The 72,089-nt window shown below is 42.2% G+C and overlaps 2 protein-coding genes across 2 annotated transcripts; both read left to right on the plus strand.

Moving 5' to 3' along the window:
- The first annotated feature begins 3,269 nt into the window (after window positions 1-3,269).
- On the plus strand, window positions 3,270-20,427 carry LOC141272518 (keratin, type I cytoskeletal 19-like). Its single transcript, XM_073683327.1, has 8 exons — window positions 3,270-3,766; window positions 12,498-12,580; window positions 14,533-14,689; window positions 14,969-15,130; window positions 16,628-16,753; window positions 18,267-18,487; window positions 18,691-18,725; window positions 20,243-20,427. The coding sequence occupies exons 1-8, from the start codon at window positions 3,287-3,289 to the stop codon at window positions 20,353-20,355; spliced, it is 1,377 nt and encodes a 458-aa protein (XP_073539428.1). The 5' UTR covers window positions 3,270-3,286; the 3' UTR covers window positions 20,356-20,427.
- A 2,160-nt stretch (window positions 20,428-22,587) lies between these two features.
- LOC141272520 (keratin, type I cytoskeletal 19-like) lies at window positions 22,588-53,856 on the plus strand. The gene is made up of 7 exons (XM_073683329.1): window positions 22,588-23,104; window positions 27,442-27,524; window positions 38,631-38,787; window positions 40,350-40,511; window positions 47,489-47,614; window positions 49,153-49,370; window positions 53,771-53,856. Exons 1-7 carry the CDS (start codon window positions 22,700-22,702, stop codon window positions 53,784-53,786), a joined length of 1,167 nt encoding a protein of 388 aa, XP_073539430.1. The 5' UTR covers window positions 22,588-22,699; the 3' UTR covers window positions 53,787-53,856.
- Window positions 53,857-72,089: the final 18,233 nt, after the last annotated feature.

Genomic DNA, 72,089 nt, shown 5'->3' on the forward strand with positions numbered 1-72,089 from the left:
GCAGTCCTTCCCTCTTAAGTGCACTGGGGAGGGCATGGGTAATGTTCTGGGACCTATGCTTGTGGAAGGCGGAGACGATACCGGGAGAAATGGTGGCGGCTGGGGACCGATGTATGGACACCCGGCCGCCGCTGCCATGAGGTTGTGGAAAGCTTCCACCTCCACGAGCCTCAAAGGCAACATTTCAAGTGCAAGCAAGCAGTCCAGAAATGTGGCAGTTTAGTATTGCAGCCTCTGGGTGGGTGGCTGGCTGCACACTTGCACTTGCATTCCAACTGGGGTAGAGACAACTGAACACTGCGAAGGGACAAGGACGTGGACGGTGATGGTTGCAAGTCTGCAACGACAGGTGCAGGGCGGGAGACATCTTCATATGCGCCATGGACAGGTGATTGGCATCCACGCACAACAGCAGAAGAGGCAGTGGTGTCACCTTCAGACACTGTTTCTGGACCTTGGCGTTTAGCCCAGCTATTCGGGTGCTTGGCTGTCATGTGCCTGAGCATGCTGGTGGTGGTCAGGCTGGTAGATTTGGTGCTCTTGCTGATGCTGAACTGGAACTATTCATCCCTTGTAGACTATGAGCCCTGGAGGGCAGGGTCCCCTCCTGTACCAGTCGCTGTCACTTTTTTGTTGAAGATTATTGTAATTGTTTTTGCGAGGAATACCCCTTTTTCACATGTAAAACGCCATGGAATAAATGGCGATAAAGTAATAATAACAATGTGGTCCAGACTTACGGCTACTGAGACTGGACCATGTGGAAGACAGGGTGGTGGCGGTGGCAAACTGACTGGAAGCTTTATCTGCCATCCAACCAACAACCTTTTCACACTGCTCTGGCTTCAATAGTGGTGTTCCGCGGCCCCCTAGAAATTGGGACAGGAAGGTAGTTCGACATGATGTGGGTGTTTGTTGTGCTCCCTCAACAGGCACAGTTTAATCTTGCCCACGGCCTCTGTGTGCACTATCACCATCATTATCAATGTCCACTTCCCCGTCCCTTGACACACACCTTGACCATTTTAAATGTAGTTTAATATTTGTTACGTTGCCAAAAATGTCTGTATTATTACCGCAGTAATATAGGATCACGTCTGATGACCACAGTTTTAGGCAGTGCCCTGGGAGTCAGAGATGCTTCCAGGGGTCTTCCCCATGCTGTTCCCATGTCTTTTCAACACTGTGTGAATGTGTCTGATCATGTCTCACACACCACATGGCCAGATAAGGTACTAAAATGTTAAAATTACATTTACCGGTGAATGCATTTTTCATAGTTGAAAGCAATGCAAAAGTGCAAAAACGCATCAAAAACTCTACGTGTGAACATAGCCCACGGTGTGAAAGAGCAGTTTTGTTTTTAGTTATTTATTTACCTTAGATACAAGTCATTACCCTGGAAAGAATGTTCCTTAACATATTTCCAGGAAAATCCATTTTGGTTTAGTTTTTGTATGTTTTATTGTGAGTCCTTAAAAGTGGCGTAATACTCTGACAACATTGTTGACAGCAGTGACCTGGGAGTGAGAGATGCTTCCAGGGGTCTTCCCCATGCTATTCCCATGTCATTTGAGCACTGTTCCCATTGATTTGGGCATTTTTTAGGCCCTCTACATACCGCCGGGGGGGCCACTGGAAAAATGCTCGAGTTTCCCATAGACTTACATTGCTCAGACCGAGCACTCGAGCATTCCAATTTGCTCGACTCGATCAACGCGTACCCGAGCATTTTAGTGCTCGCTCATCACTAATGCACAACATTTTCCACATTGTCAGATCGATCTAATCCAAAGGACTGTAATGATACCTTAAAGGGTATAGTTATCTGATACATTTATGGCATATTGAAAGTATATGCCATAAATGTCTGATAGGCCCTAGTTCTACTTCCAGGACTTCCTCCTACTGAGTGGAAGTAGTTATTTTCTTTCCCATATGTACTCCATTGAGAAGAGGTCACGGATGCAGCTCTCCTTTGTAGCTAAAGAAGCACTCCTCCCATCAAAGTTTTTATCCTCTTAATATATTGCAGAAAATTGACCTCCTGTTTCTACGTAGAGCTTAGAAGGATTCAGCTAGTCAGTTTTTAATCACGTGATGTTATACATCTAATGGAAAACAGGAGAAATAACCGGGTAGAAGAGGAAACTAGCAATTGTAAGCACACAGCGCTATAAAATTTGATGATTGCAATATATTAAAACATTTAACAGGATAAAAACTTTGATGGGAGTGCTTCTTTAATCTTTGCAAAGACCCCTACACACATTAGTATAATGTGTGCTGAACTCTTTGATATCATCAGTATCAGCCAGCAGTCTAATGTGCATAGGGCATCATGAATCTCCCATGACAGATGATGTCAGTGGAGAGGAAGATCCAACATGTTGGATTTTCAACATCTGGTCATTTCATTCTTTGAGAGATAAGCCGTCGTCAGAAGTCTGGCAGCAGCTCTTTCATAGAGAGCACAAGGGTGCTCGGCCAAGCTGAAAGAGTTAGGAGAGATCAATGTTGGACAATCATTTAACCGAAAGCTGAAGACTACAAAGAACAGAACAACACTTGAGTATAGCCACCACATCTGCCCCTGTGGGTAGGGAAGGAAGCAGAGAAGCCATATTCTGCCTAGATATGGGGTTCCGACAGATGGTCACAGAAATTGCACAAACTCTTGTCTCTTTTACTGCCTATGCACCACTCCTGACATGTCTATGACCAGATGGCTGATGCTAACACAGAATAGCATTGCAGGCTACATATCTTCCCTGGCCACAGATTGTATACCCCTGATCTAAAGTAAAGGCACAGTTTAATATTAAAAGGGCTTAGAAAAACCTGGCTGCTTTCTTCTAGAAATAGGCTGTGCTTGGCACTGCATTTTCAGACCAAACATAATAGGTATATCAGAGGTTATGAGCCACGACAACTTGTCAAAACCTTATTGATGTGTATGTTTATTTAGCAAACAATGTTAACTTGACTTCTGTGTTGGTAATTGTGTCAGAATTTCCATTTTAAGCAATATACAATGAAGGACATAGCCTATGCCATGTAGGAATAAAGCCATATTTATGTAATTAGTATAGATGGTCATTTGTACAGATCTGTAGATGCACAACAAAATGTAATGACTTTTTAAGGTCTGCATATGAACCTGAAACCTTTATAGGATTCAAAGGTTTTATTTGCTCAGCTTTTCATGCCTCACTTATCAGTAGTGGAAGTATACTGCACTTTTATGGAGGAGGAGGAGCTGTAGTACTTGGATATAAGGAGTTACATGGACAGTAATTCTTTTCCAGGCGTCAGTCATTTCTCAAGTTCATACACACTAACTAGCAAGTCAAATATCACCATGTCTTACAACATAGTCGGCTACAAGAGATCAGGTTCTGTAGACAGAGCTCCAACATTTTCTGGAGGAAGCTATAACAAATCAGTATCAAGATATGCTGGAAGTGTTTATGGCGGAGCTGGTGGGTATGGGACCAAAATCTCAACCAGTTCAGGTTTTGGTGGTTCCTTCGGTAGCAGTCTCCAGATTGCCACCAACAGTGATGTCCTCCTGGCTGGCAATGAGAAAGAAACAATGCAAAACTTGAACGATCGTCTTGCTACTTACCTGGATAAAGTACGATCCCTGGAGAGGGCCAATGGAGAGATAGAGCTGAGGATCAAGGAGTGGTACAGCAAAAACTCTGGCATTGTGGAGGCCGACTATAAAGATTATTACCAAGCAATTGAGCTGCTGAAGAACCAGGTGAGATACTAAAATTTTTCTATACTTCAATTTGTAAAATGGATTCAGTTATTTGAAATTTGTTTTAAATGATCATTAAGACTCATAAAATGCAAACATGTACCACCCACTCACTTCTCAGTACATGAACGACAAAAGGTACATAGGGTGTAACAAAGACTGTTCATGTCTGTCATATTGACTTTGGCATAAGGTTGCCAGTAGCTCCTGAGCAAACATCATAAATTATTACTCAAGTGATCTATCACTGAAAATGCAATAGGCCTGTCAGAATAAGGTTTAAAATATTACTGTAACTAGTAAAGGTCTGCCCTGGAAAAAAAGGCCAGATGGCTTATGGGAGGCTAGGATTATAAAATAGAGTCTTTTATTTTTCCAGAAAATGTGCCCTTCTTGTCCGTAGGCTGTGTCTGGTAATGCAGACACTTGAATTTTGTACCATTGCCAACTATCTAGCATCAACTGTTTTATATACTCGCTAAGTATGTCCACAACCATCAATGGTCTTTTTATGGTAGGAAATTGGTCAGATTTGTCTTGTGGACAATAGTTTTGCTGACTTTGCCTACAGCATGGGAGCACTATCAGGAGGAATATCTGCAATAAAAAGAAAAACTCATAAATGAGTATTTATAAGAGCATGTATACACTGAGGTTTTTGAAGAGTTACCTCCAAGCATATGCTTCAATAATCACTTAAAAATGCTTTGGGCACTCTTTCTGTTAAGTTTTATGGTAAAACCTCCTTTCTGGTCATATTTTCAGCACTTGGAGATTTTATTTTCACTTTAGGTTTTTAAAAATGGCTGGTAGAATAAGAGAAAGTGTATGACACTTCTTTAAAGCGGCTCCTGGTGGAATCTGCTCCATAAAAGCTGAAAAAAAAACTTCCAAAACTCTACAAGAATTCTTGAAAACTGCTTCAGAAAACTGAAAAAATCCTCAACGAAGCATTTCCTAAAGTGGCTTCCACTTGAAAACTTGTTGTTTTTGACGACGTCAAAAAACTCTGTGGACACAGTCTAATTGTGGTGAATGTTAGATATCAGCCATAACACTGAAAGGTGAGAGTATTGAAGGTATATAACAGTATATAATGAAGGCATATACTCCAGTCTGCCATTTTTTTGAGACATTATCAGAGATAGAGAAAAAGGTCCTCAGCCCCCAACTAGGCTATTCTGCTCAGCCATTATCTAGTTGGACCAAATGAGTCATTAGCTTTAGGACATCATGTCTTGACCAAGCCTAATGCATGTGTGGGCTATTCAATTCACGTGATTTAGGCTCTGTTTACACTGGCATCATGGCTTCTTTTATTAAAGGAGCCAAGTTGGATATTACAGACCCAATTGTCTCAGGATTGAAAGTGTTATGCCAAGTTATACCCTAAGAATATTTTGCCCTTCAGAAAGCAGTAGACAGAGTGAGTCCAATGGTCATCAATATATGAATAGACCTTCATTCACAGCAATATTATGTCATTTTTCATCCTCGGAGGAAGTATTTTTCTAGAATGTTTTGAATTTTGAAGAAAGTATTAGGGGATATTTAGAGCCAGATAAAAATGTTTCTTCTCACCTGAGGCCCACAATCAACCATCTCTCAAGTTTTTACATCACCTGGACCCTGGCTACTAACTCATGAGTTGAACAAAAAATAGTATTATGTCCCTTTAATTAATTATACTATACAAAAATTACTAGGGGTGAATCTATGTTCTCCACCTCTCCTTCACTCGGGTCAAAGAATTTCCTTGAGTGATACTCATATCTGTGATTTCCCTAACTAGAGGTTCAGACTTTGTATATAACTGTAAGAATTTAGCGCTGCGTAGCAATATTTTATACAAGATCCGAGTGGCGTCAATTTACATTATCATAGTGAAAAAATATTGAATATGCCCATTACGTCACATTAGGCATATGTCTTGGCACAGACCAGTGTTATAAATAACGGATTTATTGCAGTAATATATGGGAATAATTATTTATCAGTCATAAACCTGTTAGCTACGACTAATATTTGCTAATCAGAACAGATTAGATTGTTATGATAATCCCATGACCCAAACTAAAGCAATTTTACAAAAAGCTTTACTAATAATATGGGTCATATTAATGCCCAACTGTCACAAAAACTCCATTGTGTATTACATAATTATGCTAGAATATGGGTTTATATGATTTAGCAGATGAGTAAAGTAAAAGTACAGTACTGTACTACACTAGTAATTAAAGAATTTATCTAGAATTATCCATCTCTTTACTGGTAGATCCCAAACCCAATGTCACCACTAAATGTGTCGACATTATGGGCAACTTCTTAAAAAATTGAGAAAATGACACTTAGATTTTAACATCTATGGCCTATCCTTGTGTATTCAGTGGGTGTAGGGCTACCAGGGACCTGTAGAATAGAGGTGGGCCTAATGTTTCCGACACAGTGTTATCCTTGTGGCTCTATCTGGTACTGCAGCTCAGCTAAATTCCAGTTTATGGGTATGACTAAGGCTGGAGATAACCTCCGAAAAGTATCCACACATTTGCCATCCTTTATTTTGTATTTATTACTGTAGATTTATATAATAATTGAAGAGCTAAAAACTAGTTGAAAAATACTGAAAACTGTACTTTGATGAATATTGAGAAGTCTTAAAGATTCCTACACAAGAAGTGTTTATATTCCCAATCAATTTCAGACTAGGGTGCCAAAGGCCCACCACTAACATCGACTGTTCAGCTGCATGGAAATATTAGCTGACCCTCATTCACAAGTTTACTTTTGCTTCTACATAGTAATGAATAAGTCTATACAAAATGAACCAAGTGCATTGTGCCAACTGCTGCTTATACAGGGGTCCGTTTCCTGCACAGGGGTCCACAGGGGCCCAGTCCGAGCCTGTCCCCAACCTATACCTGATTATTGCACATTAACATTTTGGGTTCAGCTTCATCACGGTCTACAAATAAGGGCTCATTCAGACATCCGATTTTTGCATGAGTTCTATCGGTGATTTTCATGGATAGCCCTCGTACCTGTGACAGTTTATGAGGCCATTCACATGTCCGATTGTTTCATTGGACCGAGAGGTGAGTGGAAAATCTCAGGGACATGTCGGATTCTGATCCGAGAATCGGATCAAAATCGGGAATGCAAGTCAATAGATCAGCGAAAATATCGGACCATACTCAGATGACATCAATTTTCACGGACTGCTGAATGGAGAAGGTTGAGTACATTTTTTTTCTTTAATTTCTCCACCTACGACAAATTCGGATGACACTTGTACCACACTCTCATCAAACTGTGATCAAATTCTGATCTGTCCGATTTCCTCATATGTGAAAAAATCGACTTCTGAAGGAGCCCTAATTCACTCTGGGCCTGATTCATTATAGTATTGTGCCTGTTTGCAGTATTTTCTCTTTTTTTCTTGTTTCCATCAAATTCATCTTTCCATTAGCGCCTTTTTTATAGTCTTTTTTTATATGTATTCGCCTGTTTTTGTTTCTTAGTTTGCCTCTGAGGGACGGGTTTAGGGCTTCCAGATGTTTTTACGAGATTCATCATTTCGAAGTTTTCAAAAAAGGCGCAAAATTTGTCGCAAATGTACTCCAGTCCTTCCACTGGAGTAATATATATATATATATGTATATATATATAATATATATAATCTGTTTGTGGTAAAAAAAATTGCACAATGTTTGTTACATTTTGCGAAACGTGTGACTTTTTGCACTAAGATATTACAAAAATGGTTAAACACATACAAATGAGACCATTTTTGCCATCGCGCAAAATTCTTGAATTGTGTCTGCCATTTTGATGAATTTAGCGGACAGCACATCAGTGAATACTACAAGAAAAAAAAAGAAAAGCGACTTAAAAAAATGCAATTGGTGAATGGCCCTATAAGCTTTCACACAAATCAGTTGTAATATGGATTCTGATACATACTATCCCAGAGGTGTTACCAGGAAGAAATATGTTATTGAGTAAATCATGACCTGTGTCCCTGAACTTCTGAGAGTCCCACCCTCTTCTTCAATCTCCTGTAACCTTATATGGTTAGTAAAGCGACTCATGAAGTCACCTGCTTTATATAACTACCTGTACACACCTATATAAACCTTTGACCCAGAATAGTGTAGACCGGGGCATGGCACTCTTATCTCAATATACATGCTCTTAGCTAGAAACTGTGCAATTCAAACCTTGAGACATTCAACATCATCAGATCAATTCTATGTATGTTTTATTTCAACATGGAAATTTAAGACTTTCACACAACATGCACATTGATCTATCTACTACACCAGTCAATGTTACGAACTACCACATAGTCTAGTAATGCTGAAGCTCTTTCCATTAAATGTTCGTAAGTCATATACAATTAACTCTCCTGAAAGGACCACGTCTTTAAGTAAAGCCGCACCTTTATGTAGGCGAGATTTCCAGTAACATATACTGTACTATATCCTTTGGCCACTGATCATCTTCACTAAGAGGATCAGCCTCCTGGAAGATCTGAACATTTGAACATTCTGAACATTTGATGAACGTGAAATTAATCCATAACCTCTAGAGCAGTGTTTCCCAATTCCAGTCCTCAAGAGCCACCAACAGATCATGTTTTTGGAATTTCCTTAGTATTATCCAGATAATAGAATTATCACCTGGGCAATACTACGGAAATCTGGAATCATGATCTGTTGGTGACTCTTGAGGAGTGGAGTTGGGGAATACTGCTCTAGAGCATTTGGATTAATTTCACGTTCATCAAATGTTCAGAATTTAATGTCTTTTATGGTATCAGACTGAGCTTTGAGTTGGGTATGACTAGTGTCAGACTGAAGAACATTGGGCCCACCAGAGTATTTAATTCTGAGGGCCCATCTTTCTCCCCCACTCAAGAGCAGCTGCAACATTTGCGCTATGTACTCTCCTGAAGGAGAAGCCAGGGCCCACCAGAGGATTCTCTGGTTCTCGGGTGGGCCAGTCCAACCCTGGGTCTGACTCTCCTTAAAGACACCACCAAGTATGTGGAGTAATGCTATACTGGAAAAACGTGCAAATTACCTCTCTTCTGAAAGGAAAGGAAACTGCCTCACTGGTGCCACCTATAAGTAGTTACCTCAATAGATGGTAAGAGAATATTGGACTGAAAAAGTAATTGATTTTAATAATGTGAATTTGTACATTAAATCTCAGGAATGCCCCCATGACTTGGCTCCAATGGCATCTAAGTATAGATATCAGCACAGTATTTTCTTTAAAGGGTGTAGACATCATCCTACTCAATAATGGAGACAAAGGACAGAACCCGCAAAACATTGAGACTAAGCAAAACATGCTTTATTATATTGGGTTCCACTAATGTCCTTCCAGTTTAGTGACTTTCTGTTCTTAATAATCAATCTTTATAGTGATTTAAAGAGAAGAAAGAAGTATACCCATACAAAGGGATCACCTAAAATTAGTCACTGTTTATTTCTTAATGTACAGACAAAAATACGCCACATGGTAACACAATTAAAATATATTTATCGTGGCTATTGCTCATTTTTACTGATACTGAGCTCCAAATCCAGTGCATAACCCAAGAGTTAGATAATTAAATTCTTACTGCATACAGTTTTTATTTTTAGTTTAATGTACAGTATAATCAGTATGCATTAAGCTCTTAAGCTCCCCCTAGTGGTGGCTGCAGGGAAAAAGAACTTTGGCACTAATTTTATGGGACAATTTATTAGCAGGGTGGATATTCATATTAAAGGCTTAACACATGATGCTGATGTCCTCCAGGAAAGGAAAGCTACACCAGTTCCAGCCCTGACTTACAAAAGAAATGAATGGTTACGTCAATGACACTCCGTTTTCAACATGTCTTTGCATATACAATATGTAGAAATAATTCCCTGATGACTATGGTATTTTCCCATATAGAATGACATGGTATAGAAGCATCACTACATGAGTAACACCGGGCGGATATACATCACTTTGATATATGAGATATATGATCAAACACAGTCAAATAACAAGGATGCAGAATTCAAAGTGCGGAGCGATTAAGGGAGGGAACCAGCACAGTGAAAAGATCATTGTGCGAGGAAATCTTTCAGCCAGAGGAAAATTAGAGAAATATTATCGCACCCGTCTACATCACACCTGCCAGAAATAGCTCAATGAGAAAGTAACAATGCATCATTGTCAGTAGCCGCACGGTTTTATTTACATACATCATCAATGATAAGGCTCTGCGCCGTAATTAGGCGTCTGACAATATATTGGATATTACACAAATATCATTTATTTTTGCCAGCGGTTGTCTTCATATTGCCTCCGCGGTTTCTAATGTACTTTCTCCAGCTTCTTCAATTTACTACTGGCGTCATGTTTTAGGATGCTATTTGTTGGCTCAAATCCTGGCCTCGTATAAAGAAACTGTTCAGAGAAGTTGTAAGGGATTATAATGAATTAAGTCTTCAGAAGCACAATTATACATAAAGGATGCAAACAGTAGTTGTCTTTGTTTGTGCTGCTGTTATTCTCTTCTAACAAGAGGTTGGGCACTATTTCAAAAGAATTTTTCACAAACAACACCACTTTTATCTAGAGGCTGTAACCAGTATTGAATTTAGTTAAATGTGGCTGAGCTGCAATACCAAATACAACTCATGGACAAGAGTGGTGCTGTTTCTACAAAAACCTATTGCACAACACCTTTATAGGGGTTGTCCACTACTAGGACAACTTCTTCTCATACCCCACGCTTGGCTCCGATAAAATAAAAAAGCTTGTACTCACCTCCTGTGTCGTCGCCGTTCCCAAGGTGTCGGCACTCACTCTTCCCGAGACTCTCGTGCTATGTTGTGACACGTGAGCCAGGCACCCAATTAGCGCTGGTGTCAATGTGCCGTTGGGTATGAGAAAGGGTTGTCCTAGTAGTGGACAACCCCTATAAAGATGTTGTGCAATAGGTTTTTGTAGAAACAGCACCACTCTTGTCCATGAGTTGTATTTGGTATTGCAGCTTAGCCACATTTAACTGAATGCAATACTGGTTATGGCCTTTAGACAACCCCCTTAAATTATTTATCCTCGTCAGGGCTGGTTACCTTTGTGCTTTGAGGTCAATCCTTGTAATTGTTTAAAGGGAATCTGTCAGCACAAAATGACTGTTCAAGCATAGGCGCTCGGTGCCACCTTGGCATGGCCAACAGTCCAGTGTACCTTCCCACCTGCTTGTTTTGTATTTATCTTCCTTGATTGACAACTATGGATTTTCAGGAGCAAAAGTAGAGTGGAGATAGTTCTGAGCACCTTGCCATCCACTTGTTTTCAATCTATTATGCCATGGCGAAGAGTACACTTAGTGCCTGTGCTTGGTTTGAGCTGTCATTTTGATATGACATACAGTACAACTTTAGGCCCCACAACTCATTTAGAGTGTATGGGGTACAGGTGCATGTTCTATGTGAGCTGCCCACCTCTCATCCAAGTAGCCATTTATGTAGAGTAAAGTAGAACAGCATTCCAGAGTGTAACAGGTTTGCCTCAACCGTAGATTAATTAAAAAATTCTAGACCAAATAAAGGCCATCTCGGTATTTCTTATTCATTACAAGCAGCGTTTTGGGTGAAGAGACCCTTCATCAGGTTGTATGATAAGTACAAAAGACAAAATCAATAGTGAGTACATATATATGTGTAAAGCAACAGAAAAAAAGAAGAAATAATTACAAAAAAATGTAACTTATAATCAAAATCTATATCGTAGTTCATACAGATGGTCTACTGGGATGTAGAAGTTGATACAAAATATGACAGGATGGCCGTAAAAATGTAGTAAATACGGTATACAAGTTGTAGAACAATAGGTGATGTACCCCTAAAGAATATAAACCTCAGACGCAAAAGGATTATGAATGGATGTGCAGGTAATGCAGTGTCAAGAAGAGTTAGCGTTTCTACTAAGTAATTACTAATTAATGGATTTGTTAAAACTAGGGAAATAAGGATAAAAATATGTATGCCAGGTGCGTCAAAAAGTCATGAGGGTCCTGTTGAGAAGGTACTGAGGGTGGTGTACCTTGTGTTATGGACCTGTGGATTAAAGGCATAAATTAGTAATTTTACACTAACAAACTGCCTTTAACCTCGACACCTCTAAAACTGAAGGTATCCTAATGATCAACCGAGCCTCCATCAATCGCTCGGCCATACCTTTTATCTCCAGCGACAGTTAGAATAGAAATGTAGTGTTACATGGCACGTATTCTTATAGATTACCAACCATAATACAGGAAGGGGCAGGGGCTGTCAGAGAGACAGACTTTTCAAATGTGCCTGCTTCTTCATTCCCAACACTTCATACATTGGAGAGTCAGTCGGCCATCATATGCTTTATATAGAAGGAGGTCCTAAGTGGTGGATCCTCCCGAACAATGTCCATTTGCCCTAATATGGAATATGACTGGAGATTGTCTTCATGAGTCAAACTATTTGACTGTCATGAAAGGAGGAAATCCCTTTGAATTTACAAATTTTGCTAATCACTTGACTCAACAGGACTATATATAACATCATGAGTCTTCTTCTGGGGAAAATGACTCATTGCTTCTCATTACATCATTAAAAGTTGTGATTGGCAAACCCAAGTGTCACCAATTTTCAAGAAAAATGTTATGGCTACAGGAAAATGACTATGTATTGTGTTCTTCCAGATACTGAATGCTACCTTGGACAATGCTCGAATTTTGTTGCAGATAGACAATGCTAAATTGGCTGCTGATGACTTCAGACTCAAGTAAGGAAATGTTTTCTACTTCTGATGAAATTGTGCTTGCTCCAGCTTAAAGTGGTTTTCCCATCTTCAACATTAAAGGCATTTTCACAGGTCCCCATCCTTTAAGAGTTTGGCCTTCCTCAATCGTTATTCTACTGGATGAGTTAGGAAGTTATGGAAACAACTAGGTAGGCTTGTTTTCCATAAGTTCGACCCCCACAAATCAGACTTTTATCTCGTGTCTCAAGCTAGCCAACACTTATTCGGCCAACAGCTATTCCTTTTGACCTTCCTATACACACTTACTCTCGAGTTGAGTGCCCATGCATATGTTATGCATGGGGAGAGAAAGTTATCTGCTGCCAGCTTATACCCTATGATATCAGCCTTTGAGAGAAAGTTAGGACACCGTCACCGTGCTGCAGAATATGTTGGCGCTATAGAAATAAAAACTGTTATTATTATTGTTATACTAAATGAATGGTGGGCTGGTCCTAACTAAATTGGTAGGTACTTTGCATGGCTTCTTTAGGCACACAGAAAATCTTATATGTGCCTCTACTTAAAGTCAGAAGCACACAAAAGTGTGGCATGGATCCATAACAGGTTATTGTACAACACATTAATCACCTAGTAAAGAAATGTCCAAGATGTGATGTTAGATCTAATCCTACAGAATTCAGCACATTATAGCTAGAAACATAAATACAATCAATATTCTAAAGATGATGGTAATTACACAAAACTAAAAATACCTGCAAAATCCTGAGCTCAACGTGCTGTAAATAAATAATGAGTCAATTCCAACAAATGGTTGCATAATTACAGCATACAACAAAGGTCAGATGACACTACAGCTGACACCTGAGGTTCCAGCTCACCTAATGTCACCGGTTAAAGTCTCAGTCATTCCATGCCCAATGAAGCAATCTAATCTTAAAAATAAAGGAAAACACCTATAAAGTACTCAGGGCAATCAGCTGATGGTGTGGCGTGTTTGCCTGATGTATTAAAGTCAGCTAAACCAGTGGTCACTTCCCACTTTATGCACAGATCTGCCTATGTACTATCTGTGCGTCGTAGGACAAACCAACAAATATGTCTTGCAAAGCGTGAACCCATTTATCTTCCAATGGTGTTAACTTGCCAGTAACCCTCTATACACGTCCCTGCTCTACCTGACCAAATGTGCAGGTGTTTTCAATAGAAAGATGGGGGTTAAGATAATACTAGACTCATCCTCTAATTTCTTCTGAGGTCTGAAGGATCCAGTGTTGAAATCCAATGTTGCTTTCTTCCTTCCTCAAACTTCATCCATTAGGGCTAAGTCAGGCAGCTCTCATACATCTTAAATAGTCGGCTGGTCCAATCAAAATCAGGAGTATCAGCTGCCTGTGTTCTAATGTATATGAACAAATTATATTTTCGTTTTGCTTACTATGCACATAAATTATGTCAAGGTAGAATTTCTGTCTGTCTTTGCCAACTAGCTATCCATCTATATTTATGACTTTGTAGGCACTCCACCAAAACCAAAAGCTATAACCTTGTCATGTAAGCAAGAGGGCCTATAATAAAACTTGTAATGCAGCCGCAATCCACCATGGGCAATCAAGAGAAAGAAAATTCAACAAATGAAAAGGCTATGATCTGGTCTTTTTTTCTGAAGTCCATCTCCCATTTCCCATTTAACCTCATGGTGCTCAAATCCTCCATGTCTGACACTTTGAACTTCTCCCTCTCCCCGCAGTATTCTGATGCCTCAATATTTTCAGCATCAATAGCATGGGAATATCCAACATCCTGGTTATTTTCAATTTTGTTGGGTGTTGATGGGCACCTTCAGATGCCTGACATCATAAAAGCTACTAGTACAGAGTCCAGCTACACACTGAAGAGTGATGTTAATGATGGTTTTGGTTAACCTATAATTTTTTTTTAACTCTCATTTTTTAACTATCAATGCATTGTAGATTTGAAACTGAGCAGGCTCTAAGATATGGGGTGGAAAAAGACATCATGGGACTCCGTAAAGTTATCGATGACCTCAGCTTGACCAGAGCTGACCTTGAGCTTCAGATTGAAGCTCTGCAAGAAGAATTGGCCTACCTTAAGAAGAACCATGAAGAAGTAAGTTGGTAGTTGTTAAACCACATTTGACACCTTAGACATCACTGCATTTGGCACCATGTGTACCATATGTATTGTATTTACTACACTAACAGACAGACAGTGGTAAAATATCAGGCACTGGTGGTTCCATAGGCATTACACAACTTACCATCAGCTCACACCATGACCTTCATACATGACCTCAAGTAGTCATAATACAATCTATGTATAAGTTGCTTGATTTTTTGCATATTCTGAAGTAATATCATCTAAGATAACATGTTTCTTGGCATTAAGGAGGTTTTAGTACTCCGCAAGCAAGTTGGTGGAAAAGTCAATGTTGAAGTGGATGCAGCTCCTCCTGTGGATCTGTCCAAGATATTGGCTGACATGCGAGTCCAATGTGAAACTGTAGTGGAAAAGATAAGGAAAGAGGCAAAGGAACAATATGAAAGCCAGGTAAGTTGGTGAACAAAGCAAAATAAGTCATCAATACCATAAGAGGGCGTACGTGTGAAAAGAATAAAACATTTTGGGTTGGCCCTGCCCTGATTTGGGCAAAAGGACTTTCCTGCAGGTTAAGCCACCACAGATTCCTAATAGTTCATAAACAACACAAGGACAAATCCTTTGCAGAATGGAGTCTGTCACATTTTTATTTTAAATTATTTTTTTTCCTAGATATACAAGTAGTCTGCGCAGCCATTAGTACAGTTTACAATATAATAAAAATCAACATAAACTGGATAGCTGATAGATGGAGCGTGAGAATAGTATACTGTAGTGGATCCAAGTATTTTGCCAGTTTCTTCTGTGCACAATGGGAATACTCAGCTCATAATAAATCAGAATGAGCAATTACTTAATATAAACTATTCCCAGCAGGAGTGAGACAATTAGCCATATGGACTTCATATGCTGAATGAGGAACAGGTCATAGAAGATGAGAACATGAAATTTTGTTAATTCTACCCATACGCTGTTTCACTGAATTTCCAACTGATTTGCATTAATTTATAACTCTCCACCAAACCCAGTTGTGACTAAATGCCCCAACTCTGAATGAAGGTGGGCCCACTTATCATCTGGACACCATATAAACAGCAATTCACATTACCATAGTAGTTACTTTACATTTAAAGGGGTATTCCCATCTCCAAGATCCTATCCCAATATGTAGAAGGTGTAAAAATAATAATATTGGTGAATACCTCAAATTAGAAATGTAGTATAGTTTTTCTGATTCGCTATGTCTTTTTCCTCATGTGCAGGCATTGCAGGACCTTAGGTATCCATGGTTATGACCACTGACATAGTGACAGTTAGTTAGTTGCTACATTTCTAATTGGAGGTATTTGCTAATATTATTATCATTACATCTACTACATATTGGGATAGGAGCTTGGAGATGTGAAATACCCTTTTAAGTCCTACCTAGCTCATATCTGTTTGGAATTACTGTAAAGTTTGCACAAAGTAATATATCCTATCTGGGTCTACATAGTTTGGGGAGGTGGTGGGATGGAGAGGCAACCCCTTAAGGACACTAGTGGAAAACATCTGGAAATCCATCCTTAGTTACACAAAAAATAATAGAATAATGCTGAGTAACACTAATATTTTCTTGAGTTATTTTTTCTTTTTTATCTTTGGCTGAATCCTGTATGTTCTCCCTCGTTTACTTTCCACATTTGTCACACTGGTCTATAGCATGATAAAGCTTCTAGTTTATTTCTAGATTGTTTGCTAAAAACAATAAAGTTCATCTGACCAAGCAGGTCCTCCTGTCCTCAGTGGCTGCAGCTCGTTCACAGTACACACTGGACCTAGAGGACAGAGTCAACATCTGAATAAAGGAGAACAGATCCATGTTTCTCATCAACTTCATCCAGGATGTATTGTCGAGAATTTTTCTGCCATCTCTCTTATGTGCATTGTTTTTTTGCTTCCTTTTAGATAGAAACTGTAAACGTTCAAATAGTAACTGAAACGACTGAGCTGGAGAATTCCAAGGTCATAATTAAAGAGTTGAAACGCAGTTTACAAAGTCTGGAAATCGAGCTTCAATCAGAGCTGAGCACGGTATGGATTATAGCATTTATGATTCTCAGTAGATCCAATATCTATAAGGTCATATATATGTTTGGATATCTCTTCAGATCTTTTAGCTCTTTTAAACATTATTCAATAGGCAGCCAATTCTCTTGTGCTGTCCACTATGTAATGTCATTTTGATATTTGAGACCTCATAGGATTTGAAACTTCTTTCAGAGTCTCAGTTAGGGTAAAAGTACTTGACTTTTTAGCTTACTACCTGAAATAGTTTGACGTACGACTGATGATTAGATACTGTATATGTAATGAACTGTATCAGTGCTTGTTAGAAGCAGAGTAATGATTAGGGCAGGATATAAAGGCCTCCATAGACATTAGACTAAAATCTACCAAGCCCACCAAAATTCCCCAACATGTGACTTTGGAGAAGAGAATAATCCAGTTGCTAGAATTTCTATGGCCAATCCTTTTGTTCGGTTGGGAGATAAGCCACTGACAGTCTTTTAGGAGATCTCTCAAAGAGAACACAAGAAAGCTCAACCGAGCCCTAGCATTTCTGTATATGGGGGAGCAAGGAAAAATATATATGGGATGAACAATCGTGTATGGGGTCTTTGGAGTCAAATGTCCTAAGGGTGTAACAGGATAATTAGATCACTTTACTATAATATTTCCAAAGATATTAATAGAGCTGTCTTTTAACTACATAAAACTGCCCATACACAAACAGCTGTTGGCTAAATGCTAGACTTCCCATGAACTTCCCATACATATGCACACTCAGCTCTGCCAAGTAGGGATATATTTTCAATTGGGAGAGAGGAATAAACTGCTGCCAGTCTTCTGTAGCAATGGCGTATGCTCCATGGGGACATAGGATAGGTCAGGATAAAATATTCAATGTGCGTGATCCTTTATTCACAAGATAAGTTCCATCAGGGGATGGTCAGAACACTATTATGCATTAGATAATTGTCCAATCACACCAAAGATGGCAGACTTGTCCAACTTAATTTGTATGTGCATCCTAATTGCATGGGTTCTACATCACAGCCTTATAGAACCTTCATGGATCACCATGTCATGGACTCCTTGGGTCACATACATTGTGTAACTCAATCTTCCTTTTTCCACATATGTTGCCAGTACTGATTTAAAGTATTGAAAATTAATAACGCAAGGAAACACAATTAAGGAGACATTTACTTAACCAATGGAAAGGACACAGTGTTGGCCATTCTTTCAGCTGGTCTGAGGTGGTGCACAGCAGCCACTTCAAAAGACAGAACAAGGGTGGAGGGCCTTTGTTCTTGACAATACTGCACGTCCAATCTATCAGATAGTTATAGCATGTCATGTGGATATGTCAGAAATGTCTAAGATGGCAAAACTACAATTCTTTGTAGTCATGTAGTTGTCAGGACCATTTCTTCTCGAAAAACCCATCTCTTTCTGGACAGAATTTTGAAATAATTAATCGCTACAGAAATTAGAACCTTTTGGCTTTCCATTGTTAACATCTGTTATCTTCCTTCTACAGAAAAACGCTCTAAGTGACACACTTCAAAGCATTAATGCTCAGTATGCTGCTAAGCTGGCCCAGATACAGGAAAGGATCAGCAGTATTGAAGCTCAGTTACTACAGATCCGGTCAGACATGGGTCGCCAGTCTCAAGAGTACGAGCTTCTTCTGAACATCAAGATCCGTCTGGAAATGGAGATCGCCACTTACCGTCGTCTGCTTGAGGGGGAGGAAGTGTCGTAAGTTATGATTGATAAACTTTATCATTGAATTTTGTTCAATGACATGTAATGATAAGAAAGTTTTCAATCAGAATATAGTTCACGAGTCTAGAGCTTGTTTCTCCATATCTTGAATATTACATACTGAATTTTATCAGCACATCATAAAAATACCTCTAACAAACCACAATAATATTACGTCTTTTTTATATTTTTTTTAGTATCATGACATTGGAGGAAGAAGAGAGACAAAGAGGTAATATACAAATATCTGTACTGAGACACAAATTAAAGACTAAAGACTGCATGGAACAGTGGAAGGAGAGCATATTAAAATAAAATACAATGACAATTTATATTAGACAGGTTATAAAGGTTGGGGGGGATTGACTCCTACTTTGCTGAGAATTATGAATCTCAAATACTCATTCATAGTTGGAGAGCAAGACAGGCAAGCAATGTCTCTTTCCATAGAGCTGAATGGAATTGTCTGAAACTGCTGCATACACATTTGGCTTTTTTCGAAGCACCTATTTAAAGAGGACCAGACACAAGGTCAAAAGTGGATAGTTTCGCTCTTATTTTATTCCTGATGCTTCGCTGATTATTACACATATTTATGTATATATAGTGGTAGATCAACTTACTCGTCTGCATATAGAGGTAGACACAGGAACGCTGTCTCTTTAAATCTTCCACTGGTTTATTAAAGATACTGCATAAACCAGTGCAGGGTTAGCAAAATAAACACGACCTTTTCAGCTTAACGAGAAAACAAAAACATAACGTATGGCACAGACCGTGTTGCTGCGGGGATCCGCCCGCTCAGGAACCAACATATAAAGGTTCAGCTTTCCTTAACACAATCATCCAGCTCTGGAGCTCTCATCTCCAGACACACCCAACAATGAATCAGTCAGAAGGCTGTGTATTTATCCTCTGGACTCCATCCTGGGGTTGGAGATATATTGAAAAGCCTCCAACCCACTCTACAAATGTTCAATCAACCTAGCCCTAGACATGGCCAATTAACTCCTCTCAGCACTTAGTGTGCTGGATCATTTTTCTAGGTTCATATCACAGAAGCTAACAAAGTACTTTGCCAGTATCACAAAATATATATATATATATATATATATATATATATATATATATATAAATACAAGTGCTTCGCACTAAATTAGAATATCATCAAAACTTTATTTATTTCAGTTCTTCAATACAAAAAGTGAAACTCATATTATATAGAGTCATTACAAACAGAGTGATCTATTTCATGTGTTTATTTCTGTTAATGTTGATGATTATGGCTTACAGCCAATGAAAACACAAAAGTCATTATCTCAGTAAATTAGAATACTTTATAGCAACAGCTTGAAAAATATTTTTAAAATCCGAAATGTTGGCCTACTGAAATGTATGTTCAGTAAATGCTCACAATACTTGGTTGGGGCTCCATTACTTGGCATGGCTGTGATGGGACCGGAAGTGCCCACAGCCTTGAAGCTTGTTGATTGGCTGCAATGCAGCCTTTCAACAAGTATTATTACCGATCCTGAACAGTAACATGTAAGAAGTCCGTGTTCGGGGTCCGACGGCGGACACTAGGTGTCTGGTACGAACCCCGAACTTTACTGTTCAGGTTCGCTCATCCCTAGCCTTCAATTCTTTATATTAAATTTATATAATACCAATATAAGGAAAAGCTTGTTAATTTGACTTGTAGGTAATTATGATTCACATATTTACCTTTAACTATTCTTTTCCTTCTAGAGCTCCTCAGAAGCCGGAAAATTAAGACAATTGTAGAAGAGGTGGTTGATGGGAAGGTGGTGGCTACTGAAGTGAGGGAGGTTGAAGAGAAGTTACCAAGTATAAAGCAATGAGAAGAATTACTTCACTCCTAGTAAACATGTCTTGACTTGTTGAGGATTTCCAATAAATACATTCTAAACAAGTCTCAAGTATTTTTTTCACTGGTAAAGACTGAGTATTGCTGTTCTCAAAAAAATGCTTTAATATAGCTTAAATTGCAAAACTAATAAAAAATAATTTCATGACTGTTACTAAGGGTATAAAACTATAGTACCCATGGACTTGAGTTCAGGATGTAAAGACTTGTGGGCAACACTAAACACCAGGAATGGCCCAATAAACTATTATGCACTAAGAACTGAGTCACTAAGCCTTTGGAGGTTTTCTTGGAAAGCCTATCTACATGAAAGAAGCTGGCTGATCTGCAGTACCAGACACAATCCTGCTAAAAATACATTAATCACACATCATTGAACCAACATTAGTGTAAAATCCTGGGAACCCCTTAATGACTGAACATAAAGGTTTGGATACGAAACCTTTTGACACACGCCAGTGAAACTGCCATATTTGAGCTCCAAAGAAGCTGGCACTATCACTAGAAGCAGGAAATGCCTGCAGTGGTCAACCAATGATGTTGTGCCAAGACCCCTCATGATCAGCTGTAATCTGATGAATAAACTAGTAGTATGTTTTCAATTTCCCTGCAGCACCAACACAGGAGAAATGACCTCTAGGTTTAGAGATAATCCTGGTTATTGCTCTATTCTCTGGCCAATAGATGAAATTCCAAAATAGAGGACATCTGTCTATTCAGTGGCACATATTCCATAGAGTCAGACCATACAACTGCTTTGGGTCCCTTGTAAATTGTAGTTTCAGCTTTGGTTGCACCCGTGCCCTTTGCTATAGGGTGGTAGAAATCAGGGGCATAACTGTAATAGGTGCAGGGGTTGCAGTTGCACCTGGACTCTGGAGCCTAAGGTGCCTAATCGGCCTCTTTAGCCTATACTAGAAGACCAATACTAAATATAAACCCATTAATGTTAGAGACCTTGTTGGAGATTATGCATTGGGGCCCATGAGCTTTAGGTTATACCACTGATAGGAACTTATTCAGGACTTCACTTTCCAGAAATGTTGTATTTTTAGTGAACAAAGTGGTGGCAAAAGGGGCCAAACGTCATGGAAAGGAACATGAAGGGGAAAAAATCAAAAACTTGCGTGGTCAAACCCAGCACAATAATTACTAAGTGGATCCCTCATATATACTTGCCATTGCCTTTCTTCACACAGAATTTGGAGATAGGATATTTAAAGTTTTCTTACCCAAACATGCCCTTTAGAGGGGTATACCCATCGCCAAGATCCTATCCCACTATTAGCAGTGGAGGTAATAACAATATTAGCAAATACCTCCAATTAGAAATGCAGTATAGTTTTTCTGATTTGCTATGTAACTTACCCTATGTGCAGGGGATTGCAGTAGCTTAGATATCCATGGTTGCAACCACTAATAACTAACTAGCTCTTACTATGTGTATGGTTGTAACCACAGATACCTAAGCTACTGCAATGCCCAGCACATGAAGTAAGTGACATAGCGAATCAGAAGAACTATACTACATTTCTAATTGGAGGTACTTACTAATATTATTATTATTACACCTGCTACATATTGAGCTAGGATCTTACAGATGGGAATACTTGTTTAAGTCCTAATTTTATATACAGTGTAAGAAAAAAAACTGAAGCCTTAAAGGACCTTTCTTCTTACACTTGTTAGAAGGATCCCTTGCTGGAATGCTCAGAAATCAGCTGTAATAAGTGGAGATACTTTGCAGAAAGTGTTTAATATCCCAGCAGCGCCACCACAGGTGAAATGAATCATTACACAGGGCTGACATTCAAGTTTATGTAATACAGAACAGGGCGAGTGCCCAGTGCGGGAGAGACACTCTTTGCAACCACTCTTCAAAATATGAGGATCCTGAAGAGAGGGGCCCTCTATATTTATTGAGAATTTTACAATGGGGTATATGAAAATTTGCTCTGTAAACTAGACACCACCCTTGAGAATTTCAGTCAAACGTTCAGGTCATTGACATTGGTTAATATGTGAGCAATTATAATAAGATGTGCAATGTGAAGGTAAAAGTTATTTCATCAGTCAATGAGGTATTGAGGTCTTTCGAATTTCATTGTTATACAGAAGCCAGTTTGAAGATTAGCCAATTTTTCTAAAAGGAGCAATGACCTCCAGGAGATGACATAATGGGGCAGTGATGTAGCCTTACTTATCACTAACCAAACATTAATGAGATTTTTACCACTGGATTCTGAACACAGAGAGTTCATTTCATTTTTGGAATATAGAGAAGAGGAGCTGAGGGTCTCGTGCTATCTGTTTTCATAATGTACAACCAAACTTATGTCAAGAAGGTGACATCTGTCCAAGTGGGTTCAAAGGCGGCTAGTATTAGCGGTGGAATATATCGCAAAGTCTCAGGAGATGGCCATGCCTCCAGTGACTATGTCGGGGGAGAAGTACGGGGCACCAAAGTTTCAGCTAATTCACATAATGTCTGGTTCGCAAGTGGACATGTACAATATGGAGGCACTCGAATCATGGGAAATGAGAAAGAAACCATGCAAAATCTGAACGAACGTTTGGCCAGCTATATTACCCAGGTTCACGCCTTGGAGAAGGCTAATGCTGAGCTAGAGGGACAAATTTGGGATTGGCACAGCAAGAACAAGGGAAATGCAGAAAGAGATGACCAGCGTTACTTCCAAACTATTGAGGAGCTGCGAAAACAGGTAACATCATTTATATGTAAATACGATCATATGAAAATGTAGCAAAGGGCAAATTTGTCCATGTCTTATCTTTGTCAAATTTTCCATGTATCTGTATTGCCTGGTAATATCAGTGAAAAAAACATATGTAGGGGAGAAAAGGAAATAATCAGCTTGATGAGGTTTGTAGTTCTTCATATGGTGTTGGTTGTTTAATGTTGTCTACTTCCAATGTAGCGTATCTCCTTGAGTCCTATTCAGACACGTAGGGTTCTTTGCAATGTAGCAATTATATCCAAACTAAACAATTGTTCCTCCATTGATATTTCCAGGCAAATATCATATTGACCAAATAATTTCTGAAGTCTTATGTTGTTAGATTTTCGGTCTACTCCCTTATACAATAAGACTGTATTTAGATTTAGACATCTTTTATACCATTACTTTATGTTTGGACATATAGGGCAATTGACGCGCCCCCTGGGCCGTGGGGTACTCTGTGCCGGGCCGGTTGTGGCTATGGGAGATGTCACAGTGTTGGTGACCCGGTCCATGACCCAGGGCGGTCAATCAAAAGGGGATTATTTACAGGGGATTTATAATTTATATATAAAGTTTGTGACGCCACCTGTGGTATGCGGCTATGTGGAGCCGCCGCTGCGGTGCAGATCCTCGGCATCTGTTGTTAATACAGCAGAGTTGGATTAGCTCTCCACAGGTAGAGCTTAGCTCCAGGGCAGTGTAGATGTTGTAGATGTTGCTGGGCGTTGTAGTGCAGTGTAGTGGTGATGGCGCAGCAGTAATTCACAGAGACAGTGGGGTGCAGTCCTCAGAGTTTACTCACAGTTGTTAAGTTCCTCAGGTTGCACTGTACAGGTTACAACCTCCCACGTCGCGCTGCGTTCACCAGGCAGGGGTTCAGCAATCCCTCAGGGAATTCAAGAGTGCCGGACAGGACCCCGTTCTATGTGCCTTCCTCAGCCGTCTTCCTGCGCTGGCTCTTACCCTCCTGCCCTGCGCCTCACAATCAGTGTCCCAATCCGGTAGCCTCGGGGCTTGTCGGGCGACCTGCAGTCCCCTGGACCCTCTGTGGCCACCTTTTCGGCGATGTAATTGTGGATGTGGCAACTGCACCCTAAAAGTACAGAAGCCTCCGGTTTCTAGCTGAGCCTTGTAGTTCTCCACTAGTTTAGGGGCCGGTCCCCTCTGCGGCTTGATCCTTCCACACCTGGTAGATTCGGGCGTATGGGTGGCCTCTAGTACTGCCCGTACCCCTAGGATCCCCTCGTTCCTCCTGGAGCCTTCCTTCCTGCTCCTCTCCTCTTCTCAGTCTTGGGCCTCTCACTAGGCCCACTCTGGAGCAGAGCTCGTACAGAGCCCCTGCTCCCCTCACTTTCCTCCTTCCACTGAACTCACTGAACAAGATGGTTCCCCTTTTTATACAGCTCCTTCAGAAGTGCTCCCCTAATCTTCTTCCTCCACCCACACCCGCTACATGGTTCCCCCTCATTTGGTTCCCCTCCACTCCAGCCAGGGACTAGGGACTGTGCTCTCCCTTAGGAGCAATCTCGCCCTGCCCTACTGAAGTGGATGTGTTGGATGCAGGTGTTAGGGTCCTGGGCAGCACTCCATTCCTACCTGAGAGTGAGATACCACACCTCTGGGTGAGATGCAGTACCTCTGTGGTGACTGAACCAGCAGGGGCGCCATACAATGTTCAAACTGGCTACACTAGCTGCCCACCTACACACCACCCATATACAGCACACACCTGAAACAATCAAGTGCTCCATGTGCTAATCTCCTCCTTTTTCCTGTTTGCTATAAATTCAGACCATTTAGACACATTCATTGTCAGGACTGAGAGCTCCACAGCTTGAAACGCGTATACCTGTGTCATTTTTATCTCTCTCCCTTATGTCACCCTTTCCCCTACTTCATTGATATGTTTTTGCAAAAAAACTTTTTTAAATTGTTTTTTCATTAAAAGTCATGTTTTAAACTTTTAATCATTGGTGGATGCTGGAACGCTCTTGGTTTTATTTCTCTCTCTATCTGTATTGCCTCTCACATGTCAAATGATAAATAGACCATCTGCCTCGTAAGAAGGTGCTATGATTATTAATGACACATGGTAAGAGAGTGAATTTTCACTGGAGCCTAGGCACTTCAAGATTTGTTGGTTGTAGAAAATGACAAATAAGGTTCTGCTAAATCTGGAGATACAATAATGACATACAGTGGTGTGAAAAAGTGTTTGCCCCCTTCCTGATTTCTTATTCTCTTCTATGTTTGTCACTCTTAAATGTTTCAGATCACAAAACAAATTTAAATAGTAGTCAAATATAACACAAGTAAATACAAAATGCAGTTTTTCAATGCCGGTCTTTATTATTATGGTAAAAAGAAATCCAAACCTACAAGGCCCTGTGTGAAAAAGTGATTGCTCCCTAAACCTAATAACTGGTTGGGCCACCCTTAGCAGCCACAACTGCAATCAAGTGTTTGCGATAACTAGCAATGAGTCTTTTACAATGCTCTGGAGGAATTTTGGCCCACTCATCTTTGTAAAATTGTTGTAATTCAGCCACATTGTAGGGTTTCCGAGCATGAACAGCCTTTTTAAGGTCATGCCACAGCATCTCAATCGGATTAAGGTCAGGACTTTGACTAGGACACTCCAAAGTTATAATTTTGTTTTTCTTAAGCCATTCAGTGGTGGACTTGCTGGTGTGTTTTGGATCATTGTCCTGCTGCATAACCCAAGTGCGCTTCAGCTTGAGGTCACAAACAGATGGCCCGATATTCTCCTTCAGGATATTTTGGTAGACAGCAGAATTCATGGTTCCATTTACCACGGCAAGTCTTCCAGGTCAAGATGTTTTCTGACAAAACTGACAAGCCTTTATGTTCTTTTTGCTCAGCAATGGTTTTAGTCTTGGAACTCTGCCATGCATGCCATACTCGCCAAGTCTCTTTCTTATGGTGGAGTCATAAACACTGACCTTAACTGAGGCAAGTGAGGCCTGTAGTTCTTTGGATGTTGTTGTGGGGGTTTTTGTGACCTCTTGAATGAGTTTTCGCCGTGCTCTTGGGGTAATTTTAGTCGGCCAGCCATTTCTGGGAAGGTTCACCACTGTTCCATATTTTCGCCATTTGTGAATAATGTCTGTCACTGTGGTTCGCTGGAATCCCAAAGCTTTAGAAATGGCTTTATAACCTTTTCCAGACTGATAGATCTCAATTACTTTGTTCCTCATTTGTTTCTGAATTTCTTTGGATTGCAGCATGATGTCTAGCTTTCGAGGATCTTTTTGCCTACTTCACTTTGTCATGCAAGTCCTATTTAAGTGATTTCTTGATTGAGAACAGGTGTGGCAGTAATCAGGCCTGTGTGTGGCTTGGAAAATTGAACTCCACTTCCCAAAGATGTGATAAACCACAGTTAGTTTATATTTTAAGGGGGGCAGTCACTTTTTCACACAGGGCCCTGTATGTTTGGATTTCTTCTTCCCTTATTAATATAGACCTTCATTTAAAAACTGCATTTTGTGTTCACTTGTGTTATCTTTGTCTAATATTTAAATTTGTTTTGTGATCTGAAACATTTAAGTGTGACAAACATGCAAGAGAATAAGAAATCAAGAATGGAGCAAACACTTTATACACCACTGTATAATACTACCATAATTAGATTCTGCAGCTACACCATAGCATTCAAAGCTTTTGGGCAAATTTTTTACTTGAGCGATGTATGACATGTATAATGTTTTTTTGTGATTATTTACAGAAAGTATTTTATTTAAAAAAAACCTGTCATTTAGCACAAGTATGTGTTTTATCTGATGTAAATGCCACTGCCGTTGTTCCTGCACCTCTCCTGTCCGGGGATATGGCTTTCTCTTCTGTGTATATACGTGTATATACAGTAAATCTAGTCTCATTAGCCAAGATGACTCCCATAGAGAAGAGTTGGGAACCACACCCACTTGGATGAAAAGACTAGATTTATATACAGGGAAGACGGAACATATTTCAGGTATAGGAAGGCACAAAAGCAAAAGAAATTCAATTCCATATTTAGGAGAATATTTGCATTTACACCAGGTACAAAATTCCATATTTATGACATGTGGCAGGTCTTACTTAATAGCATGTGTAATACATCGAAACTCCACTAATTTCTGAAGATTCAACTGTGGGTAACACCACTTTCTATATAGTATTTGGACCTGATTTCAGATCCTGATTCTCAGATTCCCGGACCTCTATTAATATGACATTTTCAGTAGAGTTAAATTCTTGAGTGTTCTGAGATATATGTATACATAGATACATAACTGTTTGTGTTTTTTTAGATCCTAGATGCAACCATAGAAAATGCCAGTATTTTCCTTCAGATTGATAATGTAAAGCTGGCGGAAGATGACTTCAAAACAAAGTAAGTAAAGATAAAATTGAAAAAAAAATCAAGAAATGGTGAGGGCCACCTACAAAAATATTTATAGATTTATTTAAAGTAAATTTGTACCTATAAATTGTGCCTGATACTTGTGTTATAGGTGTATAAAGCTAAATGACTAATATTTGGAGTGTAATAATAGGGGTTATAGAGATAACATTTCCACTTGGGCTCTGATATCCTGAGATATACAAAAGGTTCTTCTGTCACTTAAGAAAACCAAGCAGTAGATGACAATCTACCAGTAGACTTCAAAGTTAGGTGGTCAGGCTATTCGCTTTCTGGAATCATCACTAAAAAATAAATTACCCCTTGTATTACCTGTTTCAATGTGGTTTTCATTAGTGTCAAATCTAACTGTAACTTCTCCCAGAACAAAGATTTAGTTTACTGCCTGTACCTGGATCTGAATATTCCTGTTAGTTCTGAATGGCTTTTAGGTACAATTCTTGGCTCCCAGAGCACAGCCTCCACCAGCTCCCTGTAGCCAGTACAATGATTGACACCACATTTCTTAAGGAAAAAAATTATTTGCGCATGTGCAAATTATATAGAGTCATGAGTTTCAGTAATTAGTTGGTGTGAATTTCAGACTCTCCCTGATGGCTAAAATATATACAGTAGATATTGTGGCTCTAAGCAATGTAGATATCAAACATGTAGGGCTAGCTCGCAGCACTCTATAAAGGACGAAAGAGAAGATCCTTTGCACTCTACAAAGGATGAAAGAGAAGATCAAGGCATTCTCCCGTATAAAGACGGAAGGTCCAAAATTCAAGGAACCCACATGAATACAGCATGCACAGGAAAATATTAGACAGCATCCAGCAGGTGATAAAGTTCAAAACATCTTTATTCTGCCATACACATGATGTGACGTTTCGACCTGTCACAGGTCCTTTTCAAGTATGTGACGTTTCAACCTGTCACAAGTCTTTTTTAAGCACGCTGGACGCGGTCTACTATATTTGACGCGCCCCCAGGGCAATGGGGTACTCAGCAGCCGGGCCTATGGATGCTGGGGGGATATGTCACAGTGGCTGGCCCGGTCCGTGGCCCAGGGCGGTCAACAAAATGGGGATTGTTTATATGGGATTTGTAGTTTGATCGTGACGCCATCTGTGGTTTCTGGTAATTTCTACCAGTGCTGCTGCAGACCTCTGAGGCAGTTGTTAGGGCAGCTGGGATGGAACGGCTCCCCACTGGTGGAGCGGGCCTCAGGGCAGTGTAGAGTTTGATGGTGGGTGGTGATGCTGGGGCTTGTAGTGCAGGCGGGATGGCGCAGCAGGAGTAACTGACAGAGACAGGGGATTCGCTTCAATACCTTTACTGGTGCGGATGTCAGGTACGGTCCAGGGTACTCGGTAGGAAGGGTGCACTTCAGGACTTCTCCCCAGTGAGCAGGTATAAGACCTCCTGGTCCGTGTCTCCCTCTCTCTAAGCTCCTGGCCAGCCTGCAACTGGGCCTAGCTTATGTGTCGTGCTGTTCCTTCATCTGTCGCTTGGTAGCAGGACCTTCCGCTGGCAACCACTATCCCTGGGCGCCGGGGCCTTCGTTGTTACTGGTCCTGTAATGGGTTTAGCTTCAGGTCGGCCATGGACTTGTAGTCCTCCTGGTATGCCGGTGATCCCTACTGGGTATAAAGGACCCTGTAGGCGCGGACCCGGTGTCCGGTTTGTGTCTTGGGGGTGAGCCTATGATGCTCCTCTGCCCCCTCAACTCCTCTCTCCTCTGTCCTCTTGCCTACGGCCACACTCGGGGCCCTCAATACAGCAGCAGATGTGCTGCGTCTTCATTGCTCTCAGTGGCAGCACACGCTCTGACTGAACTACTAACTGAACTGCCTAACTCCACCCTCCATATATATACAGTGCCTACAAGTAGTATTCAACCCCCTGCAGATTTAGCTGGTTTGATAAGATGCAAATAAGTTAGAGCCTTCAAACTGCAAACGAGAGTAGGTTTTATGAACAGAAGCATAAATCTTACAAACCTAAAAGTTATTTTGCTCAGTTGAATTTTATTAAATTTTAAACATAAAAGTGTGGGTCAATTATTATTCAACCCCTATGTTTAATATTTTGTGGAATAACACTTGTTTGCAATTACAGCTAATAATCGTCTTTTATAAGACCTGATCAGGCCGGCACAGGTCTGTGGAGTTATCTTGGCCCACTCCTCCATGCAGATCTTCTCCAAGTTATCTAGGTTCTTTGGGTGTCTCATGTGGACTTTATTCTTGAGCTCCTTCCACAAGTTTTGAATTGGGTTAAGGTCAGGAGACTGACTAGGCCACTCCAACACCTTGACTTTTTCCCTCTTGAACCAGGCCTTGGTTTTCTTGGCTGTGTGCTTTGGGTCGTTGTCTTGTTGGAAGATGAAATTACGACCCATCTTAAGATCCTTGATGGAGGAGCGGAGGTTCTTGGCCAAAATCTCCAGGTAGGCCGTGCTATCCATCTTCCCATGGATGCGGACCAGATGGCCATGCCCCTTGGCTGAGAAACAGCCACACAGCATGATGCTGCCAAAACCATGCTTGACTGTAGGGATGGTATTCTTGGGGTCGTATGCAGTGCCATCCAGTCTCCAAACGTCACGTGTGTGGTTGGCACCAAAGATCTTGATCTTGGTCTCATCAGACCATAGAACCTTGAACCAGTCTGTCTCAGAGTCCTCGAAGTGATCATGAGCAAACTGTAGACGAGCCTTGACATGACGCTTTGAAAGTAAAGGTACCATACAGGCTCGTCTGGAACGGAGACCATTGCGGTGGAGTACGTTACTTATGGTATTGACTGAAACCAATGTACCCACTGCCATGAGATCTTCCCGGAGCTCCTTCCTTGTTGTCCTTGGGTTAGCCTTGACTCTTCGGACAAGCCTGGCCTCGGCACGGGAGGACACTTTTAAAGGCTGTCCAGGCCGTGGAAGGCTAACAGTAGTTTCATAAGCCTTCCACTTACGGATGATGCTCCCAACAGTGGAGACAGGTAGGCCCAACTCCTTGGAAAGGGTTTTGTACCCCTTGCCAGCCTTGTGACCCTCCACGATCTTGTCTCTGATGGCCTTGGAATGCTCCTTTGTCTTTCCCATGTTGACCATGTCTGAGTGCTGTTCACAAGTTTGGGGAGGGTCTTAAATAGTCAGAAAAGGCTGGCAAAAGAGATCTTTAATCCACACATGTGAAGCTCATTATTCTTGGTGCCTGAACTACTTCTTAATACTTTAGGGGGACCAAACAGAATTCTTGTGGTTTGAGGGGTTGAATAATAAATGACACTCTGAATTAACTTTTAACGTTTTTTAAAAAAAAAAAAAAAAAAAAGAAAAAACAAAATTTGCTGCAGTGCATTTCCCACTTCCAGGCTGATCTACAGTACAAATGTCACAATGCCAAGTTAATTCCGCATGTGTCAACCAGCTAAATCTGCAGGGGGTTGAATACTACTTGTAGGCACTGTATATATCCCTAACGGGATCCCTCTGGTGGTATGAGGTGGAAGGGTGGAGGTGTTTGTTTGTAATGAGGGCCTCTTGTGGAGAAGTCCATCCATGTACCCTTTTGGGTCCTGTGGTACCTGTGTACAGCAGGGTGCCACATTCCCCCCTAGTACAATTCAGTACTCCTGGACTGAAGCATTTAAACAGGTTACAACAATAACAATAATGATAATAACAATAACAACAACAATAATCAAGTTACAGTAAGTCCCGTAACCAGGTGTCCATTTCACCGAAGATGGTATAACAAGTAACATGAGGGACCCGCCTGAAAACCCTCAACGTAGGCCCTGGGCGTGGCTACAGGGCATAGGTGATCCAGGTGCTGGACCACGTCTTCGGCCACGCCAAACGGGTTTTTGTTCTGTGGTCAAATAAGGGGGGCACCTTGATAAGTGCAACTATTTACAGGACAGTTTTTGGCTGCTCACAGTCCTCAGCCTACAAGTCTTTGTACCCTGACGGGTAACTAAAGGCACACATAAATTTCAGTTTATACAATAAACATTAGGCAATACCCAACTGGGTAACTATTTATAATGTAGGACTTTTGTATTTTAATCCCTAAACCTGGCAGGGATTTGTCCTTGTGTGACGCATGTGGACCTGAGGTGTTACTAGTGTCTGTGCATGCACTCTCTGTTACTCTAGCAGGTGTACGTGCTGGTAGATTATAGAACTGCCTTAATCTCTCTATGGGACTGGCAAGTGCACTGATTACTGGGCCTTCAGGCTCTGCTTCAACGGGTGATCCTCCTCTTACTGGGGACTCTTCCTGTTCCTGAGCAGGTTCTTCTAGAGCGCTCACAGGTTCTTCTTGTGGCTGATAGAAGTGTATTACGGGTATAATAACTGCTCCATCAAGTAGAGGCCAGTCCGCAGGGAAATCTCCTAGAACTGTGTGAAGCACGTCTTCCTTGGGTTCTTCTGGTGCTATAGGGGGTACTTCTTCCTTCGTTGTCTTCAGTAGACCTGGGCACACTTTCAAGTGGTCTCTTGAGACTGTTGCAGTTGTTTTACCTCCATCTTTTCTAATCAGGCAGGTTTTACTGTTGTCAAATTTGGAGTTCAACACTGTGTAGGGCTCTCTTTCCCACTGGTCATCAAGCTTGTGACCTCTTCTTTTCCGCTTTAGCACTATCTCTCCAGGTGCCAAGGGTTCTGCTGGTGCATGCTTATTGTACTGCTCTTCTTGCCTTTACCTTACTCTGTTGAGACTATCTTCGACACAGGCCTGTACCTTCCTGTACTGCTCTTGCCGACTTGTGTCCCAATCTTCAGTGGACGTATCTGCAGCAGGTTCTACCACTCCGAGTTCCAGGTCCATGGGCAATTTTCCAGGTCTTGCTCTCATGAGGTACGCTGGGGTACAATTAGTAGAACTCACGGGTATGTGGTTATACAGGTCCACTAGGTCAGGTAGTTTTTCTGGCCACTGGTTCCTCTCTTCTAAAGGTAAGGTTTTCAACAGGTTTATGATGATGTTGTTAATTTTCTCGCACATACCATTGGTTGGCGGATGATATGGCGTAGTCCGGATCTTTTTGCACCCATACAGGTGGCAGAATTCCTTGAATAGCTCAGCTTCGAAAGCAGGGCCTTGATCTGTGAGCACCTTTTCTGGATATCCATGGGGTCTGCAGAAGTAGGCTTGGAATGTCCTTGCTGCAGTTTCTGCTGTCAGGTCCTTGACAAGGGCTACCACCAGGAACCGGGAATAGTGATCCACCATGGTCAGTGCATAGGAATAACCAGATCTGCTGGGTGACAGCCTGACATGATCCAGGGCGACAATCTCCAGGGCTTGGGTTGTTTTGATGGACTGCAAGGGTGCTTTATGGCTGCCGTAGTCTTTTCTTTTGAGGCTACAGGGCCCACAATTCCGGCACCACCTCTCTATGGAACTCCGCATTCCAACCCAATAGAATCAGTCCTTTAGCAGGGTTTCCAGCTTCTTCCAGCCAAAGTGATCTGCTTGATCGTGGTAGGCCTCCAACACCATCTGGGTATCTGTCCTGGGTACAACAATCTGCCACACCATTTCATGGGTCTTGGGGTTGACATATCTTCTGCACAGCTTCTCTCTGTAGATGAACAGCCGGCTTCTCTCATTCCACAGGTTTTTGGCTTGTGGAGGAGCATCCTTTTCCAGGTGAGAACCTTCCTGGGTTATCAGTCTTTTGATGAGGCTGACAACCGGATCACTGTCTTGAGTCTCCTTCCAACTGTGATGGGGTAGAGGATTCAGCATCCTACCATGACGTCTTCTGGAGGCGTGTTGCTCGTGGACCACTCCGCTTCGGTGGAAAGCAGGTAATTCAACTTCCTCTAAGTCATCCACTTCATCATCAGTGTCTGACTGGTGGGGTATCCTTGACAGGGCATCAGCATTGGTGTTCTTGCGACCTGCCTGATACTTTATGTTGAACTGATAATTCGACAGTCTGGCCACCCAACGCTGTTCCATGGCTCCCAACCTGGCTGTCTCCAGGTGTGTCAAGGGATTATTGTTGGTAAAGGCTGTGAATTTCGTAGAGGCTAGGTAATGCTTGAACCTTTCAGTGATAGCCCAGACCAAGGCCAGGAACTCCAGCTTGAAGGAACTATAATTTTCCGGGTTCCTCTCAGTAGGGCGAAGCTTCCTACTGGCATACGCTATTACCTTCTCTTTGCCGTTTTGCTTCTGGGACAACACAGCTCCCAGTCCCTCGTTGCTGGCATCGGTGTACAGCAGAAAAGGCTGGCTGTAGTCAGGGTAAGCCAGGATTTCTTCACCGGTTAGGACTTCCTTCATCGCTGTGAAGGACTCAGTCTGCTTCTTGCCCCACTGGAATGGGGGACATTTTCATCTTTTGGACTGTCCTACCAGGAGGTCTTGTAGGGGTGCTACCTTTTTGGTATAGTCCTTTATGAACCTCCTGTAGTACCCGACCAGTCCCAGGAATTGCTGTACTTCTTTGATGCTTCTCGGTTCAATCCACTTCTGGATGGCAGTGACCTTCTCCGGGTCTGGTGCTACTCCCTCTGAGCTGACTACGTGTCCCAAGTACTGAACCTTCTGCTTGAGCAGGTGGCACTTAGAAGGTTTTAGCTTCATCCCATACTGGGACAATGCTTCAAATACCTCCGCCAGGTGCTTCAGATGGTCTTCATACGTCCTCGAGTACACGATAACGTGATCCAGGTACAGCAGCACCGTCTCAAAGTTCCGGTGTCCTAAGCAACACTCCATCATCCTCTGGAACGCTCCGGGCGCGTTGCAGAGTCCAAACGGCACACTGTTGAATTCGCACAGTCCCATCGGGGTGGTGAAGGCTGTCTTCTCCCGGTCTTCCTCAGCAACAGAGACTTGCCAGTACCTGCTAGTGAGATCCAATGTAGAGAAGTAATTGGCAGATTTTAGTGCAGGCAGGGATTCCTCTATACGGGGCAAAAGGTATGCATCTTTATGTGTTATTCGATTAATTTGTCTATAATCTACACACATCCTCATGCTACCATCCTTCTTTCTGACCATGACCAGGGGAGCTGCCCAGGGGCTACAGCTATCCCTTACTACCCCTGCTTTTTTCATGTCGTGTAACATTTCTTTGGCTTTTTGGTAATGTGCTGGTGGTACGGGTCGGTAACGCTCCTTAATAGGTGGATGGTTTCCGGTGGGTATGTGGTGTTGTACCCCTTTAACCCTTCCAAAATCAAGTGTGTGTTTACTAAACACACTTGTTCATATTCCTCAACCACTCTATAAACACCGTGTTTCTGATGGACAGGAGTGGCGTCAGTCCCAACATGGAGCTGTTGACACCATTCCTCCGGTTGAGCTTCGGAGTCATTGTCCTCCACTGTATCTGGTGGGGTCAAGGATTTCACTGTGTGTATGGCATCATTATTTACAGTATACAGTCTGGCAACAGTGGCGTATCGTGGCAATTTAACTTCCTCCTCCCCACAATTTAGGAGACGTACGGGTACACTCCCATTGCGTACATCAACAACCCCTCTAGCAGTTAAGAGTGTAGGTCTGTGCTCTGAGCTAATGGGCTCCACTACCGCCTGGTAGTTCTGTCCCTTGAGACCTATTGCTGCCCTACACCAAATCAGCATTTCACTCATTGGGGGAATCACAGTGGGTATCGGGTCTGTTACCTGTACATTACCAATTCCACCACCTGTTAGCTTTACCTGTTGCTGGTACATGAGGGCAAACATTTCTTTCTGGAGCACCTTCCTCTGCCCTGGTTTGGCAGTGTCAGCAATCTGTTGGAGTAAAAACATCACTTCTCCCAAACAGTTACCAACAATATTTGTACCAAGTATCATATACGGATTGGTATCACCAGGATTAGATTCTATGACAATTAGTCCTTGGTCCTTTAGTTCCACTCTCCCCACTTCACTGTCACGTCCTGAACCCCTACTAGGTTAAAAGGAAGGCCGTTAGAGGTATACACAGAGAGGTTCTGGGCCGGCGGGTGGTGTTCATCTATGGACCAGTACCTTTTATAGAGGACATCAGGTATGATGGTTACCTGTGAGCCGGTGTCCAGTAACGCAGGTGTTGCTATGCCATCCAGCACAATGGACAGGAAAGGCCTTCCTCCTACAAACCGGTCGTACCAGCTTGATGGGCCTGGTTGATCTACTCCTGGGTGTCGGCCCTTGGCCCCAGGATTTGCCCGTTTAAAGGACATTTCCGCGCGGTGTGGCCTGCCTTGTGGCAACGGTAGCAGATGAATTCTCCTGGAGGGCGACGTTGGTCGTCGGTCCTCCCACGGGGTGGCGTTGTCCTCCTACGTGGTGGCGTTGTCCTCCTTCTTCTCCTCATCCAGGGGACATCCTCCGGACTGTCGGCGAGTAGGATCCTTCCTTCTGGCTCTGGCTCCGTCTGTAGCTGCAGGGTGCTCAGGACAGTGGCCAGGGTTTTACTTAGCTGACGCACTCCAGAGTGCAGGCTGTCCAGCTCGCTAGGGGGCGCTGTTTGCACTTTAGTTTCAGCCGTTAATGAAGGATCAGTGGGTGCTGCGGGCACTGGGGTGGCTCCACCCTGGTAAGGCTGGATAGCAGTATCTGGTGGTTCCAGGGGCTGCAGACCCTTAATAGCCATGTCCTTCAGGGTGTCAAAGGTGGCGTCTGGATGATCTAAAGCCCACCACCGTACAGTTCTGCTCTCCTCCTGGGACCTCAACCCCCGGATGAACTGTTCCGTCAGCATTTTGTCCTCACCATGTATGCTGGCTGGACTAACCTGTTTCAGGGCCCGCAGGGCTTCCTGTAAGTGCCAGGCATAGTCCCAGATACTGTCCTCAGGTTTCTGGGTACAGTGGTAGAACCTCATCCGAAGATCTGTCTCTGTGCGGTGTTCAAAGACAGTTTGCAGTCTCTTAAAGATAATGGATACTGATTCCTGGTCTGCGGCTGGCCAGGTTTCAACTTCCCGCTCTGTGGCACCAGTAAATTGTCACAGCACAACAGCGGCTCTCTGTTTACCAGAATACATGTCCAATATACCGCATATCTTTCTCTTGAACCCAGACAGGGTGTCTGGTTTGCCATCATACTGGGGAAGCCATTTTGCTCCAGGGATATACGGCAGGGCCATGGGTATCAACGGAGTCACAACCCCTGCTGGTGGGGAGGCCGCTCCGGCCTGAGCAACACCGGGCAAGTTGAGCATCAGGAGCGTTAACCGGTGCTCCTGCGTTTTGTTGGTCGTCGGCCATGGTTGCGCCCCCCTAGTGAACTGTAGCCTACCTCCTGTTTCTTTAATCGGGTAGTCCGCAGCTCCGCAGACGACGGTCTCCTTCCAGGTCCTGATGCTTCCTGGTGCTGCGTCAGAGCACGAGGGGGGGCTTGAGCTTCGAGCGCTTCCAGCAGTCACGCCTCTCTGGTTCCCGCGGTTACGCCCCTCTTCTTCCCGCGCGGCGACGCGGTAATGGCGGCAATGTTCACCACAGTTAAAACACAGTTCACATACGGCACACAGTACCCGGTGGCAACGGGCACGAAATCCTGTTCGTGACGCCAGAGATGACGCGCCCCCAGGGCAATGGGGTACTCAGCAGCCGGGCCTATGGATGCTGGGGGGATATGTCACAGTTGCTGGCCCGGTCCGTGGCCCAGGGTGGTCAACAAAAAGGGGATTGTTTATATGGGATTTGTAGTTTGATCGTGACGCCACCTGTGGCTTCTGGTAATTAGTACCAGCGCTGCTGCAGACCTCTGAGGCAGTTGATAGAGCAGCTGGGATGGAACGGCTCTCCACAGGTGGAGCGGGCCTCAAGGCAGTGTAGAATTTGATGGTGGGTGGTGATGCTGGGGCTTGTAGTGCAGGCGGGATGGCGCAGCAGGAGTAACTAACAAAGACAGGGGATTCGCTTCAATACCTTTACTGGTGCGGATGTCAGGTACGGTCCAGGGTACTCGGTAGGAAGGGTGCACTTCAGGACTTCTCCCCAGTGAGTGGGTATAAGGCCTCCTGGTCTGTGTCTCCCTCTCTCTAAGCTCCTGGCCAGTCTGCAACTGGGCCTAGCTTAAGTGTCGTGCTGTTCCTTCACCTGTCGCTTGGTAGTAGGACCTTCCGCTGGCAACCACTATCCCTGGGTGCCAGGGCCTTCGTGGTTCCTGGTCCTGTAATGGGTTTAGATTTTGGTCGGCCAGGGACTTGTAGTCCTCCTGGTATGCCGGTGATCCCTACTGGGTATAAAGGACCCAGTAGGCGCGGACCCGGTGTCCGGTTTGTGTCTTGGGGGTGAGCCTATGATGCTCCTCTGCCCCCTCAACTCCTTTCTCCTCTCTCCTCTTGCCTCCGGCCACACTCGGGGCCCTCAATACAGCAGCAGACGTGCTGCGTCTTCACTGCTCTCAGTGGCAGCACACTCTCTGACTGAACTACTAACTGAACTGCCTAACTCCACCCTCCATATATATATATCCCTAACGGGCTCCCTCTGGTGGTATGAGGTGGAAGGGTGGAGGTGTTTGTTTGTAATGAGGGCCTCTTGTGGAGAAGTCCATCCATGCACCCTTTTGGGTCCTGTGGTACCTGTGTACAGCAGGGTGCCACATATTACTTAGCAATGTAGAGGGAAGTAGCAGTGTGGTTATATATGAAGAAGGCATGGGTGTGGAGCAAGTCCAATGCACAACAACTTGTGAGTGTTTTTTAATTTATTTTTCTCATTTATATTGAACCATTCATTTCCAAAGCGCTTCACAGACGTCATCATCTATGTCCCCATTGGAGTGTATGGGGACATAGTATGTCTTTGGAGTGTGGGAGTAAACCAGAGAACCCGGAGGAAACCCACACAAACACGGGGAGAACATACAAACTCCTTGCAGATGTTGTCCTTGGTGGGATTTGTGTCCAGGAGACCCCAGCGCTACAAAGCTATAGTGCTAACCACTGAGCCTCAATGCTACCTCATGGCTATTGTGGGGAGTGCTCAGTCACCTGGTGACGTCTCTGAGTTCTTGATAGATCACATAAATGAGGAATGACAAAAAATATAACCAATAATAACATTTTTAGGCTATACCTGTGTTAATGCTTGATAATATTCACCCATTTCACACTATAGGTTTGAAAATGAGCTAACGCTCCGGCTCTCAGTGGAGAAAGACACATCCGAATTGCGCAAGACGATTGACCAACTAACCATTACCAAGACTGAATTAGAGATGCAGATCGAAGGCCTGAATGAGGAAATGATCTTCCTTAAGAGGAACCACAAAAAGGTCAGTAGTCATACTTTCCTTTCATTAATATAGTACTTTGATTAATGAGCAAAGTTTAGCAGCTGAGGGCACAAGTAAAGAAGTGGTCATTTCAACATTCGGCATAAACATATGACATATACAGCTGCAGGTTTAATGCGTAGACGCAATTTTTTTATTTTTATTAACATTGAAGATTTGTCTTATGAGAGTAGATTTGGATTAGATCATAAATGGGCATTCTAAACATGTAAGTTTCCTTCAGAAAGAAAAGGCATCGTGCCATCCGGTGGTATGCATTGAAGGCTATGGGCCCAAGGATAATATGGCTATTACTGCTAGCTCATGCTACCGTAATTCTTTCCATCTCGAGATATGAGACCTAGAATTGTTTTACTGTCTCCTTTCCCATGCCTTGTAAAAGAGGTGGTGAACAGGTGATGAATAACAGTAGCATTGCCTGCTACTATTAACTGTAGAAAAAAAGATAGGTAATAATAGAAACCTGTAAAGGAGTCATTTCAGGGCAACATAGCCAATTACATAAAGGGCCTCAACCACCTAAGAGACTAAAGGTCCTCATACACATTAGACTAATGTCCAAACCAGCCGATATCGATGGGTTAAGCTGGCACTGGAATATGAGTGGATGCGTCAGATTACTGAACATCTGGTGAGATGTCGATCAGATGTGTCCAATTTCGGACTGTTAATCACATTGTTCTCCTGGAGATAAGCCTTTGCCAGATATGTCTGTTGGTGGCATTCTTTTAGAGAACACAAGAGTGCTTGGCCGAGCATAGGCTTCTGTGTATGGGAGAGATGGCTGTTGGGTGAACAACTGACAAAGCGCCATGCAGCAGACAGGCATCTAATGTGTATGGCCAGCTTAAGAGGTCTTCTACCACATTCCTGCCCAAGAGCTTTGTTCCACTCCTCCTTCTTCCTATTGCATACACTGCTTACCACTGAGACCCCTCTTTTTTGAAAAATAGGGAATTCTTTTCAGCCAAAGATGGGGGGAGGGGGGGTGATCACACAGGAATACTTACAGAGATGGCCAGACAAGAAGAGGGGAAGAGGTGGCAACACAAGAAGAGTCACAAGGCTATCTCCATAACTTCTTAGACCTCATTGTTGCAGGTTACATGAATGTGCGCCACCTGTTTTTATATGTGGCTGGTATAATATCTGGTTTCTAGATTTTTGGATGAGTCCCGACTCCCCACCAACCTTAATTCGTCATGGTGTCTGTGGTATGTGAACAAAGTATCAAATCAGTACACATCTCTATGTCACACCATAGACTCCATCATCTGACTAGCTCCCCCGGTGTCTCAATACCATGCACCTCTAAAACATCCTACCAACATAACCATCAATTTAACTAAACAATCCACCTAGCAGAGCCGTACATATACTGTTATAAAGCTCCTTTTTGTGTCGGCAGTAGTGCGGTGCTCGCCAGACCATAGTCCATCTTCAAAAATATATCAATATAGCTATGCTAAAAATATGCTTTGCAGAAAAATTGTGAGTATATGATGTGTTTATGTATCTTAATTATTAATTGCACTAAACAGGAAATGGATGAACTTTGTCAACAAGCAAAAGGCACTGTCAATGTGGAGGTAGATGTGGTGCCATCTGTGGATCTTGGTAAAATCATGGAAGAGATGAGGGCACAATATGAGCAGTTGGTTGAAAAACAAAAACTCGATGCTAAAAATGTGTTTGATAGAAAGGTAAGTGATCTTCACGCCTTGGTCACTACCAAGTGTCCACTAACAAGTAAATAGTTTTCACTGGGAATTTGTCAGCTATTTAATCTGAGAGCAGCATAATAAAGGGAGAGAGACCCTGATTCCATTTATGTGTAATTTATTAGGCTGTGTCCTGTAGTTTCAATACAATCAGTGTTTTATCAGGAGGTGAATATCACTGCAGGACTACATCTCATGTGCAGCCAAGTCAAGCAGAACTGTGTAACCTCACCTCCACCAATGATTGGCAGCTTGCTGGCAATTCACAATGTACATAAGAAGTTGACAATCCGGGGTGTGAGCCGGGTTATACACAGCCCAGAAGTCTTAGCTCTGCTACATCTAGATCAGACAAAAAACAGGAATTAGATCAAAACTGCACCGAGCAGCCCAGTAAGTGATACATCTTTGGAATCAGGCTCTCTGTCTCTACATTATGCCACTATCAGATTCCATAGCAAAAACCCACTGTCCAATTCCCTTTAATGATACCAATTTTTATAAATCCAGCTAGTAAATGAAGGCTATATTCATACATTCTTGTGAAGTGTTGGTGTGCTGTTTGATTTTTTTATGGGACAGCACACAGTCCCATTGAGAATGTCCTCAACATCGGATCAGAATAGGATATGCTCTGACATACTTGGATCCGTGAATTTCACAGAAGTGTGAATAGATTCATGAAATTCTAGGAGTCTGTTACAAAAATTGGGTAGCACATGGACGTCTTACATGGATGTGTGAATGTAGCATAATGCACTGATTTGGGGACTATGGGTTGAACTAAGACAACATGGAGGAAACATCAGTTATGACCGATTTTTAATAGGGAGGAATTTAACAATTTTTTTTTATTAATCGGAGTTCCCATTTATGCATGCAGGTAACATTGTATATGGTTACAAAAAAATGAGACTGACCTGTGAGATAGATAAATATGTGCATAGAGAATATCCTTTCTGGTTATTTATATTCGGCGCAAAGGTCGATTCAAGAGTTTTTGCATGAATGAAAATAAAATCTATCATGCAAATTACAAATCGAGTCAAAGTTCTGAGAGTATTTGTATAATTCTATTTGTATATATTTTCTATGTCATGTATGTAAATAATCTTGTATTAGATGAAGGATTTAGAAAAGACAGAAAAAGTAGAAAGTTGGCATTTTTCCCTAAGTAGAAAACAGGAATCTCTGCTAAAAAGGTGTTAGAATACTTGGATCATCATTATTTTGTTGGAGGTTTGTATGTATTGCTCTGTTCTCATGTTATCATATCCGGCATACTTGTAGAGGACAGTAGGTGACAGTGGCGTACCACCAAATGTGGCAGGCCACTTGGTTGCTATGGGGCCCATTAGTCAGGGGGGCCCTGTGCAAGTGCCGACACCGCCCCCCCAACCACCCGTCATCGCACATTCAACTGTATCGGCATGTATCGGTTCAACTGTGGGGGACCCGGAACCGGGCCTCTGGTGGGATGCTGGGGGTGGTAGTCTCCGTGTGGCGGCGACCCGGTCCGTGGCTCAGGGTGGTCAAACCAGTGGCAGTCTTAGTGTAATAACAAATGTCCGACTACGCCACCCGTGGATTGCGGTCAGTGGGGACCGCCGCTGCGCTGCAGACCGCTGAGGCTGAGGCTGATGTTGTAAGCGCAGCCAAGTATGGGATAACTCCCCACGGGAGAAGTATTGCCTCAGGGCAGCTAGTGTGGGTGATGGGAGTGATGGTGTGAGCGTCCCAGTACTAATGGTGCTGGTGCGGCGATGAAACACAGAGACGTGTGGTGCAGTTCAGGGTCTTTACTGGTGTTATAAAGCAGACCCTCCCGGGAGTACTGGTTAGCAGTAGAGGCCTGGTCAGTCTGTGAGCAAGCAGGATCTCCCCTGGCCAGGCGGAGTTGTAGGCCTCCCCGTCTATCTGCACTCTTTCCTGGCTACCTTGCTGTAAGCGGTTACAAGTAGCCCACGTCCCTGAGTATACCGTGTGGTGCTCACAAGTATGGCTGGTGACTTGGGGCCTTCTGTTAGCCTCCGCTCCTGGATGGCGGCGCTGGTCCCTTTCTTGTGACTGAGCCTCCGGGCTTCTATGGCCAGAGGACCTGGAATCCCCTGCCGGCTGGTTTCTGCTGCTGGGTGTATATCAGTCCCCACAGCCTCGGACACCGGTGTCCGGTTGTAGTGTCCTCAGCCAGGGCGAACTCTGCTCAGCTCCAGCCCCTGGTCTTCAGCTACTGTTCCTACAGAGTTCCTGCTGTATCTTTCCCTCTCCAAGCTCTAACTCCCCTAATCCCGCCCCAGACCCAGTTTATAAGGGCAGATTCCTCCCCTCCCAGGTCTGGGCGGGCAGTGTTGCATGCTTAGGGCTCCTGACCAGAGAAACCTCCCACTTGCTCTCAGACATAATATTTCTATTACTGTGGCAACCAGACCCCTGGGGTGCCACAACTACATGGCACCCGCTGCCCTGAGGTGTTCGGCACATCAGAACGCTCGCTGCAGAGACTGGAGCAGCTGGGGAACGTGGAGGAGAGGTGAGTATTGTATTTTTTTTTTAATTGTGATGGCCATATTACTGTATGGAGGACTATGGGGAATGCAGTATACTGTATGGAGGACTATGGAGAGTGCAGTATACTGTATGGAGGACTATGGGGAGTGCAGTATAATGTATGGAGGACTATGGGGAATGCAGTATACTGTATGGAGCACTATGGGGAATGCAGTATACTGTATAGAGCACTATGGGGAGTGCAGTATACTGTATGGAGGACTATGGGGAGTGCAGTATACTGCATAGAGGACTATGGGGAGTGCAGCATACTGTATGGAGCACTATGGGGAAAGCAGTATACTGTATGGGGGACTATGGGGAGTGCAGTATGCTGTATGGGGGACTATTGGGAATGCAGTATACTCTATGGGGCACTATGGGGAATGCAGTATACTGTATGGGGGACTATGGGGAGTGCAGTATACTGTATGGGGAACTATGGGGAGTGCAGTATACTGTATGGAGGACTATGGTGAGTGCAGTATACTGCATAGAGGACTATGGGGAGTGCAGTATACTGTATGGGGGACTATGGGGAATGCAGTATACTGCATGGAGCACTATGGGGAGTGCAGTATATGGAGGACTATGGGGAGTGCAGTATACTGTATGGAGGACTATGGGGAGTGCAGTATACTGTATGGAGGACTATGGGGAGTGCAGTATACTGCATAGAGGACTATGGGGAGTGCAGTGTACTGTATGGGGGACTATGGGGAGTGCAGTATACTGTATGGAGGACTATGGGGAGTGCAGTATAATGTATGGAGGACTATGGGGAGTGCAGTATACTGTATGGAGGACTATGGGGAGTGCAGTATACTGCATAGAGGACTATGAGGAGTGCAGTATACTGTATGAGGGACTATGGGGAATGCAGTATACTGCATGGAGGACTATGAGGAGTGCAGTATATGGAGGACTATGGGGAGAGCATTATACTGTATGGAGGACTATGGGGAGTGCAGTATAATGTATGGAGGACTAAGGGGAGTGCAGTATACTGTATGGAGGACTATGGGGAGTGCAGTATAATGCATGGAGGACTATGGGGAGTGCAGTATACTGTATGGAGGACTATGGGGAATGCAGTATACTGCATGGAAGACTATGGGGAGTGCAGTATACTTTATGGAGGACTATGGAGAGAGCATTATATTGTATGGAGGTCCATGGGGAGTGCAGTATACTTCTATGGAGTGCAGTATACTGTATGGATATGGAGGACTATGGGGTGCATCAAACTATATGAAGGACTATGGTGAGCATGATAGTATATAGAAAGATATGTGAGGGCCATTATAATATTTGGAGGGCCATGAGGGGGCCATTATAATATTTGGAGGGCTATGTGAAAGCCTTTATACTTTATGGAGGGTTATGTGGGGGCAATTATACTGTATGCATGCAGTTATACAGTGTGAAGGTTTGTGTGGGGTCTTTCATGTTGTGTTGAGGGCTGTGTGGAGGCGATTATACTGTTTGGAGGGATAGTGTTAACCATTATACAGTGTGGTGACATGTGGGGCCATTATACTGTACAGTTGTGCTCAAAAGTTTACATACCCCGGCAGAATTTTTCCTTTCTTGTCCTTGTTTCAGAGAATATGAATGATAACAAAAAAAAACCTTTTCTCCACTCATGGTTATTGGTTGGGTGAGGCCAATTATTGTCAAACTACTGTGTTTTCTTTTTTTAAATCTTAATGACAACCAAAAACAACCTGAGGAGCCACCTTTAATAAAGATACTGTAAAACCAATGTTGGATTATGTGGGTAGGCCACAGTTTTTTTATTTAACCAAAAAAAGCACTGTACATACATTGCCAAAAAACATTCCTCGTCCATGCTCACTTTCTGCTTTATAACCAACAAGAAAATACCAAAGGCCAACCGAGCGGGCCTTGCGAATAAAACTTATCGAGCATATACAAGACCTGCAACGGCGGAAGGCAATGTACACCTACATTGAATTCTGACCAACCCCACCCGAAATTATAACTCCCTTTCCAACTCATCCTGTAATCCTGACAGAAAAATATTCATTCCTATCTCATTAAGATGAACCCCATCACTCCTAAGTAAATCCTTGTTGTCCCCTTCTAACTCCCTATGTCTCACTGCCAACACTGTATGCGGTGCACACGCTTCCCAGCATTCTGTGCGCTCAGGGAGCGTCTCGCATACATTGCGCACACTGGAGGTGGGGAGCAGGGCCGGCTCCAGGTTTTTCTGGGCCCCGGGCAAAAGAATCTCAGTGGGCCCCTTTAACACATACCACAAATCATGATGCACAGATACCGCAGAGAAATATATATATATAGTACAATGCCGAAGATTTCACTTCTTACACTACATGAGTGATATCTATTGTCAATTCCTCAATAGCTCAGAAACCGGCAAATCGCTCCACACAGTATACTGGCCCCCATAAAATGCTCCATACAGGATACTGGCCCCCATATAATGCTCCATACGGAATACTGGCCCCCATATAACGCTTCATACAGAATACTGGCCCCCATATAATGCTCCCTACAAGATACTGGTCCCCATATAATGCTCCGTACAGGATACTGGTCCCCTTATAACGCTCCATACAGGATACTGGCCCCCATATAATGCTCCATGCAGACTGCTCCCCCCACATAATGCCCCATGCAGGCTGTTTCCCCCTTATAATGCCCCATGCAGGATGTCACCCCCCATATAATGCCCCATGCAGGATGTCACCCCCCATATAATGCCTCATGCAGGATGTCACTCCCCCCCATATAATGCCCCATGCAGGATATCACTTCTTCCCCCCATATAATGCCCCATACAGGATGTCACCCCCCATATAATGTCCCATGCAGGATGTCACCGCCCATATAGTGCCCCATGCAGGATGTCACTTCTCCCCCCCATATAATGCCCTATGCAGGATGTCCCTTTCCCCCCCATATAATGCCCCATGCAGGATGTCACTTCCCCCATATAATGCCCCATGCAGGATGTCACCCCCCCAATATAATGCCCCATGCAGGATGTCACCCACCCCATATAATGCCCCATGCCTCCAAATACTCACCTCACTCCTCCTCACCTGTTGCCACTGCTCAGGTCTGGACTGCAGCGTCGCTGGAGTCTTCCCGCTCTGCGCTACCTGTGACGGCTCAGGGGAGGGCACGGTGGAAAGACGTCACCGGACCCTCTGACCTGAGATGTCACAGGGAGTGCAGAGCAGGAAGACAGCGGATCTGCGGAGGCACGGGGAGAGGTAAGTATCCAGCTGCCGGGGCCCTGAGCAAGCGGGGGAGAAGGGCAGACGCTGGCACCGCTCTCCTCCGCCCATAGCCTGGCGGGGTGCCCGACCGCGAGTGGGCCCCCCACCTGCTCAGGGCCCCGGCACTTGCCCGGGTGCTCCGGGTGCTGACAAGGCCCTAGTGGGGAGGCCAAGGAACTTTCTTTGTGATGACAGGAACTGTGCATGCGCGGCCAGCTGATCGGCCACTGGATGGACGGATAAAGCTTGCAAATGGAATAATGCCAGGGGGCCCATGTCAGAAGATGAAAGGTTGTTATGTCTTGAACGGAGCATAATTTTTAATAACTGTAAATTGCAAAAAAAATTATTTACACATTTTCTGCTTAATTAAATGTATCCTTTATGGTAGCACAACCCCTATAAGTCTCCTCTTACTGTGGATGACCCCAATGGCAGCACTGCTCACGTTACACTCTAAACTCCAATTCCCACTGACTATTTCCATGAAGCAGTCACTTGCCCAACCCTAATCCCCTCCCACTATGGGCTAGTTTCAAACATTAACTCTATCTTACCCTACTGTAATTACCTAAACTACCATCAACTATCTATCCCTATACTAGCTATCTTATACACTATGTCCTACACTGTAGATTACTAACATTACCTAATGTATAACACATTAGTATACTATATTTATCACACTATATCACAATACATTACAATGCACATTACACAATACCACACAACACGATTGGTATCTTCAGGGGTAGGAACGTGACAGCACAGTCCATTATCCTTACATACTCAAAGAATTATCGGTGGTGTTACATACGACAGCAAGTGACATCTACGAAATTATATGTACTCAGAGAGCTATCACTGTGTTATCTGTGGTGTTACATAGGACTGCAGGTAACATCTAGTACATTATCTGTACTCAGAAAGTTATCACGGGGTCATTCATGGTGTTACATTTTTTGTATGGTGGGGATGGTTGACTGCAAGACATATGCCTCATGGCTTGGGCTCCAGATCTTTCCTGACCCTGACGGTAATAGATTACACTGCAGGTATATCAAGAAAGTAAAGCTAAATTACAATTGTAGTAAATAATGTAGAGAAGAAATTTCAGCCATGTGTCTGTTTCTGTCACAGGTAGAAGAGTGGACTATGGAGATACAAACCAACACAAGTGATTTAGAGAAGTACAAGAAAGAACTAAAGGAATACAGACAGAAGGTGCAAGAACTGGTTATAGAGTCTGAGGCCGAGCTCAGTAAGGTCAGTTTCTGGTGTTATAAAAAGGGTCTTTTTTAATTTTTTCTCAGAAGCAGCACCACTCTGGTCCATGGACTGTGTCTGGCATTGCAGTCCAGTCCCATGTAGTTAATTGAGGCCAAACTGCAATACCAGATACAGCCTATGGACAAAAAATGGCACTGTTTCTACCGAAAAGCAGACTTTTTTTCTATTACTGGGTTGTACAAGTTTTAAAAAAATCACCTGTCCAGTGTCCAAACATTATGTCTGGTATTGCAGCTAAGCCCTATTCATTTAAACAGAGCTCAGGTGCATTGTCCGACATAACCCATGGACACATGTGCAACTGTTTTGGGCAAATAACAGCCATGTATTTCTAGGCCTATAACATTTAAGCCAATTTCCACTTTGAGGGAAATCTCAGGTCACAGTAATTGAATTCAGAACTGAGCATACTATATCTTCCCACCAGTATAGAATATTTGGGTCAGTGTTCATCCCTTCTTCATTTAGTCTGAATCAGCACATAATTTTTTCTTTTATCTATTAGTCATCTAGTGATCCTGTTCCACATTTCAATCATTTCCTTTACTTTAACCTCTTATATTAAAATATTGTATGATATGACATTATATTACAGTACTTACTACGTTACTCTATGTTATTGTTCTACGTTATCCCAATTGTAGATTGAATGTTTATGATTTGCATCTTTTGTGGGAATCACCTGTAGTTTTATAATTCATAACCTTACTTGTTGCTCTAATTGTCATTCATCCATACCATGATTATTAGGTCAAACAGATATTTATGCAGAATTGTCACTATTTTAATTTCCACAATTTGTTTTGGGTCAGTTTTTAGAATAAGACCTTATTTTAAGCTGTTTGTATTGCATCCCAAAATATCATAGTTACATAGGTTGAAAAAGGACCTAGGTCCATCAAGTTCAACCTTCCTCCACCAATTGTATATTTTGTCTAATTTAACTGTAACCCACAATGTTATGTGTACTGAGGAAATCATCCAGCCCTTTTTTGAAAGCTGTCATAGTGTCGGCCATTACTACCTCGTGTGGTCGGATATTCCACAGTCTGACTGCTCTAACAGTGCACCGGACTGGTCAATGCGCTTTAAATGTAATAACGTTCTTACTACATTTACTGGCCAATTCAGTGCACAGTAATACCATGTTTTAATCAGAACCTGACAAAAATGGGATGATCATCTATTAATTCAAGTCAGAAGATGGACAACTGTGATATTTTAAAGGTAAAGACACACCTGACAGGGGCATGGTCCTGTGCTTCAGAGTGCAGTAATAACAGAACAATTGAGCAGGTCTCATCATTTTTCTATATTGCATGCTGTATGGAAACACCATATGGCAGCACACGGATTGCCTTAGAACTTGTGTTCATGATTCGTAAGCATTGCATTATTGAATGCATGTGGCCTAGCAATGCGCTAGCAAGTTTTACACTTGGCCATATCCAGTACAAGCAATTCAATCTTTTTGTATTGCGCCAAATAATTCACTGATATTATTATATTGGCAGAAAAATGTAGCAGTTTCCATATTGGAGAATATTGATGCCCAATATGCCACACAGATGGCCGAATGGCAAGAAAACATTAATAACATAGAGACTCTACTTCAGAAAACACGCCGAGATGTTGGCCACCAGATATCGGAATTTACTCTCCTTTTGAGCTTAAAGAACAGACTAGAAGCTGAGATTGTCACCTACCGTAGTCTCCTAGATGGAGCATCAAGGTGAGACAGTCATTTTATATTTTTACTGACTGGACACAGGCTATATATGAAGAGGTACCGAGAAATACTGGTGGCCAGAAGTCCTAAGTATTGCATACTGTAGATTTTCTACCAAACTGGTAAATGGTGTATATCCTATTGTTGTCCAGTTCATCCCTTGTAGAATGGTTTCTTAAGCCCCAAGCCAGTTGTAAACCACCTTTATTTTGATACCTTGGAGAAGAGAACCCCAACAAGTAAGTATGAAGCCAGTGTAAATGACAAGAGGAGAGACCTATTCTGTTTTCCATTGTCCCTACTTCAGCCCCAGAGTTTCACTCTATACTACATAGACCCTTTGTAACAAGTAATAGTGAACATGTCCTTCTTGAACCTTAGTGGTGCTCCTAATATGATGGATTCTCAATTACAATTGTCCAGTCTTCACACTTCCCTCTTCTTTTTTCGAGCTTGATTTTCCTCAAACACGAGTGATAGTTCATCAGTTGACATGATACATGTATAGTAGACCATGCAGATTCCCTCACCATTTTCCTCCTCCCAGATTATGTTCAAAGGGTAAGTTAATAATTCCCACAGTCCTAACTTTGCCAGGATTGTCAAATTCGGCAAGTTTTATGTTGGGTTTGTATAAATTCTCACTGAAAGTGGTAGTCCCCTCTCAGTTTGCAATTCTGGGGATGTTCCTTGGGGTGGAATTTTAACGTTCCTATTTTTAACTATAGTTATTTTTGTAGATATTATTCCCTTGGCTAATAACTACTACTTCAGAGACATGCCCTATGATGACCACCTTGCACCTTGTTCTTGCATAGACACACCCAACTAACTATTTTCATGTCCACCACCAACGACTGTCAAATGTTAAATATAATATTATTGGTCACATTCTATCCCAGCTCCCAAAGAAAGAAACAAGTAGAATGTCAATGGAGTTCATTTAGGGTTAATAAACAGTCAATCCCTATAAAGCATATGAGGATTAAAAATGGGATTAGGATTAAAGTAGGCGTCATGAAAGTTGAGGAAAGTTACAAGATAATGAAGTGGCTGAACTTGTCACTCACCAATACAGTATCTCATAATACCAGTAGAGTACACAATGCCGAGTTAATCTGTTAGTAGAAGCCCTTGATAATAGCTCTAATGCACTATGGGTGGGGTTATACAGGAATATTGACTTTCTGTAAGAGGCTTTTGTTATGCAGAACAACTTTCCTCAGCTAAGCAAAACTAGTAATACAATTCAAGTATCTGCCTACTGTGGGGATCAATGACCTTAAAAATAAATATTTTCTAAGCTTTTTAATATCTCTGCTTCTTAAACAGGGGTTATCTGGACAAAAGGTGCTTATAACCTTGGTGATGGCTACTGTAAAAATAACAAAATAAATCATACTCACCTGCTATCACACTCCTGAATCCAGTGCAGGCCACTCCAAGGTCTGCTCTATAGTGATGAATGTGCCAGTCAACCAGCCACAGGACTGCTGAATTTGTGATAGCCTGCAGCAATGTACCAAAGTCATTTGGTGTTTCAAGTCACATGACCCCTGCAACCTATCACAAGCAGAGGCGGTCCTGTGGCTGATTGAACAGTGAAGTCATTTCTTCCAGTATTGGTAAAGATCATGGAGCGGCTTGCACTGGATCAAGGAGTGTGATAAAAAGTGAGTATCATTTAATTTGATATTTATTTTGTTATTTTTACAGAATCACCCAAGTACCGTAATGAATACCTTTTGACCGGACAACCCCTTTAAGAATTAATTTTATAGCCATTTACCCAGGATTTAGTGTGTGGCTAAAGTGGGAGCCACTAGGGCATGTGCACATGGTGCTGATTACCAGAGGTGGCGCCAGTGTGCCATTTTGCTCTTGCTAGAGTATTTAGTCATTGAACTTGGACAGCAAATTGAATCTCTTCCCAGGAAGGAGGAAAGTCTAGCTATTAATATGTCTTGTATCATATGTATAAGAGCGCCTGATTTGCAATACTTAGACTTCAACACAAATAATAATTCTAGTAATAGTCACCTGTCAATCAAGTGGAATACTTTATGCTTCTCTGATATATATTTTTTCATTGGCCATTAAATCAAATAAAAAATATGTTGGGTAGAGAATTAGAGATGTTTGTGTTAGTAGGAATCCTATTCAAGACTCACATCTATTAACCAGATGAGGAGCAGCTGCAATGTGTACCTCTTATTCTGGAAGTCTAAGCATGTCCATGTCATACATGAACAGCCCTATGGTTTTAAAAAGCCACTCATTTTCCTGTTGGTGGAAATGCAGGGGAATATTGAACACTTGCGTTTTAGTTTTCCACAGTTGATTAATGTGGGTCTAAGCAGTGGCTCTCCTTATGAACTGCTTATTACTGGGTACCCACCTACAAAAAGTCCAAAGACAAAGGATCGATCACAGTACAAAAATGAGTCCAAAGCCAACAGATCCATTACCTTGGAAAAATAAGGAATCTTGATGCCAATGAGAGCTGACCTGACCAGTTCAAGTCAATTCAACTGTGTTCTATTCTGTACTTGACAAATCTAAATAAACTTGCCAACATCATGGGAGGCACTCAAAAAAAGGAGTCCTCTTGGACTCTGGAACAGTTGACAAATCTCTTGGAAGGTGCAGAAGCGAGTAGTGCTCCCTGTTGAGCGCACTGGTGGTATATTTAAATAGGACCATTCTTCACATATATCATATTGAACTGGAGACACAATGTAATAGGGGCTACAGAGCAGGATCAAACTTTTTTTTTTATATATATATCATATATCCGTTGTGGAGATATTAGAGTGGTTACAGATGCTGGAGTACAGCAGACCTGAGTGTGATTAAGCTTTCAGGATTCATCTCCAGCAGTCAGTTTCAGGGAAAGAGCAGTACAGCAAAGTTGGCAGCACCGCACTTTGGCATTGCTAATGTGTGTTTACCAATAAAGATCAGACTGAGGTGACCCAACGCCAATAACGGAACAACCCTAATTACCATAATAATGAAACACGCACCATTAAACTTAAACACTTCTTCTTTTAATGGGTGGAGATCGGTCACAGCATGGGGGGTATGAAAAACATAAGGCACAATTTGGCCTGGTAAAATCTTATAAACACGTATTTGAAAACAGCCGGACTCCCAGCGAACCACAGGGAACATCATTTGACCAATCTGACCGATCCTGTGACTTTAACCAAACAACCGGATTATAAGTAACATCAATAAGGACGGGAGGGTTGGACAACCAGTCTCCGGGTCCCACGCTGTGAGGAGAGACCAGAAGATGATGAGTAGGGAATTTTATAGGGAAAACAGGAAGGGGGGGGCAGGAAGCGGAGACCGATTGGACCTGAAAGAGAAGGGGGAGGGAGACATGGAAATTAGGACAAATTAACCCCTCATAGCGGGGCACCTCAGTCAGGGGCACTCCACAGACTGTCGGGATGCCCTACATTTGAATTTGAGAGGAAAGTTGCAAGTTTTGTTTGTAATGAAACTCAACTTCTGCTGCACTGCCCTCCCCCTTCACACCACAGACTGCCAGAGATAAGAGCTAAAAGCTGTAAGTTAATCATACCCAGGTCTGCTGTGCTCCAGAACATCTCATCACACTGCAATGAGGAGAGCAGACTGTTTGCCAGTACATGTCTCACTCTGAGCGTGTTCTAAGCTATTGTGGGAGCGTATTATTTTATCCCTCGTGTGTGTGTTGCTGCCAGTTTGGTGGTCAACGTCAGAAAGATGAAGAAGTAAACACCTCCAGTAAAATCTCTCTGGTAATACCCACTTGGACTTTTTTAAAAATTAACTGCTTAGGTGCCGAGTACTTTGATTGCTAATATCTCTGCAATTGCTTTGCAGCACCTACTAAATTACATGTCCAGTTCAACACAAAAATTTTGTTAAAGGTTCACTTTAATCATCACTGTAAGTCTTGGCATCCAGAGGAAATGGGTGTAGGTATGCAAATACATTCACCTGCAATGCTCCTGAAAAAGTTTCTCAAAAAGTTGGCAAGTGTAATTTCTTTTAAATATTTAATGCTAGATAAATCCCACAATTTTGACATTGATAGCTATAGGTTCAGAAGGACAAACAAGAATAAGACGTAATTATCCTACAAATGGATTAGATGATCAAGATCCAGCTAGGCCACGTCTGTCTTTCACGTCTCAAAGCTTATGGCAATGGCTGTCAAATTAGTCTAGTAAGGACACAGGGATTAAAGCACCATGGTGTATACGGGCTCAAAATGTCACCCTTGCCCCTGTAGATCCATGATGTCATTCATAATGTAAGGCAGGTATTAGGGGCAGGTGTGAATATCCCTGTTCTGACTGCGCCCATGTCTCTGCTCATTGTAAACATCGACTTCTTTTATTTTACAGCTCAATACCCAAATGAAGATGTCCTGAAAGGTTAATGGAAGGAAACAAAACCTGCTGAATGTGTGTCAATAAAGCCATAGAACAGTGCCCTGCTTTTGTCATCTGTGGTTTGCAAACCCTTTATGAAACTGTATAAACACTGTAACAACATACAAGAAACATTTGGCATACAGAACATGTCCCTACGTGCAGTAAACCCTGATCCTGCCAGTTGGCATAATATAACATACTCTTCTTTTCACAGACTTGCTATCACCATTATCCATTTTTTTTCTCATACTTGAATCCCTTATTACAGATATTAATTTAAAGCAGGGGTGGGGAATCTTTATTCTGCAAAGAGCCATTTGAATATTTATACCATCCTTTCGGGGCCGTACAAATTGCGCGATTACTCCACCCACAAAGTACATCCTGACGCTGGTCTGAGGGCATAATCTTTCATTGCATGCTCCTCAGCGCTCAGTAGTGAACACTTCGTGTGTGTGTGCTCACAGGGCAAGAAGAAATTAATGGGCCGTCAAAATACAGCTGCTGGCCCAAGCACTGTGGTCCCAGGGAATCTGCCCGGGGATCAGATAAAAGGTGATCAAGGGCCTGAGGTTCCCCACCCCTAATTTAAAGGAATACTGATATGTTGCATGTCTAGTGCAGGGCCTGAGAGTACGACACTGCAGATCTTTATTTGGTGTTTTCTGAATCCCTATACCATACACTGCCCAATCAGACCTCTACTAGGCATAATGCAGTTGTGTCTGGACTGTTCCTTTAAAAACACTTTCTAATAAGCCCTCATATACATGGCCCCTGTTCTCACTTTCTGAAAGACCACAGTATAGAGGAGTTTGAACAGAGATGTGGTAACAGATGTGCCATGCTGATCCACTTTAAAGGGAACCTGTCTGTCAATTCATGCTGCCCTAACCATGGGACAGCATGAACCAAAGTCTAAATAAGCAGCCAGGTATACTTTTCCATTAAGCACTTGGATGTTTCAGAGAAAACATAGTTTTAAAATCTGGCCAGGGACCATATGCAGAGATGAGACTATTCTGCCACTGTGCTCCCAGCACCACTAGAGCTGATTGGACAGGTCTCTCTTCATGTATACCATGGGAGAGACCTGTCAATCGCCTGGAGTGACATGGAGAAAAGTCAGCAAGTGGCAGCACCAGACTAGTCTCGTTAATCATACAACCCGGCTCTGATTTAATTTACCCATGGTTTGGGCAGCATGAACTGTCTGAGAGGTTCACTTTAAAGAAGCACCCACACTTTTTTTTACTTTGTATATATAATAGTATCTCACCACTAAAAATCTGGCTCTGAACTTTTTTTCATTTCAGCTCACTTATAGCCATACATTTAAAATGCCAACATGATGGGCAGCTGTGCCATTTGATCTCCAATCTGACCACCAGTTCAGTAAAAGCTCTGATAGATGGACCGGATGTCAGTTTCTAATTTCCTGTAAACAAAGGAAAGACGTCATCACCTATCAAATTTCTTCTGGCTGATGTTTGCTCCAATTCCCCTTTAGGCTATGTGCCCACGATGCAGAAATACTCTGGATTTTTTCCTGAGCATTTCTGCATCTCCCTGGCAGAAAAAAAAGCATGTGGATTGTACATGCGGATTGTACATGCGGATTGTACATGGGGATTGTACATGCGTTTTCCTGCCAGGGATATGCGGATGTGAAGCGTTCTTCACATGCATTTCCGCATGCGGGTTGTCAAGCGCTTTCCAAGCGATTTTAGCATTACTTGGAAAGCGCTTGACAACTTGGTCACACTATATAAATCCATGCAACCGGCATGGATTTATATAGTGTGACTTTAAAGAATGTTTAAAAATAAAAAAATAAATCTATACTTACCTTCTGATGGCCCCCGGAGTCTTGCTTCGCTCAGTCCTGGCTTGCCGGCAGCTCGTGGTACACTGAAGGACCTGCCGACGTCCGCGTCGCGTGACCCGTCACATGACTATGACGTCAGCGCAGGTCCTTCAGTCCACCGCGATCTGCCGACAAGCGAAGACAAGATCACCGCGGGCCATCAGAAGGTAAGTATAATATTTATTTTTTATTTTACTCTTTTTTTTACAGGTTCTATGGTACCCGAGTCCGGAGGAGAGTCTCCTGTCCTCCACACCCGGGTACCATCCGCACATTGAAATGCTTGGATTCCGCATGTACAGATCCAGTGATGCGGAATCCAAGCGTTCCAATGCAAGTTAATGGCGGCGAAAACACAGCGCTTCCGCGAAATAATTCGTAGTGCTGCGTTTTTTTCCGCAATGATAACCCGCAGCGGAAATTTCCACAGCATGTGGACAGCACATGCGGATTATCATTGGGGAACATGGCAGGCCTTCTACCATGCGTTTTTTAAGCATTTCTGCAGCATTTTTGCTGCTGCAAAAACGCTTAAAAAACGCATCGTGGGCACACAGCCTTACCTAGCTTCACCCTCCATGTTCCTATGTATGCCCCGCATATTATCTGTGAGTGCTGTGTGCAAATTCTTCAGTGTATCCAATGTAATGCAGCTTCAGTCTGTCCCTCTGCCTTCTGCTTGCTAACAAGGAGGAACCTATCACAAGCAGGAGGAGGAGTCAAATAAAGATCTGACAGCACTCAATATCGGGACGCATGTCCAAACATTCCAAAGAACCCATTTGGAAATGTTCAGCAAGCATAAAGTTAGACAGCGTTCAGTCCAGTTTAGGGTGTTCAATGTAATAAGGTTTTATTCCGCCATCAATAAATACGTTTTGACCTGATATAGGTCTGTATCAACTTGATAAAGCAGGAGGAGTCATGAAGAACCTGCATCACATAGGATACACCGAGACAGCAGTTTTATGTCACTTCATAAAAACTGCAGTGAGATCAGTATCTGCCCCCTCTGCAACACCAGAGGCATCAAAGCAAATGTATCAAAGGAGAAAAAAGCAAACAAAGTGGTGAGCATCCCAGAAATGGCACATGAAATAAACAGGTACAAACAATGCATACATATTATTCTGTAATAAAATCATGCACTGCACTAAATAGACATATAAAACATTTTGATGCTCTTCCTCCATGTTTATGGGCTGACTGAATATCCATGGAAGAATATACGTACACATCACACACATAATACTGATCTCAGACAGAGATAGAGACTCGATTTTTCCAACGCCCATTATTCTATACTCCACCATAAAAATGTACGCTTGACTCATGTGCATTTTTTTTTAAAATGGTACAGACACCCCTCTGACAATGGTGTATCTACCACAAGGGACATTGAAATACTACATAGTCATTTGTTTTCCACCTCATTTAGGAGAAGGAGGCATTTGGGAATCCCTGAGGGCCAATCAGTCCACATGAAAGCAAATTCAGCCCTCATTTATCTCATGTGAGTGACCTAAAGACAGACCCTCTGGAGTGTGTGAATATTTAGGCCTGGATTAGGAAGGATTAAGGTTTGTGTAGCCGTCTGTGATGCCCATTGAGAGAGGAATGGGACACTTGACACATCAACGTGTGTGTTTCACAATATTAGCACACAGGCAGTACTTCTGTGCCTCAGAGTCTCAGACTTTGTTACTGCCATAATCATTACATCTTTCAACACCAGGACTTAAGTGCTCTCGACTCGAGGATCGGGAACGTTCTGTGTTAGACAAAGTAACAACATATCATGATCTAAAGAAATCACGTCAAGTTGTCAGGACGCACCCGTGGTTTTAAGGATGAGTGCCAAGATTAATCTACAGTTATACAACCTGGGTTTCCTGCCGCCAACCATTGAGATCATGGAAGTTACAAAAGACACTTGACTTCTTCTGCTTAACGAGATCAAACCTTAAGCATTTATTTTTGCAAAGTGGTACACTAAACAATATGCCGTACATACGCCTATAGTCAGTATTACAGGCACTGTCCTGGGGGCATATGCCATGGGTACTGAACGTCACAGGGTCACTGATGCCAACTACAACACTGGGTGGCTGAGATAGTACTAAGGCAATCTGAGAACAAATAGCTGCAGTGTAAAGCATGAGGGAGCGATACAGTCTGAAGCACCAGCAGTTATTAATGAGAGCTGTATCCTAATGGAGCTGGTAATCTTTACCTATATTGTCCGGTTTCTCATTGTAAGATCTCAACTAGAATTTCACTTTGGGTCTGAAATCACCTCCTATTCCAGCAAAGACTCAAGCCATGCTTTACACTGCAGCTCTTTTTCTTTAGATTGACTGTTTTGTATACCAAAAGAGAAAATGAATTGACAGCTGGGGACAAGGTAATTATAAATTGCATGCAACTAAACTACCAGTAAGAAAGATTATCAGGTAAATGACAACAAATGAGCCACAATGGGGAATCCTGTAAATTTACCTTTATCGTAAAAACAACTTCATACACTTTTTTTCAGACCATCCAAGTAAAAGTATAAGCAAACATGGCTGGTTTCACAGCTCAATGCATCTGTTTGTTCACATCCTTAGTGACGGTCATGGTCCATTAGCTTATCTAATGGGAGTGATCACTATGGCTTGAAAGACAAGACAAAAATGTAAATATAAGTGTCACCATTACTTCCACCATTTCTCACAATGCAACAGATTTTTTCATCTTCATATCATCACCTACAGGTGCATCTCACAAAATTAGAATATCATCAAAAAGTTAATTTATTTCAGTTCTTCAATCCAAAAAGTGAAACTCATATATTATATAGAGTCATTACAAACAGAGTGATCTATTTCAAGTGTTTATTTCTGTTAATGTTGATGATTATGGCTTACAGCCAATGAAAACACAAAAGTCATTATCTCAGTAAATTAGAATAATTAAGAAAAAACACCTGCAAAGGCTTCCTAATCATTTACAAAGGCCCCTTACTCTGTTTCAATAGGCTCCACAATCATGGGGAAGACTGCTGACTTGACAGATGTCCAGAAGGCAGTCATTGACACACTCCACAAAGAGGGTAAGGCACAAAAGGTCATTGCTAAAGAAGCTGGCTGTTCACAGAGTGCTGTATTCAAGCATATTAATGGAAAGTTGAGTGGAAGGAAAAAGTGTGGTAGAAAAAGGTGCACAAGCAACCGGAATAACTGCAGCCTTGAAAAGATTGTTAACAAAAGGCCATTAAAAAATTTGGGGGAGATTCACAAGGAGTGGACTGCTGCTGGAGTCATTGCTTCAAGAGCCAAATGTATCCACGCCATGGGCTACAAGTGTCACATTCCTTGTGTCAAGCCACTCATGACCAATAGACAATGCCGGAAGCGTCTTACCTGGGCCAAGGAGAAAAAGACCTGGACTGTTGCTCAGTGGTCCAAGATGTTGTTTTCAGATGAAAGTAAATTTTGCATTTCATTTGGAAATCAAGGTTCCAGAGTCTGGAGGAAGAGTGGAGAGGCACACAATCCAAGCTGCTTGAGGTCTAGTGTGAAGTTTCCACAATCAGCTATGGTTTGGGGAGCCATGTCATCTGCTGGTGTAGGTCCACTGTGTTTTATCAAGACCAAAGTCAGCGCAGCCGTCTACCAGGAAATTTTAGAGCACTTCATGCTTCCCTCTGCCGACAAGCTTTTTGGAGATGGAAATCTCATTCTCCAGCAGGACTTGGCACCTGTCCACACTGCCAAAAGTACCAATACCTGGTTTACAAACAACAGTATCCCTGTGCTTGATTGGCCAGCAAACTCGCCTGACCTTAACCCCATAGAGAATCTATGGGGTATTGTCAAGAAGAAGATGAGAGACACCAGACCCAACAATGCAGACGATCTGAAGGCTGCTATCAAAGCAACCTGGGCCTCCATAACACCTCAGCAGTGCTACAGGCTGATCGCCTCCATGCCACGCCGCATTAATGCAGTAATTGATGCAAAAGGAGCCCCGACCGAGTATTGAGTGCATTTACTGAACATACATTTCAGTAGGCCAACATTTTGGATTTTAAAAACATTTTTCAAGCTCTTGTTATAAAGTATTCTAATTTACCGAGATAATGACTTTTGTGTTTTCATTGGCTGTAAGCCATAATCCTCATCATTAACAGAGATAAACACTTGAAATAGATCACTCTGTTTGTAATGACTCTATATAATACATGAGTTTAAATTTTTGTATTGAAGAACTGAAATAAATTAACTTTTTCATGGTATTCTAATTTAGTGAGATGCACCTGTTTGAATTAGGATGTACAATGAAGTAACAAAACACCAAATCTTAGACATAAAATTATATTATGACTTCCTGCAGCCACCAATAGGGGGAGCCTATTGAGCTTACTACATACTGTAACACAACAGGAAGCAGTAGGCTCCCCCTGGTGGTGGCTGCAGTCACACAGAATTTTATCATTTACCTCAATGTATATGCCAGGAATTTGGAATTTTCAGAAAAAATAAAATTATGACCACTATGAATATATTTTTAAATTATTAAATTAATCAGCATAGAAATTGTATGTAAAATGACAATGTTAAAAGGTGAACATTCACTTTAAGCTACATACTTGACTTATGGCAGTTCCAAAGCATACTGTTATTTTATTTTCCCTATAACAGTGGAAGCGTTTTAACAATACACAAGACAGCTGTTTAGGTTAGTCTGTAGTCTGCCCATAGGCATCAGACTGCAGGAGTGTGTCCGCTGTAAGCAAAACAAATTCTGGGATTCTTGGTGATATCCTGTTTGTTGCATGGGGCATGACGGTATAATTGACTGGGGTCCTGAAGGTAAACAGGTCTAAAGACACATTATGGAAGTTGCTCTGCATAGATAAATGAAAAAGTTGCAGACCTCACAATCAATATAGGGTATTTCCCTATCCCTAAAAAAATTATCCCCAATATATAAGGGATAACGTGCTGATCGCTGGGGGTTCAGTATCTGGAATCCGCGAGATCTGGGCTCTAGAACCCTAAAATCCTGGGGTGGAAGTGTGCATGCTCAACCTCAGTCCTTTCATTGTCTGTAGGACTGCTGGAAACAGCCGAGCACTGTACTATGTAGTTCCATAGACAATGAATGGATCTAAGACTAAGCATGCGCATCTCAGCTCCATTCAGGTGGGGCTGCAGAGCCTTGTTCTTGGGGTTTCAGATTCCCAATCTCAGAATGGCTAGAGGTCTCAGCAGTCAGACACCCAGAGATCAGCAAATTATCCAATGGATATAGAAGTAATTTGCTTTTTTGGGAATAACCCATTAATGGCCTGTACTCTGGATAAGCCACCTAAATTAAATCCCCCCAAAAAAACTTTAACTAAAGTGGAAATTGAATTCAGTGGAACCTCAGATAAGTGGCCATTTTTGACCTGGTAGACAATGCTAGAAGAAGGGTTGTAGCGAATACCATCATTTTTGCATTGTCTAAGGCAGTCTTCCCCAACTCCAGTCCTCAAGAGCCACCAACAGGTCATGTTTTCAGGATTTCCTTAGTATGGTCCAGATGATAATTCCATCACCTGTGTAATAGTAAGGAAATCCTGAAAATATGACCTGTTGGTGGCTCTTGAGGGCTGGAGTTGGAGGACATTGCTCTAAGGCATTAGTAACTTTTCTCAGACTACATCGGTCGGGTTAGATATTTGTGGCCAATGATGCAACCATTGCTTATCATCGGTGGAAAAACTCTAACATGCAGATCAGTGTTTAGATCGATAATGATCATTCATTGGTCGAGTATCAGTCAAAATGAACAAATAGTCATTTCAGTGAAATAGTGAACTTTCACTGGTTATAGCCGACATTAGTCCTTTCGGGCAACTTTTATCGTATGTGTATGATGGCCCATGTGGAGGACACGACCCATTGATTTCAATGCGAACAGTGTCATGCTTCATTTCCTCTGCAGAGGCGCTGTAGGGAAACAGAACACTTGCTGTCAGGTTTCTATATTGATCACAACTGATTTCTGGGGGTCCTAGCAGCAGGAGATCTTGTAATTAACTAAGCATGTAAAGACTCTAATAAAAATAGGAAATGTCCAAAGTGGAAACCCTGTTTATGGGCTAATGGTGATTACGTAGCTTAAAAGATAGACGGATCTTCCCTTTCACATAAAACTGATCAGTCTAGACTGTCAAAGACAAAACACATTGAATTATGTCCTTGTGCCTGAAGATCCCTGCACAAAAATATACCAGACAGTTCATTTACTGAGTACACACCATTAAGTCTCCGCTGTCATGGGTGTCTGACTCTGAATAAGGGGATCATTTTGTCAACAGCAAAACTGGTTTTCTGGCAGCAAGATAGAAAAAGCTGCAATAACATACAGCCTCACCCCTAGCAGTGATAAATCATCACTCCTGGGACATATTGAGGATTCACATACCATCGAACAAGGTGTTTAGCAATTCTCCCCCACCCAGGTACATAATCATTATCTCTATTCACCTGTGTGGAAACGACATTTCTCAATTCAAAATCATAGGAGGGAATGACAGAGAGAGGTGATGAGGCATAAAAGGAATGGAAGATGTACATTGTTTCTGCCGCGCCCTGGCTGCACAAATTAGGATTACTGTCACATCACTGAGATCACATCCATAGATTACGTGGAAAAAGACTTTGCACTCTTTTGCCAGTTTTTTCCACTGGTGATGATCTACATTCAATTTTATTGGGCAATTACATGATAGCAATTCCGTAATCTAATCCTAATTCCCAGGTTAGGAGCTGTCTCTGGAATATAGTAACTGTGTCAGGATCAGCTCCAGAGGCCTGGAAGCCATTGAGGCAGTTGGTCACAATAGCCTTTGCCTTCCCATACCCCTAGCTAGACAAGTGTAGAGCATGGGTATCCTGGCTTCTATGGCCTCCCATGCCAAGCAACCCATTTTGCAGTTGATGTAGCTCGTGAAGACCTGGATTGGGAAGAACTGCCCAACACTGGATCACACACTCCAACAATCCTGAACCAGGCCACAAAAGGCGAAACTAAGCATAACCACGCCTAGACGTGGTCAGTTTGGAGGCGTTCTTTGGTGGTCCTAGAGGTGGTGCTTAAAGCGTAACCGTCGTTTTAATTTTAATTGCAAAAATCATCAGTACACATGAAAATAAGTAGCTTTGTAATTTATCTTATCAGAGAAATCTGCTTCTTTCTCCTCCTGGACTTATCTTTTATTTTCAAAAGTCTTAATTCCTGGGTAAAATCTGTCTTTAGTGAAGACAGATATTTACATTACTGATAAAGGAAATGACAGTTGCTACTTTTAAATAACTGAGATAGAATCTCATCAGTTGCAGCTGCCGTCTCTTATCTCAGTAATGTCAAAATCGGTATCAACTGAAGACAGATTTTACCCAGGAATTGAGATTTTTTGAAAATGAAAGATCAGCCAAGGAGGAGAGAGCAGATTCTCTGATATATGCAATAAAAATGAAACAACGGTTACGCTTTAACCCTTTCTTGAAACATGCCGTACATGTATGGCACTGGAGGAAGTGCGTTCCCAGAAACCACTGTACATGTACGGTGCCGCTATTTCCCGTCAAAGCGTTGGTGACCAAGTTAAGTTGACTGCTGTATCTGACAGCGGACCATCCTTGCACTTCTCCCCGGGGGGCTGTTCCACCCTCCCACTACCCCTGCGTCGGCAATCGTTGTGATTGGTCGATCAATTCTGACCGGCCAATCACAGCAATGTGACAAGAAAATTAAAAAGAAAAATCAATGTGACACGCTGTTATTGCAGCTGTCTGAGACAACACCGATCAAAGCAGTCACAATGGATGGGATGATCTCAACGTGACCTCTGCTAATTAACCCTTTTGGCGATTATTGGCTGAACAATAATTACTGACCAATCAACGCCAAAAGGGTGGATTTAAAATAGCGATCTGAAAGCCATCTTTTCCTCAGATTTGACATGCAGAGCGGTTGTGTAGCCCCTGTATACCTGTCAGAGAAAGAGAAATCATTGGTGGCCAGTGTGATCTTGCTGCGTCTCCTGTGTCTACTGCGATCGGCTTCTGTGCTCTGCTGTGTGCTGTCTCTGTGACCCATCTGTGATGAAAGCAACAGTTCCCAAATCCCTGTTCCAGCTTTTGTTGTAAATTAATAAATAAATTTATTTTACACCTACTGATTTTTCTTTTTCTTTTTTGCTTCTAAGTGTTTTTTTCAAAATGTTTCCTTTTTACTCTTTCTAAATTCATACACCAGTAAGAAGTGATGTAACTAGTCTGATGGGCCCCCCATCCTGAATATATATGTAGATGCTTGGCCCTCCCTCATCACCGGAGCCCGCACCTTTCCGGGCACATGACAGCTGATCAGATCAGCTGTCATGTGCCCCTAACAGCCACAGGGGAATCATGATCCTCCTGCTGCTGTTAGCATGTTAAATTCCACTGTCAAATTTAACATGGTCGCAACAGAATCGTGTCACAAACCATGCCCATAGGCATGCCCGTCATATGATCCTGGGCCGCCGATGGGTTGGCGAGACCCCTGTGGTTGTCATAGCCGATCTGCTATGAGCACCGCCCCAGTGGTCGGCATTCATAGCAGATGAGCACTTTTGTTACACATAGCAGGGCTGAAGCCCTGCTATGTGTAGCACAGGCAATCAGATGATCGCAGCTTCTAGTCTCCCATGGAGACTATTGAAGCCAGTGAAAAGTTAAAAAAAAATGTTTTTAAAAATATAAAAAAAATCAAAAATCTAAAAGTTCAAATCACCTCCCTTACACCTCATTCAAAATAAAACAATTAAAAATCAATCAAAAATACACATATTTGGTATTACTGGTTTCAGAGTCGCCCAATCTATCAATATATAAAAAAAAATTATTCAATCGGTAAACAGCGTAACAAGGAAAAAAATCAAAACTCCAGAATTACGTTTTTTTGGTAACCGCAACATTGCAATAAAATTCAGTAACAGGCGATCAAAACATTGTATGTACCCCAAAATGGTATTACTAAAAATGTCAAATAAGTCCTCAACCAGTCCTAGATCACAAAAAATGGAGAAGCTACGGGTCTCAGAAAATGACACCATTTCTTTTTTTACAAACATTACATTTCTTTTCACCACTTAAATAAAAAAGAACCTATACATGTTTGGTATCTACAAACTTGTAAAGACCTGGAGAATAGTAATGGCAAGTCAGTTTTAGCATTTAGTGAACATGTTAAAAAAATAACCCAAAAAACATTTGTGGAATTGCACTTTTTTTTTTGCAATTTTACCGCACTTGGAATTTTTTTCCCATTTTCCAGTACACTATATAGTAAAATCAATGATTTCATTCAAAATTAAAACTCCTCCCGCAAAAAACAAGCCCTCACATGGCCATATTGATGGAAAAATAAAAAAGTTATGGCTCTGGGAAGAAGGGGAGCAAAAAACGAAAACACAAAAAAGGAAAAACCCAAGGTGGTGAAGGGGTTAAAGGCTGTGTATTGAGTTATTTAGAGGGCACATCAAATTTACATTGTTATACAAGCTGTACACTGGCTACTTTACATTGTATCAAAGTGTCATACCTTCAGTGTTGTCCCATGAAAAGATATAAAATATTTACAAAAATGTGAGTGGTGTACTCACTTTTGTGATGTACTGTATATATATGTCCCCCATCCTGGTATATATGTCCCTCATCCTGGCCCCATCCTGGTATATATATTCTCATCTTGGTATATGTCCCCCGTTCTGCTGTTGTTCTTTAATGTATAGAAAAAAAATGAACCATTATACTCACCAGGAGCGTACATAGAAGTCATGGGGCTCCATAGCAGAAGCATCATTCACTCTCCATAGTCCTCCCTATAGTATAATGCACAGCCCATAGTTCTCCCTATAATATAATGCACCTCCATATCAGTATAATATATAGCCCATATCCTCCATATAGTATAATGCACTGCCCATAGTCCTCAATATAGTATAATTCACTCCCCATAGTCCTCAATATAGTATAATGCACTTCCCATAGTCCTCAATATAGTATGATGCACAGCCCATAATCCTATATATAGTATAATTCACATCCCATAGTTATCCATAAAGTATAATGCACAGCCCATAGTCCTCCCTATAGTATAGTGCACAGCCTATATCATTCATATAGTATAATGAACCTTCATATTAATATAATGCACAGCCCATATCCTCTATATAGTAAAATGCACAGCCCATATATTCTCTATATAGTATAATGCATAGCCCATAGTCATCCATAAAGTATAAAGCACAGCCCATAGTCATCCATAAAAGTATAATGCACAGCTCATAGTCATCATCCATGTAGGATAATACCCAGCCTATAGTCATCCACAAAATATAATGTACAGCCCATAGTCATCCATAAAGTATAATGCACAGCCCATAGTCCTCCCTATAGTATAATGCACAGCCCATAGTCCTCCCTATAGTATAATGCACCTCCATATCAGTATAATACACAGCCCATATCTTCCATATAGTGTACTGCACAGCCCATAGTCCTCCATATAGTACAATGCACAGCCCATTGTCCTCCGTATAGTATAGTGCACAGCCCATTGTCCTCCATATAGTATAATGCACAGCCCATATCATTCATATAGTGTAATGAACCTCCATATTAATATAATACACAGCCCATATCCTCTATATAGTAAAATGCACAGCCCACATATCCTCCATATAGTATAATGCACAGCCCATAGTCATTCATAAAGTACAGGGTGGGCCATTTATATGAATACACCTAAATTAAATGGGAATGGTTGGTGATATCAACTTCCTGTTTGAGGCACATTAGTATATGGGAGGGGGGAAACTTTTCCAGATGGGTGGTGACCATGGCGGCCATTTTGAAGTCGGCCATTTTTGATCCAACTCTATTTTTTTCAATGGGAAGAGGGTCATGTGACACATCAAACTTATTGAGAATTTCATAAGAAAAATAATGGTGTGCTTGGTTTTAACGTAACTATTCTTTCATTAGTTTTTTACAAGTTTATGACCACTTATAAAATGTGTTCAAAGTGCTGCCCATTGTGTTGGATTGTCAATGCAACCCTCTTCTCCCACTCTTGACACACTGATAGCAACACCGCAGATGAAATGCTAGCACAGGCTTCCAGTATCCGTTGTTTCAGATGCTGCACATCTCGTATCTTGATGGTATGGTGTGGTATATGGGGTGCAAAGATAGTGGGGCCATTCTTCATCAATGGAAGCTTCAATGCCACTGGATATCTGAAATTGCTACATGATGATGTGTTGCCCTCTTTATGCACTGAAGATGGCACGTTCCCTGAGTTTTTCCAAAAAGATGGTGCACCACCACATTATGGGTGCCAGGTCCGAGCATTCCTACATGAACAGTTTCCTGGAAAGTGGATTGGTCATCGTGGGCCAGCTGAATGGCCACCAACGTCTCCCGATCTGACCCCCTTAAAGTTTTATATTTGGGGTCATCTGAAGGCAATTGTCTATGCTGTGAAGATACGAGATGTGCAGCATCTGAAACAACGGATACTGGAAGCCTGTGCTCGCATTTCTTCTGCGATGTTGCTATCAGTGTGTCAAGAGTGAGAGAAGATGGTTGCATTGACAATCCAACACAATGGGCAGCACTTTGAACACATTTTATAAGTGGTCATAAACTTGTAAAAAACTCATGAAAGAATACAGTTACGTTAAAACCAAGCACACCATTGTTTTTCTTATGAAATTCTCAATAAGTTTGATGTGTCACATGACCCTCTTCCCATTGAAAAAAATAAACTTGGATCCAAAATGGCTGACTTCAAAATGGCCACAATGGTCACCACCCATCTGAAAAAGTTTCCCCCTCCCATATACTTATGTGCCACAAACAGGAAGTTGATATCACCAACCATTCCCATTTAATTTAGGGGTATCCATATAAATGGCCCACCCTATATAATGCACAGCCCATAGTCATCATCAATATAGTATACAGATCCCATAGTCATCCATAAAGTATAATGCACAGCCCATAGTCATCCATACAGTATAAAGTACAATCCATAGTCATCCATAAAGTATAATGCTCAATCCATAGTCATTATCCATGTAGTATAATGCACAGCCTATAGACATCCATACAGTATAATGCACAGCCCATAGTTATCGTCCATAAATTATAATACACAGCCCATAGTTATCTTCCATATAGTATTACATCACTGACATGCACCTCGGTCACGTGCACGCCAATGTCAGCTGCTGGCCTCTGATTGGCCAGTAGCTTGTAATGCCACATGGTCCTGACTGGTCTGTGTGCCAGAATACATTTCAACTGGATGTAAGTCGAAGGCCTAGATGTTCGACCCGCAAGGGCCTGGTCGCAACATCTGCGACCACGGTTGTTACGCCCCTAACAGAAAAACCAAAAGCATTATTATCAGTACTATAACTATGCCTCTAGATAATTTCTTGAGGGGTGTAGTTTCCAAAACTTGTGGTGGGTTTAAACTGTTTAGCCACACCAGGGGCTCTCCAAATGCAACATGGCGCCCGCAGACCTTTTCACCAAATGCTGCGCTCCAAAACTTCACTCCTTCCCTTCTGAGCCCGAACAGTAGTTTTCCCTCACATATGGGGAACAGGGTTACTCAGGAGAAATTGCACAACAAATTTTGAGGTCCATTTTTTCCTGTTACTACTGTGAAAATAAAAATTTGGGGCTAAGAAAACAATTGTGGGAAAAATTTGATTTTCTATTTTCACCGCTCAAAGTTATAAAATTCTGTGAAGCAACTGGGGGTTCAAGGTGCTTACCACACATCTAGATAAATTCCTTGAGGGGTCTAGTTTCCAAAATGGGGTCACTTGTGGGGGATTTCTACCATTTAGGCACATCAGGGGCTCTCCAAACGTGACATGGCGTTCGCTCTTGATTCCAGAAAATTTTGCGTTCAAGAAGTTAAACGGTGCTCCTTCCCTTCTGAGCCCTGCCCTGTGCCCAAACAGTAGTTTTCCCCCACGTATGGGATATCGGCGTACTCAGGAAAAATTGCACAACAAATTTTTGGGTCAATTTTCTCCTGTTACCCTTGTGAAAATAATAAAATTGTGGCTAAAGTAACATCTTTGTGAGAAAAAGTAAAATGTTCATTTCTTAATTCTACATTGCTTTCATTCCTGTGAAGCACCTAAAAGGTTAAAAAAAACTTCTTAGAATGGCATAATTTTTTGGTATTTTCTGTCATATAGGCCACTCAAAGTCACTTCAAATGGGATGTGGTCCCTAAAAAATGATTTTGTAAAGTTTGTTGGAAAACTTAGAAATTGCTGATCAACTTTTAACCCTTCTAACTTTCTAACAAAAAAATTATGTTCAGAAATTATGCTGATGTAAAGTAGACATGTGGGAAATGTTATTTATTAACTTTTTTGTGTGACATAACTCTCTGGTTTAAGGGCATAAAAATTAAAAGTTTGAAAATTGCTAAATTCTAATTTACGATATTTTTACAAATAAACGCAAGTCATATCGAACAAAGTTTACCACTATCATGAACTACAATACGTCGTGAAAGAACAGTCACAGAATCAATGCGATCCGTTGAAGCTTTCCACAGTTATTACCTCACAAATTGACACTGGTCAGAATTAAAAAATTGGCCATGTTAGGAAGGTGAAAACAGACTTTGGGGTGAAGGGGTTAAATACTTTGGATTTTTTCATGTAAACATTGATAACTATCGTGGCTGATCCCATCCCCAAATGTGCAACTATGTTGGATATCAAGGTTGCAGTTGCAATTTGGGCTTTGGAACCTAGGGGGGACCCAAAAGGACCTTTTAGCCCATATAAGACAAATACTATTTAAGACCCATGATAGTTGAGGGCTCAAGAACTTCAAGGTATACCACTGCCCATCCCCTCAGCTACTAAATCGCAATAACCTTTTTCAGGACCTGCCCCCACAAGGGAAAAAGACATTGTTATTAAAGTCGAAAAAAAAAAGGTTTGTAGGACCCTGGTCCGTCGGTCATGTGGGTAGTCTGACATACTACCTGCGACATCCATGAGACCTTTACCGATTAGTAAGCCACAATGACATCATGCATGTCTCACACTGCAACATAATGACGTTGCAGTTTGCTACTAATCAGAAGAGGCACTGCGCATGCCGCATGTTGGGGGGGTTCACAGTGCTCTAGTACTGTGGCCATGGACTACTGATGTGGCCGTTGGACCAGGGTCCTGATAACAGTTTTACTCAATTCTAATTCATCGCAAACACAAGGTAGACAACTGTCACACGGGTTATAATCAATTGATCAATGCTGTACAGCCTCCCCCTTTTCTATATTACCCAGTGCTCTCAATGTAACAAAGCCGCTGTTGTGTGGAGGTGTAAATAAAGGATCCTGGAACCCAATACAAAATCGGTAACAGGACTCCTTTTCTCCCATCTTGTCATGTGCATATTAATAGTAAATGCTATAGCTGCCACTGTGCAGGTGTCATATATGGTGCCGGTATTCACTCAATGGATCCTGCAGGATGATTATGAGAAATGTGATCATATTAAAGTAAATATTTACCGTAATAAGTTCATAATGAGGAATTACAAGGTTAAGCTTTTTTTGTAATATAATCACTTCAAAGGATACTAACTAAGCCTGGCACCTAGATAAGGATAGGAGTACTTCTACTGTGTCATGTCCTGGAGACCATTGCATGCTCCACTACTGAACAAACCCCACAGACGTGATCAAACAAAGAAACAAAGAAAGTTTGCCTTGGCTGAGTGGCTTAGCTAGTGCTGAGCGGGTGAAAGATCCTCCAAGTTTATTTATCTGAACCTCTAAGTACTGCATTACAAACGCAGCCCATTGATTTCAGTAGGAGCTATGTAATTCTTCATTCTCCCTGTCGTGGCGCTGCAGGGAAATTAAACACTTTCCCGAAAGAGTATGGATTGTGGTTCTAGCTTGGGAATAGCCTATAGGTTTATTGTCAAGAGACCCTTGCAACAGAAGGCTTTGCCTAAACTTACATCCCCTTTTAGGTGACCACAATTGATGAGCGAGCATGTGCGCCACTATTCGTTGCTTGCCCGAGCATCACAGTGCTCAAGATGCTCGGTGCTCAACGAGTGATTTTGAAATGCTCGGGCGGGAGCTCGAGTCTCCGCCCCACATGTTAAGTGCATTTTAGGCAGCCAATTACCATGCAGGGATTGCGTGACAGTCACTGTAATGCAGTAGACATGTTGCTTGTGGCATTACAGTGATTGGCTGGCTGCAAAGCGTCATTGGGTCTATATAAGACTCAGGACGATACGCGCGCTGCTGCTGAGCGAGGGACGGAATTGGCGGTTATTTTAAACAGAGATTTCACACCACTATTAGAAATCTACTCTAACAGTCCTTGTAAGGGCTCATTCTGAAGAAAATATTAATCCTGCTGATAGCACTAGTTAGGCAGAGTTTGTGGAGAGCTAGTATAGTACAGAATAGGGTCCATTGCACGTTCTTTCTTCTGCTGGAACTCCTATCAATAGTCCTAGATATCAGGGCTGATAATATTCTTTTTGCTCTTTATTCTGCTAATGTTGGTGAAAAGTAATATACATCATTTTTTTACTGCTCCATTTGCTTGTTAGCAGCATACTGCCAGATTTGGTTGATTTGAATAGCATTGCTGTATTTTGAAAGCAGAGAAACTTGTCCCTCAACTCAGGTGGTCAGATATTACTGCAGTATTAATCCTGTTTTTTTATGCAATCTGCAAAAGATTATACTCCATTTAAAGTCTGCTACTTGTGTGTCACATATATATTCACACTTGTTCGCTGACCAACAGCATCGCTATACCATGACTGGGCAAAAAAATTAGTCATCAGACGTGATTAAATACTGCAGTATTAATCCAGATTTTTTATGCAAGCTGCAAAATATTATACTGCATATAAAGTCTGCTACTTATATGCCAAAAATATATTCACACTTGTTTGCTGACCAATAGAATCGCTATACTGGCACTGGCCAAAAGAATTGGTCATCAGACGTAATCAAATACTGCAGAATTAAACCTGATTTTTTTGCAAGGTGCAAAATATTATACTGCCTTTAAAGTCTGCTACTTGCATGTAAAAAATATATTCACACTTGCTCGCTGACCAATAGCATCTCTATACCCTCACTGGGCAAAAGAATTGGTCATGAGACATGATCAAATATGGCTGTATTAATCCTGTTTTTTTTGCAAGTTGCAAAATATTATAGTCCATTTAAAATGGGCAAGGCGTGTGGCAATGGACGGGGAAGTGAACAAGATGCTGATGTGGCACGCAGAGGCCGAGGCCATGGGCA

This window comes from Phyllobates terribilis, unplaced genomic scaffold (genome assembly GCF_046119375.1).
Source record: "Phyllobates terribilis strain yellow unplaced genomic scaffold, ASM4611937v1 Scaffold_5__5_contigs__length_657084704, whole genome shotgun sequence".
Lineage (NCBI taxonomy): Eukaryota > Metazoa > Chordata > Amphibia > Anura > Dendrobatidae > Phyllobates > Phyllobates terribilis.

Excerpts from the sequence above, each read along its gene's own strand:
- LOC141272518 (XM_073683327.1), top strand. The coding sequence starts at position 3,287 with ATGGACAGTAATTCTTTTCCAGGCGTCAGTCATTTCTCAAGTTCATAC. Across the intron at positions 15,131-16,627 it reads AGGAACAATATGAAAGCCAG|ATAGAAACTGTAAACGTTCA; the intron begins GTAAGTTGGTGA and ends GCTTCCTTTTAG. Across the intron at positions 16,754-18,266 it reads TTCAATCAGAGCTGAGCACG|AAAAACGCTCTAAGTGACAC; the intron begins GTATGGATTATA and ends TTCCTTCTACAG.
- LOC141272520 (XM_073683329.1), top strand. The coding sequence starts at position 22,700 with ATGTACAACCAAACTTATGTCAAGAAGGTGACATCTGTCCAAGTGGGT. Across the intron at positions 38,788-40,349 it reads TTAAGAGGAACCACAAAAAG|GAAATGGATGAACTTTGTCA; the intron begins GTCAGTAGTCAT and ends TGCACTAAACAG. Across the intron at positions 47,615-49,152 it reads CTGAGGCCGAGCTCAGTAAG|AAAAATGTAGCAGTTTCCAT; the intron begins GTCAGTTTCTGG and ends TTATATTGGCAG.